The 59,206-nt window shown below is 41.4% G+C and overlaps 1 protein-coding gene and 1 pseudogene across 1 annotated transcript; both read left to right on the top strand.

The window, feature by feature from the left end:
• The first annotated feature begins 12,114 nt into the window (after positions 1-12,114).
• Positions 12,115-19,061, top strand: LOC116522029 (vomeronasal type-2 receptor 26-like). Its single transcript, XM_032236616.1, has 4 exons — positions 12,115-12,885; positions 15,896-16,123; positions 16,652-16,778; positions 18,157-19,061. The coding sequence occupies exons 1-4, from the start codon at positions 12,115-12,117 to the stop codon at positions 19,059-19,061; spliced, it is 2,031 nt and encodes a 676-aa protein (XP_032092507.1).
• A 10,607-nt stretch (positions 19,062-29,668) lies between these two features.
• On the top strand, positions 29,669-38,422 carry LOC116522028 (annotated as a pseudogene).
• The last annotated feature ends 20,784 nt before the right edge of the window (positions 38,423-59,206 follow it).

The following is a 59,206-nucleotide window of genomic DNA, read 5'->3' as shown; positions in this document are numbered from 1 at the left end:
AAGGTATCCTGCCCTAAGCCATGTAGGGCTTTAAAGGTGATAACCAACACCTTGAATTGAGTCCGTAGACCAATATGCAGCCAGTGCAGCTCACAGAGGATAGGTGTAATGTGGGTGTACCTCGGCACACCCACTATCACCCCCGCGGCCGCATTCTGAACTAACTGCAGTCTCTGAATGCTTTTCAAGGATAGCCCCATGTAGAGTGTGTTACAATAATCCAGCCTCGAGGTGACAAGGGCATGAATGACCGTTAGAAGAGCATCCCGATCCAAATAGGGCCACAATTGGTGCACTAAGCGAACTTGGGCAAAAGCCCTCCTGGTCACAGCCGACAGATGATGTTCCAATTTCAGCTGCGAATCCAGGAGGACTCCCAAATTGTGAGCCCTCTCTGAGGGGCATAAATTTTCTCCCCCCAGGATTAAGGATGGACTGTCCAAACAGTCCTTCAGGGGCAGCATCCAAAGCCACTCGGTCTTATCGGGATTGAGCACAAGTTTGTTCGCCCCCATCCAGACCCTAACGGCCTCCAGACATCAGCACATCATGTCCACTGCTTCACTGAGCTGACAAGGGGCAGAGAGATATAATTGAGTATCATCAGCATATTGATGATACTTTACCCCGTGCTGTCGCATGATCTCACCAAGCGGCTTTATGTAGATGTTAAATAGGAGGAGGAACAGGACCGAACCCTGCGACACGCCACACTCGAGGCGCCTAGGGGTCGACCTCTGACCCCCGACCAACACCGACTGCGACCTGTCAGAGAGGTAAGTGGAGAACCACCGTAATACGATGCATCTCACTCCCACCTCCCCCAGGCGTCGCAGAAGGATACCATGGTCGATGGTATTTATTTATCAGCACAAATGCAACACAAAAATGATTTCCTGCCTGGAAGGCTCCTAGGGTGGATCTGAAAGCCAAAAGGGAAGCAGTATGTTCCTTCCCATATTTGGGCATACCAGGTGCTTTGACATAACACTTACTTATTTCCTTGGCTCAGCTGATAAGGGAGGCGAGCTTGTAGCTTAGTGGATAATACAACTGCCTAACATGTAAAAACAGCCCAGGTTCAAATCCCAGTAAGGGTATGGCTAGCTGATGAGAGCTAAATAGCTTGAATTAATCTATACTAGTCTCCCTTTATTTATTTATCAGCACAAATGCTACACACACAAACAAAAGTTCTGGCTTCTGCTGCATGAGTATTGTATACTTGCATCATACTTTATATTATTGTATATAAAGAAGTTTCTTATGTAAATGAATCTAACTGAATCATTTACTTGTGTGCTGGTTGGAACAGATTTCAGCTATTAGGTTTGGGAAGAATCCCGAGGATAATGATGAAGTTTACAGAAATAATCATACATCATTCTTTTATATGGTATCTCCTTAAAAACCTAAGAAGATGATTCTCTCCAGTGGTGTAATGTGGAAGGGAATTAACAGCTCTCCAAACCCAGGAGGTTCCATTTGGTAGAGGTGACTGTTTATTAGGCAATTAAGCTAAATGACTATCATTGAAACTTTATGACCCAGCTCCAGAAGCTTTCCACAAAATACTCAGAAATAATTCAGAGAGGTTATAAACCGTTGCACTTTAGCAGCTGAGGAAAAAGATACAGGCAGGATCTTGTGCCTTTAAATTCTGGGGGTGATTTCTATTCACTGGAATCTGCTTGTCAGTCAGGCCTGCTTCCCTCACCTTGGTGATGTCAACCCCATGGAATCAGAGAATTGATATAATTACATCAGTTAGCTGAATGAGTTCTGAAAAGATCTAGTTGATGGAAAATATGCAGTGGTGCGATTGTGGGGATAGGCACAAGTAAGAGTCCTCTGGAGAAAATGTGGATAGTGATCATACTATGGTTGATGGTTGATGTGGAGAGCCAGATGAATGCCACACCTTGCCAAAGAAGTGATCCTTGTCCTATCCTTCATGAATGGCATCAGCCAGGAAACCTCCTCATTGGTGGGATCACAGCTCAAGTTGTATATGTACTTGAGGAATATTCCTTTGAAGAACATCCTTCACAGAAGTCATTCATGCCCCCTCTGTAAGTAATTCTTTTTTTCCCTTTCCTTTCAGTCCTCGATGTGGTTAGAAACTGCAAAACTAAAAAGATTCTCGAAGATGTTTTGTAAATTAAGCAGAGGATATTACAAGGTTTCACATGGGTTTTCAACCATCTGTATTTGCAATCAAGGTTTCTGAAGAGCATAGACAGTTTTAGCCAGGCCCTAAATGATTTTAACATGAAGAAGGCTGAATGCCAAAAAATGGAGGCCTTTGAATGATGGTGCTGGAGAAGACAACTGTGAGTCCCTTGGACTGCATGATGATCAAAGCGTTAAGTCCTAGAGGAGATCAACCCTGACTGTTCTTTAGAAGGCCAGGTCCTGAAGATGAAATTCAAATACTTTGGCCACCTAATGAGAAGGAAGGACTCACTGGAGAAGAGCCTCATGCAGGGAAAGATTGAGGGCAAAAGAAGAAGAGGATGGTAGAGAATGAGGTGGCTGGATGGAGTCACTGAAGCAGTGAGTGTGAGCTTCAATGGACTCCAGATGATGGTAGAGGACAGGAAGGCCTGGAGGAATATTGTCTATGTGGTCGCGGTGGGTCAGACACAACTTTGCCACAACAGCAAAATGAGTCTTTTGAAATATTAAGGATTCTCAATATGTTTTTGTGGATCAAAATACAATAATTACAGATCCATGACATCTTTCTAAAATAAGATGATAGTTCACAAGGCTGTACCAAAAAAAAATATTCTATGCACTTCAGGTCAAACAGTGCCTTTTGGATACTCCATCAACACATGTGCCTCATGTAACTACCACTTTCTCCCTTGTACCCAGATCCCACTATGCTAATCAGAGTTTCCTTGTCCACATCAAATCCTTCCAATTTGTCCTCTCAAAGATCCTGCAGATGTCCTCTTTCATTTTGGAATCTATAGGCAGAGTTACAAAGTTGTAAGTTAGATCTCTATGAATCGCCTCTTGTTTAATTTTGAAAATAAGACAATCTTTTTTTAAAAAAAAAATCAGATCTTCTCGTTGTGTTTTTTTTAATATATATATTTTTATTCTGAAAACAAACATACAAATCCTCCTTCTTTACATACCGTAGAAAGTGTATCAGTTGGTTACAAAAGGCTTTTGTGCATCTCTTCCACCGTCATCAACTATAATTCATATTAACTCTAGTATCTTAACTCAGATGTTTATACATATTACCATCATCATACCTCCACTTTTATTTGACTATGAGTGTTTAAATGTCCTTCATCATAAAATATACAAAAATTTAATAGATAACCACATACTGGCATTTCATTTACTTATTTATAAAATCCTCCACTGACACTAAATCCTTATACCCTATTCTAGCTAAACATCCACAATATTTAATAACAAAATTTTCTAATCCTCCTTTCCAAATCCCTGTTTACAATTTACATCCAATTTCCTTATATTATACCCATACGTATATAGCAATAGCAATAGCAGTTAGACTTATATACCGCTTCATAGGGCTTTCAGCCCTCTCTAAGTGGTTTACAGAATCAGCATATCGCCCCCACAATCTGGGTCCTCATTTTACCCACCTCGGAAGGATGGAAGGCTGAGTCAACCCTGAGCCAGTGAGATTTGAACTGCTGAACTGCTGAACTAGCAGTCAGCTGAAGTGGCCTGCAGTACTGTTCTCTACCCACTGTGCCACCTCTGCTCTCTCTATATATAGATTATTATCATTATCCTTTCTTTATTTCCTATATCACAACATTTCCCCCCTAACAATTAAAACTTAACTGTGTCTAATTTAGATCTTTTTTTTTACTGTTGTTATTATTAGTCTTTATATATGATCCAAAAGGATTTCTAGCCTCCCCTTCACGGGTATCATTCAATATTCATATCCAATTATTGCTTATCATTACCCCTATACATTGTATACATTACTATCATTATCATTTTTTTCTCGGTGTGTTTTGAGGTTGCCATTGTGACTAAAAAAGTTGCAATCTCTATCTTAAAGGTGATGCCTGAAAAAGAAAGAGGCAAAGCATCAGTCATGTACCTTAATGGCATTTTTTATGGAAATAATTCACATTGCCTTACTCTAGATAACCTTTGACTTCCACACCTTGTCTACAGCTCTCAGATTTCTTGATGGAAATCTATTGTAGTATGAAATTGTGGAATCAAAATATTCTAAAGTTCCACTGAGATAGCTGAGATCTGAAGCGTTCTCCTTAAGAAGAAGAAACAGCATGGTCAATGTAAGATGTAAAAGCCAATGCAATTGTAAAATGCATTAATCGACAGATACAATCAAGAACAAGTGAGCTACTAATACCTAGGGTGACCAGATGTACCGATTTCAGCATGACAAGCACGATTTTTAACCATTTTTCCCGCATCCCTCCGCCTTTTAAAAAAGTCCCGATTTTCTGACTTCATGTTGAAAGCACAGTGGATTTCCTTAAGAAATCCTAACCGGGGCAAGACAAAAGACACCCTGTCTAAATTCCCTCTCTCTCTGTCTCAGTACTTTCACTGAAGATATTAAAACGTTAAAGCAACAAAACGGACCCCCTGCCCCCCCGCCCCCCCCCCGCGCCAGTCGCGTTCACCTCATTTTATAAGAAAAAAATGATCTAGTACCATAGAGCTGCAGGAAATGGCTAGAGAGGTCGCCAGTGTTACTTCCTGGATTTTCCAGAGGGGAGGGGCACGGAGGTTGGAGGACTCTCCAAAATGGTGGGAAAGTTTCAATTTGCTCAGTTCTGGTAAGTGTGCTGGGTTTTTTTTCTTTTATTTTTTAATGCATTTTAAAATAATGTAGGTTTTTAAAAATGTGCAGCTGCTGTTTTTTTATTCAAAACAATATGTGTAACACTATGATGTGCCATGGAAAAATCATTTTAAAAAAACCCTGAAAGAACAAAAGGTTTTTTTTAGGGTATTTTCCTGATCAAAACTATAATTGTTTCTGCATGATACCCTTAATCACAAATAGCCAACTACACTTCATTCTAAATAGTTTTATTTCCTTTATTGTATGTGATTACTCAAGTCCAGAAACTGAGTTAATTGGATAAACCCAGCTCCACAATTTACTAAATATACAGTTACAGGAATTTCATGTATAGTATGCTGTCTCTTAGGGTTTATTGAACATAGGAGAATAATATGAGAGGGATTTGATGTAAAATAAGCTCTTTTAATGAATTCAAAATCAACGCAGCAGACAAGACATGGGAGTGAACATAATACACACTTTTTTTTTCTTTTAGCCATCAAATACTGCAGCAAGCGTGTCAGTAATAATAGCAAGACAGGCATAGGATTTTCCAGCCATGTTAATTTTACTTTTTTATGGTTTTGATGTTGTATTTAATTTTATCTGTATTAGAAACTTATGAAGGCTGTGCAACATTTTGAGGTGATATAGAGTATGTAAAGGCATGAATACAGTAGAACCTCTGGTCACAACCATAATTCGTTCCATAACATTGGTCGCAAATTGATTTGGTCATGAATCAAACATAATTTTGGAAAATTGGCGCTTACAAAAAAAATGGTGCAGAAGGGGAAATCAGCAGCGGGGAGAATGTGAATATTTTGGTCAGAAGTGTTCGTGACCAGAGGTTCTACTATATAACATCTTCACTTAAGACTTAAGATTCACTTAAGATATAACATCGTCACTTAAGATTCACTTAAGAACTGTGGCAAGAAAGATGGTATAGTGACCAAAGTTACAATGGCATTGAAAAAAGTGACTGATGACCATTTTTCACACTTAGTGACCATTTTCACACTTAGCGACCATTGCAGCATTCTCATGGTCACGCGATCAAAATTTTGATGTTTGGCAACAGATTCGTATTTATGATGGTTTCAGTGTCCTGGGGTCATATAATTACCTTTTGACAAAGTTAAATGGGGAAACCAGATTCACATGCTACTAACTTATCAGCTGCATTTATTCACTTAAGAACTGTGGCAAGAAAGGTGATATAGTGACCAAAGTTACAATGGCATTGAAAAAAGTGACTGATGACCATTTTCACACTTAGCGACCATTGCAGCATCCTCATGGTCACGTGATCAAAATTTGGATGTTTGGCAACAGTTACAATTTATATTTGTAAATTGTAGTTATGTTGAAATAAAAAAAAACATTACAATACTATTTTTGCGTTGTATGAAAATTTTTGTTGCTCCGTATAAAAATTTTAATCACCCCCCCCACCCCCCAGTCAAAGGTGTCCCTCTTTACTAATCTGAAAATCTGGTCACCTTACTAATACCCCTCTATAAAACCTAGGTAAGATCACACCTAGAGTACTGCATCCAGTTTTGGTCACTGCACAATAAAAAAAAGCCTAACTGTGAGAGGGAATTTGGAGTTTTAGTGGACAATCACTTAAACGTGAGTTAGCAGTGTGCAGCAGCAGCCAAAAAAGCTAATACAATCCTTGGTTGTATAAACAGAGGCACAGAATCAAAATCACGTGAAGTATTGGTGTCACTTTATAAAGCCTTAGTAAGGCCACACCTGGAATACTGCATCCAATTTTGGTCACCCCATTACAAAAAAACGATGTCGAAACTTTGGAAAAAGTGCAGAGAAGAGCAACTAAAATGATTAAAAGCCCAGAGACTAAAACATATGAAGAATTGTTGCAGGAACCGGATATGGCTAGTCTAGTGAAGAGCAGGATCAGGGGAGACATGATAGCAGTCTTCCAATATTTGAGGGGCTGCCACAGAGAGGAAAGGGGTCAAGCTATTTTCCAAGGCACCCAAAGGCCGGACAAGGAATAATGGATGGGAAATGATCAAGGAGAGATTCAACCTGGAAATAAGGAGAAATTTTCTGACAGTGAGAACAATCAACCCATGGAACAGAAGTTGCCTTCGGAAGTTGTGGGAGCCTCATTGCTGGAGGCTTTCAAGAAGATATTGGACTGCCATTTGACAGAAATGGTGTGGAGTCTCCTGCTTTGGCAGGCGGTTAGACTAGATGGCCTAAAAGGTCCCTTCCAACTCTGTCAATCTGATCTTAATCTAATCAAGATAAGAAGGCTTGTTTGACTTGCCAGAGATGTTCCCTAAAATATCACCAGAGTAGACAACTAAATAATTACATTTAAGGATTGCAAAAAGGGCAAACCAATGTAATGAATATTATGTGAAGAGTAGTAGGAACAAGAGGTAAGATTTAGCAAGACAAACATACAGTGGGAATGAACTAACAGAATACAACCAGGCTTCCGCTAATAAGTACTAATAAACATAACATCCCAGAACTAACTATCCTCAGTTAGAAAGATTAAAACATCTGGATAATACATGTTGCAGTACCTGGAGACAGGAGAAAAGGAGTTAAAAGAGCTGGATAAACTCACAATACCTTCAATGCTATCAAACAACAACATCTGCCTATTTCCACTCTTTGAGAAAGTCTCGATATATAAAAATATAGAATTCTTTATTAGCCAAGTGTAATTGAACACACAAGTCTTTGGTTCATAAGCTCTCAGTGTACATAAAAATACATCCATCAAGAATCATAAGATACAACACTTAGTGATAGTCATAGGATACTAAATAAGCAATCAACATAAATCATATTAGGAAACTAAATAAAACAATATAATCATAAAGATACAAGCAACAAGGTTATAGTTATAAGTAGAAGAAGATAGATAATAGGAAGGATGAGAAAAATAATAGGAATACAGTCTTAGTGAATAGTCTGACAGTGTTGTGGGGATTAGTTGTTTAGCAGAGTAATGGTGTTCAAGAAAAAACTGACCTTGTGTCTAGTTGTTGTGATGTGCAATGCTCTATAACATCATTTTGAGAGTAGAAGTTGAAACAATTCATGTCCAGGATTTGAGTGTCTGTAGTTATTTTCACAGCTTTCTCTTTGACTCGTGCAGTATATACCGGTCCTCAATGGAAGGCAGGTTGGTAGCAATTGTTTTTTCTGCAGTTCTAATTATCCATCAGTGTTAGGAATATAATCTAATGATTGGGTTGGCAATATATAAATCATGTAACAATGCTATACCTGTTTCTTTAAATCATACTGTAAAATGTGATTGGTTGCTGTTTCCTCAATCGGCCATAAGAGGGAGCCAGAATGACTGTTAGCTCTCTGTTTGTTAGATGCTGGGCTGATCTGATCTGAGTGTTTTGGAAGCTGGCTGTTAGAAAGTGCCGTGAGCTATTGTAAGTTTGGAACTGCTAGCAGACTTTGAGTACTGAACTGATTATATGATACTGGACTATGTTATTTGGATTATCCCTTAACTGAAAGACATTGATGATTGACTGTCTTTTCCATGTATGACTTGGACTGTTTGATGGACTCTGATACCTCTATTTCCACAAAAGTAAAAGCCTACTTAAACTGCAGTGTCTCTATATGCTGGTTTGTGTATTCTCCAACAACACTCTCACAATGCTTCTCTGAACGTACTCGCTCTCCCAATGGGGAGCTTACCTAACACTCTGCATATCACAACGTGTACCTTTTTGGTCTTTACATCTGATGCCTCTTACAACTAACATGTTTATTGTTGTCATTGTTGCTTCACTGAACATGTTCTACTTGCATCAACCCAGTGGTGGTGTTTAGCCGGGATGGACCGATTCAGGCGAACCGATAGTGCCAACCTACAGGTGCTATCCACCCGCCCCGACTCTATGTCATTCTATTTAGCCATGATTTCTAAGTTGTGTACATGTGTGCAAGCTGCATGCGCGAGCAAAATGCACGTGCAAAAGGCACACATGCTCACAAAGCGATTGTGGGCCCACACGGTCACAGTTTCGGTGCACAGGGAAATGGTGGTAAATTTACCATATTTTTCAGAGTGGACCTTCCCCCTCCCCCCCAAAAAAGAGGGTGAAAATCCGGGTGCATTTTATACACTGAATACAGCATTTTTGGCCTCCTAACCCCCCCCTTCACAAAAATGGACGTGCAGAGGCTTTGGTAGGCCTGAAAAGTGCTCCGGGGGGGGGGCGCTGGAGAGGGCAAAAGCGAGCAAAAATGGGCAGGTATTTTGCTCATTTTTGCCCCCCCTCCAGCTCCCCCTCTACAAGCCTTTTAAAGGTTATGCATGCCCTCTTTTGGTAAAAATTATGGGCCTGTTTTTCCGAGAAAATGGGCCATTTTTTTGCTCATTTTTTTGGGGGGGGCAGCCCCTGAGAGCATTTTGCAGTCCTCTCAAATTCTCTGCATGCCCCATTTTTCACAAAAAATGAGGCATGCAGAGGGTTTGGGAGGCCTGCAGAATGCAAATACTTTTTAAAAAATTACCTTTTCAAAATCTTGGTGTGTCTTACACTCCGAAAAATACAGTATGTGAAACCTACCTCTGCACCAACCCCTCTGTATTTCATTTATCCCTCAATTGTTTTGCCAGAGCTGTAGTAAAGCTGTATCAGCATTCCCTGAGTTTGGCATTCGCAGTGAAACAGATCAACTCAAATCCAAGGCTCTCGTCTAATGTTACCCTGGGATTTTTCATCTGTGACAACTATTTTGATGCCCGGCTGACTTACCGATCCACTTTGGAGCTGCTCTTCCGATCCGACCAGTTGGTTGTTAACTACAGATGTGGTATCAAGGAGAATCTCATTGTGGCCATAATTGGTGGATTTGGTGCTGATATCTCATTCTTCATGTCAAACATCATCAGTCTTTATAAAATCCCCCAGGTAAGATGCAGATATTGACATGGATAAAAACTGACCCATCGGTGGTAGGTTTGTAACTGGTTTACTACCGGTTTGCCGAGAGGGCATTCTGCTCACTTCGCTGATGCGTGTGCCTGCCAAACATTGCTGTGCATGCACAGTTGACTGAAAACTGTTCAGTGCATGCGCAGAAACATGCTAGCGATGGCAGAGGAAACCAGTTCAGGGGTATGGCAGGCCTGGGTTGATGCCGGTTCCAGCAACACAGGATGGCATACCACTATTGGTTTAGCCGAACTGGTCTGAACTGGTAGGAACCAACCACTGTCACCCATAGAGCAAAGTTGAAGGGAACAAGAAATGATAATGAGGGGTTGGCTTCTGCTTCAATGGTGCATCAATGGGACCTAATGAAGTTGGGAATTGGAATTATGTCATCTCTTTTTCCATAGAATTTTTTTTTATTTTCCATTTTCATAGCACATAATCACATGTATACTATTACATAGTCAATATCATGTTGTATTATTAAGTAATTACATCAATTCATCTTACCATCAACTACCAAAGGGAAAAGAAAAAACCCCCCAGTTATTGGCTCTTCTGCTCTCCATACACCATATTTATACCTTATCCGACACTTTCTTCCCCCTCTCGCCTCCCCCTTTCTGCATCCTTTCTTCCCTCCATCATTTACTACTCTACTTCCCCTTCCTTTCTCCTTCTCCTCTCTCCCCTTACCACTCCTCCTTATACTCCTCATCTTCCCCCCTCACCCTCTCTCCTGTCCCTCTCTTCCTATCTTTCTTCTCTCCTCGGCTTCCCACTCTTCCTCTAATTCACGGTGTATTTCAGCTTCTGAGCAAACTCCCTTTTGTGTTGATGGTATTTATAATTCCATTTCAATATACATAAAAAAGAAAAAATAGCAGTATACATGTACAATCATAACACCTTAAAATCCAACACCCCTCCTCCAACTTAGTAAACTCCGCTCCCTTCCCCCCAACCCTCCCACCCTCCCCCCCCCCCCGACTTCCCAGAACCAATACAAGGTATAAATCTTTAACAAAAGCAGTTTAAAATATACTTAAAGAGAAAGTAGAAAATTAATAACATCTTTGAATTGAGCTTAGCTCCTCCTTCCTAGGCTAACTATAAATAATATTAAGCCATCTCTGATGCACCACATTGAACATAGTTTGTTAAAAATGGTGTCTGAAAAAGCAAAAACAGAAGCTGGAGATCTTTAGGTGTTCATTTAGTATAAGTTCACCCACAGTCATGGAAACAAAGGGGTAAATGCACGGGTGGGAGTCAGCCAGTTCAGATGGGTTTGGACGAACCGTATGTTAATTTTACATCTGGTTCGCCAAACCAAATGTAGCTTCAAGGACTAGCTGGCCCTGCCCTGCCCACCCCACCCCTCCCAGGAGTCTCCATGTGGCCCATTTATCATGCCAGGTAAGTGCGTGAAGGGTTTAGGAGGGTTAAAAACAGACCTCCTGGAAGTTCTGGAAGTTCACAAATGGGCATGTTTTTGGTCTCCGGAGTCTGGGGGAGGCCGTTTTCACCCTTCCGGAGGCTTGAGGAAAGCCTCCGGAGCCTGGGGTGGGTGAAAACGCCCCCTCCCATGGTGCAGGAGGCCGAGTGGGCCACGCCCACCCAGCAACCAGGCAGAGAGCCAGTTGCTAAAGTTTTTCAATCCCACCCCTGGGTAAATGATGATCATCACCATTTCTCTTCCAAACCTATGGTGTTGCTTACAATGCTGCTTATGTCCTCTTGAGTCCCTGATGAAAAGGCAGCCTACTGTATAAATTTAAGAAATATAGAAGGCATCCATTTTATCCATTTCTCTAATTCAACCAATTTAATTTAATATCTGCTAAAATGTTCTTTAGTTATGTTGTATTCTTTATTTTGTTCTCCCAGTCTTCCCAGTTCTATATCTCATTTTATTTTAGTTTACTAATCCATTCTTTCAATCCAATCTTAGGGAATTTCTCAATTTCCACCACCGATGTTAAAGGAGAAATTCCTGCCATTACTCGGTATCTCCATTTATTCCATAATTCTATCAAATTATTTTAGAAAGGGATTTTGAATCCTCCTAGCAATTTTTTAATATCCTTTTTAAACCAAAATGTTTCTATATGATCACCTCTTTCCCTTAATTCTTTTAACTCTAAATCACTCCATATTAAATCTCATTTCTATGTTTTCTTTAAGAAAATATAACTTTCTCATAGGAATGGAGAGTTAACAACAATAACCCACAAAGTACACATTTTATTGTAGCTTGCCTATGGTTCATTTGGTCCCAAGAAGCACAGGACAAAGATGGCTGCTTCCTTTTACCGCATGGCTCCCAATGAATCTCTTCAGATTGAGGGGATCATCCATTTGCTGAAGCATTTTGGATGGACGTGGGTTGGCCTCTTAATTCTGGATGATGGTAGTGGAGACAATTTCCTCCGAATCCTGGACCCTCTTCTTTCTGAGAACAGGATCTGCTCTGCTTTTATGGAGAGAATTGCAAAGCAAGCATTTTTTTCTATGTTTCATGGTTCTGTGGTGGGTAGGATAAATGTTTATTTGCGGGAAACCATAGTCAACATGTTCCTCTTCTATGGGGAAAGCTTGACAGCAATGGTTCTGCTTCTTTTCCTCAAGTATACATACATGATCCTTGGGAAAGTTTGGATTCTGACAGCTCAAATGGATTTAACGTTAACAAGTCTGCATCGGCCCTCTGATTTGCAATTGTTTGATGGAGCGATTTCCTTTGATATTCACTCCAATGAACTGCCAGGCTTCGACGAATTCCTTGGGGCCTTCAAGCCATTCCAGACCCAACGGGATAGTTTGTTGAAAGACCTCTGGGAACAAGGCTTCGATTGTGTCTTTTCAGAGAGTAATAAGCCAGTGGAAAGTGATGAGGCATGTACTGGGAAGGAAGAGCTAAATAACCTTCCTGAGCATTTATTTGAAATGACTGGCCACAGTTACAGCATCTACAATGCAGTCTATGCTGTAGCACATGGTGTTCATGGCATGAACATACTTAAGCCTAAATACAAAAGAGTAACAGAAATGAGAAGGGGTGAACTTCAAGATCAAGGCATCTGGAAGGTGATAACTTATGAATCAAAACCTTTATTGGCCAAAGCGGATTAGTACCACATAAAGGAATGCTGAGCTTCTTACTCTTTTCAAATTAGTGGTGGTGGAAATGGACTTATTCACTTCTGCAAAGAGGTTAATGTTGAATGTTGATATATTCATTCTTTTGTGATCTGCCGGCAGCCAGCAGAGCTGGCAGCAGAGTCAGACAGTGAGGAACATGGGCCACTCCTGGAGTCTGGGGGAGGCTCTGATGAGGGCTCTGCATCTGAGGCATAGACAGGGACGAGGCCATCTGACAGTTTCCATCTGCCTTCAGAGCTAGACAGCAGTGAGGCAGAGGAACAGCTGGAGCCTGCTCCCAGTGTGCACATGCGCAGAGCTGCCAGAGGAAAAGAACAGCTAAGCAATCAGGGTCAACAGGTGGATGGCGAATGGCCCCTCCCATAGGAAATAAAACAGGAACAAAAGGGGAGTGGGCTTTTGCAGGAAACAATTTGCTTGTTTGTTTGTTTGTTCATTCATTTCAGGAGTGTGAAGATCTGTCCGTGAATCTCAAAAACTCTGTGCCAAGTCTTTCCTTGCATAGCACTGCGCTGGCAAAATATTTACACGGCAGCTTTCCAAGCTAGATAAGATCTGTGATCATAACTTCATCTTTGAAAGACTGTTTGCCAGGCCTTTGCTGAATGTGAATGATGGGAATTCACATTCATTTAATAAAAGGGGCTTTGTTGATACCATGACTCTGCTTTGTGCTTTTTGGGGAAGCTTAGGTCAGAACACATTCAAGTAAGGAACTGGTATGATTCATTATAACAAATCAATTTCCATTGTTCTGAATGATGGGTCAGTTTTGCAGAAAACTCTTGTCAGCCCTCCCCAGCAGTACTGTCTGAAGGTCTTCAGTGTTGGGTGGCTTTGACCAAGTACGGACTTCAGTAGCTGCTGAAGTCCACCTCACCTGGAATAACTTCTGCAAGGGCTTAGTAGTCACCAATCTTTTGTTGTTCTTGCCAAGAGTGGTTTGCAGAACTGTTTAGTCTGGAAGATCTTTCACATAGGCTGAAGCCACACTGATAGGGATTGCTAAAGTGAGGGACCCGAAGAAACATGGATGCTTCATTTCAATATTGCAAAGTTATTGCTTCGCAAAGCAGTTTCATAGACACTAAGAATCCTGAAAGCGTGTCTACTGCTGGTCACCACAATTCACAAAGTTCAAAAAACAGTGACAAGATGATGTGGGTTTTGGAGCTTAAACCAGGTTATCTGAGGGGCCATCTTTTGCTGGTCACATCTACCTGATCCACCAGAGCAGGGAGGCAAGGAATGTTGTGGGTCCCATCCCCTAGGGAGATGTTGTGGCCCACCAGTGGCCAGCGGAGTTGGCAGCAGAGTTAGACAGTGAGGAGGTTGGGGAGGAACATGAGCCAGACCTGGAGGCTGGTGAAGGCTCTGATGAGGGTTCTGCATCAAAGGCAGAAATAGGGCCAAGGGTGTCTGGCACTTCTCAGCTGACAGCAGTGAGGCAGAGGAACAGCTGGAGCCTGTTCCCAGTGTGTGCATGCACAGAACTGCCAGAAGAAAAGAACATCTCAGAAATTAGGGCCAACTTGGGAGTAAAGCCACAAGTGGATGGTGAATGGCCCCTCCCATAGGAAATAAAGTGGAGCTAAAGGGGAGTGGGCTTTTGCAGGAAACAATTTGTTCTTTCTTTCGTTCGTTCGTTCATTTCAGGAGTGTGAAGATCTGTCCATGAATCTCAGAGACTCTGTGCCAAGTCTTTCCTTGCATTTGGAAAATATTTACATGGCAGCTTGCCAAGCTAGATAAGGTCTGTGGTCGTAACTTCACCTTTAAAAGACTGTTTACCAGACCTTTGATGAATGTGAATGAGAGGAATTCATGTTCATTTAATAAAAGGGGCTTTGTTGGGACCAGGAATCTGCTTCGTACTTTTTGGGGAAGCCTAGGTCAGAACAAGAAATACACCTGGTGGGACCCAGAAGAAGGGCCTTCTTTGTGATGGCTCCTTCTCTCTGGAACATCATTCCCCCAGAAATGAGAATGCCCCTCACTCTGACACTCTTCCAGAAGGCACTGAAAATCCGATTCTGCCAGTGAAATGCAGAGTGGGATGGAATGGCTCGTGTGATGTATTGTTGCCAGGGTGAGGGGTTGGGTGGAGGGATATTATACTATTTTATTAATTTATTATTTGATTATCTTCTTTTATTGGTATATATATGAGAAAAGAGTTGCAGGAGTTTACAGACTGTCACTCCGAAGACAATGTAGATATTTTCTGTATTACCTGAGAGAACCGCAAGAACTTTACCAATAGAGAAATTTAAATTGTAATCCCTATGCCTTAATATTTCTCATATAAAGACTTCAGTTATTGGCCTTTGATAGAATCCAGCTCTGGGAGATGTGTTAAACCATGACATTACTTTTGAATCTAGGTTTTTGGATCGTGGATATCCATTCCTAGCCACAATTTATTTATTTATTTATTAGACTTATATACCGCTTCATAGGGCTTTCAGCCCTCTCTAAGCGGTTTACAAATTTTTTAGCAAATTGAGTCAGCAACTTGACCCCACAGTCCGAGTCTTCATTTCACCCACCTCGGAAGGATGGAAGGTTGAGTCGACCTTGAGCCGGTGAGATTTGAACCGCTGAACTGCAGATCACAGTCAGCTAAAGTGGCCTGCAGTACTGCACCCTAACCACTGCGCCACCTCAGCTCTTCTATTCTACAATGATGTCAGTATGTTCACAGATGCCCCAGTTTTATCTCTCCTGTGGAAGCCCATAATTAAGAATTGTGCCATGTATCACGATTAAATGATAGTCATATTTAAAACCGACGGACAGAAATCAGTTCGGCGTTAAGTAATGCCACTTTCATTTCTCTAGATAGAAATGTCAGGACATCTTGATTTAATCCACTTTTTGCTTCTTTTTTTGCTTTAATCCATTTTCTTCCTCTTTTTTTTTTTTTTTAAATTAGCTTCACTGGTTTCTCCAAGGCCTTTCATTCAACAATTCGCTTGGAGAAACGGTGTCCATCGACCCTCAGGGAGAAGTGCTTTCTGGATTCGATATTACAAATGTGGGCATGTTTCCAAACAACTCTTACCGCAAAATGAAAATCGGAAAGATGGATCCCACAACACTTGCAGGAAAGGAATTTGTCATTCATGAAGATTTAATTGTTTGGCACAAAGATTTTAAGCAGGTATGGATTTTGAGGTATTTTTTTTATTTTGGATGAAAGTATGACTATTCTTTCCTGCTCTAAGGGAATTATAATCGGTAAATAACAGGGTGTCAGTCTCGGATCCACCTTTGGACAGATTTTTTAAGGCTGCCACAACTGGGAGAGGGGGGATGAGTAAGCTGTAGGAAAGGGGAATAGAGAAAGGAGTATAGCAATAACAACATACTTTCACATGGATAGAATAACATTACTTCCAGTGTTGGAGCATTCACAACTTCTGGAGGCAAGTTGTTCCACTGATTAATTGTTCTAACTGTCAGGAAATTTCTCCCTTGTTTCAGGTTGCTTCCCTCCTTGATTAGTTTCCATGGGGAAAGGAAGGGATAATTTGAATGCAACCATATGCAATATTTAGGAAGTGTAGAGATTTTCAAGTGTGGCATTTCATTTCATGATCTTACGTTGCTCTATTTGTTCAGGTAGATTAGAGGAGAACTGTCCAGTATTATTCAAGTCTTCAGTGCTGAATTCCTGATTTATCAACAGGTCTTGCCCCGTTCAGTGTGTAATGACCCCTGTCCTGCTGGCTATCAGAAGAAGAAGAAAGAAGGCGAGAAATTTTGCTGCTATGATTGTGATCCATGTTCTGATGGGAAGATGTCAAATATGTCAGGTAAATTATTCTCAGGTTTACTCTGCTCTGCTCTACCTTATTCAACTTTACCTTATTCAACTTTATCTTATTCCACTCTACTCTACTCTATTCAACTTTGTCTTATTCTATTCTGCCATACTCTACTCTACTGTACTCTACTCTACCCTACCCTACCCTACCTTGTTCTACTGTATTCTGTGACATATTAGAGTTTTTCACTGCATAATTGACCAGATAGTAAATTAAGTAAAGATATAGTTTTCCCCTGCACATATGTGCTAGTCATTCCTGACTCTAGGGGGCAGTGCTCATCTCCGTTTCAAAGCCGAAGAGCCAGCATTGTCCAAAGTTGCCTCCATGGTCATGTGGCCAGCATGACTAAACACTGAAGGGGCATGGAATGCTATTATATTTCCACCAAAGGTGGTTCCTAATTTTTCTACTTGCATTTTTATGTGCTTTCAAACTGCTAGTTTGGCAGAAGCTGGGACAAGTAATAGGAGCTCACTCTTTTACACGGCACTAGGGATTCAAACCGCTGAACTGCTGACTTTTCTGATCGACAAGCTCAGCATCTTAGCCACTGAGCCACTGTGACCCTAGATAGTAAATTACTTTTATATAAATGTGTGCCTGATTTCTCTGTTTCATTTATTCCAATGCCAATTCACATACTGAAAGATTTCACAAGGTATATACATACTGTAAAATTGGATAAAATGAGAGCGAAAAGCTTTAGATTAATTCCTAAAATGAAAAAGAACAATTGATATAGGCAATGGATTGCATCATGCTCATGAAACTTCTCTTGTCTCAGAAAACCAGGGCTCTGCTTGGGTTACAGAGGAGCTGGGACAGATAAAATTGGGAAAGAGATCCAGAAAATAGCAGGCACTTTGCAAAGGATGTGAGATGGACTAATGCTTCAATTAAGGCCTGTTTTGTGATGCTAAGGGTAGGGAGGTGAGGCCCCGGTATGTCTTCGCTCCTAATGCATCTACAAAGGTTATTGTATGTCCATCAGGATAATGATCATTAAATAGCTGACCAGCTGCTGTAAGGCTGTAAACCGAGATGATGACATGAAGATGAGTCAACAGGGTTACTGCCACTTTAAAAAACTGTATATATAAGGGAGGCCATGTGAGAGCGTCTCTCTCTCCTCATGTATCTCTCTCCTAGTATATCTATCCCCATTGTAGTATCTCCGTGTAGAATTTAAGATTGCTTGCTTGCTTGGTATTTGCCTGATATAACATGTGTATATATGTATATAGAAGTCTTGTATATAAATCATTGTTGAAAGATGAAACCTCTGTGTCCCGTACTTTGATCCTGGGTTGTCTCAAAATAGTAGTCATTCTGTGCGCACTCTGACAATGTCTCTTGTTTGCAGACACAATTGCCTGTTCTGAATGTCCAGAAGACCAATATCCAAGTAAGGACAAAGTTCGATGCATCCACAAAACCATAACTTTTTTAACTTTTGAAGAACCTTTGGGGATCAGTTTAGTTGCGGTTGCTGTTTTATTTTCAGTCATTACTATGTTCATACTCGGAATATTCATTAAGTATAAAGACACCCCTATTGTTAAAGCAAACAACAAGGACCTCTCCTACATTCTCCTCATCTCCCTTCTGCTTTGCTTCCTTTGCTCTTTCCTATTCATGGGAAAACCTGTCCAAGTGATTTGCTTCCTCCGACAATCCGTGTTTGGCATTATCTTCTCTGTGGCCGTTTCTTCTGTGTTGGCCAAAACCATCATGGTTATAGCTGCATTCATGGCCACCAAACCAGGGTCCGGCATGAGAAAATGGTTAGGAAAAAGATTGTCCTTCTTAATTGTCTTCTTCTGCTCCGTCATTCAAGCAAGCATTTGTCTGGTGTGGATGATCACTTCTCCCCCCTTTCCAGAACTCAACATGAAATCAATGGCTGAAGAGATCATAGCAGAATGTAACGAAGGGTCTGTTGTGATGTTTTATCTTGTCTTGGGCTACATGGGGCTTCTGTCTCTGGTCAGCTTCATGGTGGCTTTCCTGGCTAGGAACTTGCCCGACACATTCAATGAAGCCAAGTTCATCACTTTCAGCATGCTGGTGTTTTGCAGTGTTTGGTTGTCTTTTGTTCCCACTTATTTGAGCACCAAAGGAAAGTATATGGTGGCTGTGGAGATCTTCTCCATCTTAACTTCTAGTGCTGGGTTATTGGGATGTATCTTTTTCCCCAAATGCTTCATTATTTTGCTGAGGCCTGAGCTCAACAGCAAAGGACAACTTGTAAAGAAAAAGCATTTTTGATTATTAAATTATGGATTGATGTATTTCTGCTCTGAAATGGAATTAAAAATCCTGTTCTAAAAATAAAAGCTGGGCTTGTTTATTACTTTTACCAACTTTATCAATATTGTATATTCTTGTCTTGTATAATTTAGAATTTGTGTGTCAAATTCTTATAAATGGAGTTGGACAATAAAATCTTTCACTGTTTCATGAGTGACACTACTTTTAATAATATTTTAGTTTTGATCATTTACCTGATCTATTTAATGAAGAGAATAATTAGATCTTCTTTAAAAGTGATCTGTTTTCTGACCATTAACAATGATCTAATTGTCTGGGTTCTGATGGATGCCCTAATTAACTCATGAGCCTTGAGCCACATTTCAAAAGAAATCCAGTTATTTATTAGGAGCAACATGCCGGCATGTACCCAAATGAAGTCAGCTCTGCACCACGTAATTTACAGCTCAACTATGACTCTGTTTCCCCCCTCCTCCCAGGCTGTGTCACAAATCACATTCTCCAATGGAGCACTTTCGTGGACTGTAGGAAAAATGCCTCTCTGGTTGGCTCTGGTAACCTGAGATCCAACCTTGAGAAAGGTATGAGTGAAATATGCTTCCGGTCATGGCTGCCAAGTTGCTCTATCAGTTTTTCCCCTACCCTGCCTATGGCAACTCGAGAGTAGGTCAGGAATGCTTTATGAGTTGACAGTAATATCTGGATAATATAGTTTAGATTATCATCATGAAGCAGTAATGGGAAAAACCCTGTTTTCTAGTGCAAATCATTCAGCTAAAAGGATGTCAGAATATCTCAGCAATTCAATTCATATGCTTTAGCCTCCAGCCCCCTAATCATCCTTGTTGATCTTTTCTGTACTCTTTATAGTCTCTACATCTTTTTTATAATGTGGTGGCCAAAACTGGATGCAGTATTCCAAGTGTGGTGTTATGAAGGCTATAGAAAGCAGTACCAATACTTCATGTGATCTTGATTCTATCCCTCTGTTAATGCAACGTAGGATTGTATTGGGTTTTGGGGGGCAGCTGCATCACACATCATATTTAAGTGATTGTTCACTAGGACTCCAAGATCCTTCTCACAGTTCCTGCTATTGAACCAGGTTTTATCTGCATCGGTACATTTGTTTTTCCTTGATTGCATTATTGAAAAGACATACCTGACTTTTAGTCCATGAAAGAAAACTGTGATAGGTCTTCAGAAAACCAATAACACATATACCAAGCGATGGGTCAACCAAGGTATGCAAATATCACCCGTGGACTAATCCTGTACTTGTCAGAGTTTGTTGCAGAAATCAAATCCAGAAAGCACACACAGGTAACTGATTCAGCAGGATTCATTAACTTCTTTGTATACATAATAACACATAAGGCATATATACAATACCAAAAGTGGTTCTTTCAGATCAGAGCAGGAGACCAGTTTAGTTCTCAACCCAGACTTGCAGCTTTAGTACAGAACAGTTGAACTAAGTCATGCCCAGCTGCCTAGCTGTCTCCAGCAAATACTGTTTCAGTTTCTAAACAGCCCTCATTGGCTGACCTACCGTATTTTTTGGAGTATAAGACACACCTCCCCCCCACAAAAAAAGAGGATGAAAATCTAGGTGCATCTTATACACTGAAAACAGCATTTTTGGCCGACTGAAACCCTGCCCCCTTTGCAAAAATGGACATGCAGGGGGTTTGGGAAGCTTGAAAAGTGCTCCTGGGGGCTGGGGAGAGCAAAAACAAGCAAAAAGGAGCCATTTTTGTTTGTTTTTGCCCCCTACCAGCCTCCAGGAGCACTCCACAAGCCTCCCAAAACCTCTGCATGCTTCCCCTTTTTTTGCTTGTTTTTGGTCCCGCTAGCCCCCAGGAGCACTCTAAGAACCTCCCAAAGCTCTGCATGCCCCCACTTTTTTTGTGCAAAAAACAAGGCATGCAATGGGTTGGGAAGCCTGTAGAGTGCAAAAACTTTTTTTAAAAAAAAGATTACTTCAAAATCATGGTGCGTCTTATACTCCAGTGCATCTTATAGTCTGAAAAATACATTAGTTGCCATTCCTATTCATTGGCTGACCTGGTTACCATGTCTCTGCCAGTCATGAATTCTCTGACAGTACTTCATATCAATATTTGTTTTACAAAAGAATAAGGAATCCCTGGAGCAGGAGTGTCAAACTCAAGGCCCAGGGGCCGGATGAGGCCCATGGCAGTGCCCTGGAAAGAGAAAAGGACTGTCCTGTGGCGCCTCTGCCAGCAAAAACCATTTTAGCTGGCAGAGGGTTGCAGGAAGCCGTTGCAGCCAAACACAAAGCTCGCGAGGGCTGCAGGCGGCCCTCCCAAGCTCCACTTTTCCAGACAGAAGGTTGAAGGAAGCCATCATAGCTGAAAACAGAGCTTGGGAGCCCGTTTTCACTGGCAGAGTGCTCAGGCTGCCCCCAGTGCCCCTGACACAAGTGACATAGAGCTGGCTATGCCCCCTGGCTCTCCCAAGGTCAAACTCAATCCTGATGCGGCCCTCAATGAAATCGAGTTTGACACCCGTGCCCTAGAGCCGGGATGGCGAACCTATGGCGCACTTGCCACAGATGGCCCATGGAGCCATCTCTGGGGGCACGCGAACTGTCACCCAGGTCAGCTCCAGTGCGCATGTGTGCGTGCCTCCCGCCAGCCAGCTGATTTTTGTGGGGTTGTGGGTGCATGTGCGGGGGTTGTGGGTGCATGCGTGGGGATTGGGGGAATGTGGCCCCATCCCTGTGCCCCGCTTTTGGTCCCAGGAGGCTTCAGCGAGGCCTGCTAGCACCAAAATGGGGTTTGCATACGCATGTGTGGGGAGTGGCGGGAGCGTGGAGGTTCATGCACATATGCACAGGGGGCAGGGCTTGCAGGGGGCATTGCATTATGGGTGTCAGCACGCGCCCCTGAGTGCTTTCAGCACCTGAGGAAAAAATAGATTTGCTATCACTGCCCTAGAGTATATATTTCCTTTATGTGGGCCCAGAGGTGGGTTCCTACCAGTTCGCACCTATTCGGTAGAACCGGTTCGTCAAATCTACCGAACCGGTTAGAAGAGGTTCCACCAGTGGATCCGGAAAGCAAGCCATACCTACAGAAGAGGTTCCAAAAACTTTTGAAACCCACCACTGATTTACATGCTTCAAATGCCAGAGTTTCTGAGCCAACATGACTGGAGGAGGAATTCTGGGAGTTGAAGTCCACAAGTCTTTTTTTTTTTTTGTGTGTGTCAAATATTTATTTTATTTCTTTTAAAAAAAACACACAAATATTTCATCATTTGTCAATCATTAAGACATTGAAGTACAATTTTTGTGTGTGTGCCCCTCCCTCCCTCCACCCCCCAACCCCCCTCCTCCTTCCCCCCCCCCCGACTTCCCAGAACCCGTACACGGTATGGATTTTTAACTAACACAGTCTAAAATCTATTGAGAAAAAAGAAATAAAGAAATTAATGACATTCTACATTGACCTTAGCTTCTTCTTACTGAACTAACTTTTAACAGTTTAAATCATTTCTGATCTTAAGCATAGGCTAACTGGAATTTCTTGGTCCCGTATTTATTTTGTATATAGTCAATCCATTTTTTCCAGTCTCGTTTATATCTCTCATTTGAATGATCTTTAAGATATGCCGATATTTTAGCCATCTCAGCTAAGTTTGTCACTTTCAATGTCCATTCTTGGATTGTAGGCAAGTCTTCCTTCTTCCAATATTGCGCCACCAACAGTCTTGCTGCAGTTATCAGGTGCAGAATCAAATTAATCTCTACCACTGTAAAGTCAGTACATATACCTAGTAAAAATAACTGAGGAATATCCTTCTTTTAAAAATATTTTGCATGACCCACCATATTTTTATCCAGAATGCCTTAACCTTTTGGCAGGTCCACCATATATGATAATATGTAGCATCGAGAGAACCACACCTCCAACATTTAGGCTGTACATTCGGATACATAGAAGCCAACTTTTTAGGATCTAAATGCCATCTATAGAACATTCATTCTATAGAAGTCCACAAGTCTTAAAGCTGTCAACTTTGAACACCCCTGAGGTTTTTTTTCTAAAGGGTTAGGAGTGCAAGGATCTTGTAACTTGACAGCTTTAAGACCTGCATGCTTCAATGCCAGAGTTTCTGAATAGCTGCTTGGACCGATCTAAGTAGTAATTCATAATTTCATATCCGGTCACATGGGCAGCAAGCCACTCCCATCCAGTCACATGGGTGGCAAGCCATTCCCACAAAGGAGGACACACCCACAGAGTAGGTTCGAACACTTTTTGAAACCCACCACTGTGTGGGCCTCTCCTAAAATATTAAGATGCTTGTCTCCAGAGATGAAATGTGGATTTGAAATAATAGCTCTACAAACCCAGGAGGTGCCATTAGGCAGAGGTAGCTCTTTATTGACAATTAAGCTAAATGACTATCATTGATGCTTTACATCACAGCTCCAGCAGCTTTCAAAAAAATAATACTGAGAAATAATTTAAAAGTCAGTATAGATGAGGTTATAAAAGTTTTCCCTTCTGCAGTCCAGAGAAAGCAGCCGGGTTGGATTTTGCCCTTTTAGATTCTGACGATGACTTCCATACCCTGGGATGTGCTTCTCCATTAGGTCCTGCTTGTTGATGTCAACTCATGCAATGACAGAACTGACATAATTACATGTGGCAGCTGAACATTTTCTGCAAGGATCTACTTGATGGAAATCGTCTCACCCTTTGTAGTTCTGCATACTAACTGGATGTGTTAATACATTTTTTTAGTTGATAGTGCGCCATATGCAATGTTGGGATTGTGGATAGGCACAAGGAAGTGTCCTCTAGAGAAAATGTTGAGGGCAGTGATCCTACTGGGGTTGCTGGTTGACATAAAGTGCCAGGTGGATGCTACACTTTGCCCCAGAAGCGATCCCTCTCCCATCCTCCATGAATGGTATAAACCAGGAAACCTCCTCTTTGGTGGGATCACAGCTCAGATTGCATGTGTGCTAGAGAAACATTACTTTGAGGAACATCCTTCACAGAAGTCATTCATGCCACCACTGTGAGAACTTTAATTTTACTTTTCCTTCGTCTCTGCATATGTTTGTGAAAAAAACGATGGGTGTTCCTTATATATATATAGAATAACAGAGTTAAAAGGGATCTTGGAGGTCTTCTACTCCAACTCACTGCTTAGGCAGGAAACCCTCCACCACTTCAGACAGATGGTTATCCAAGCTCTTTTCTTAAAAACTTCCAATGTTCACAACTTCTGGAGGAAAATTGTGCCATTGATTAATTGTTCTTACTGTCAGGAAATTTTCCCTTAATTCTAAGTTGCTTCTCTCCTTGGTTAGTTTCCACCCATTGCTTCTCGTCCTACCCTCAGGTGCTTTGGAGAATAGTTTGACTCCCTCTTCTTTGTGGCAACCCCTGAGATATTGGAAGACTGCTATCATGTCTCCCTTAGTCCTTCTTTTCATTAAACAAGACATACCCAGTTCCTGCAACTGTTCGTCCTATGTTTTAGCCTCCAGTCCCCTAATCATCTTTGTTGCTCTTCTCTGCACTCTTTTTAGAGTCTCCATATCTTTTTTACATTGTGGCAACCAAAACTGGATGCAGTATTCCAAGTGTGGACTTTCCAAGGCATTATAAAGTGATAGAAAATGATGGTAGCATAAAACCATGGAATCAGAATATTCTAAATTCCCAGTGGGAGATCTGAGATCTGAATTTGTTTCCTTAAAGCAGAAAAAATCCTGAGCTGCATTGCTAGTTTAAGGAAAATAGATTTGTTTGAGTTGTCACAGATATTCAATAAAACCCTCAGCAGAAGTGTGAATCGATGTATAAGGAATGGAAAACCAATATAATCAACATTATACTGTGGAGTAGGGAAAAGAAGGGGCCAGATTTACAAGGAGCAAATAATGCACTGTAAGAATGAACTGAATGAATTCAGTCATGCTTCAACTGAACCTTGCATTCATCATCATCATCATCCATTTTAGGAAGATACCTGGTTGATACCTGGGATGCTGGCAGCAACCTGTATCAACCATCAGTGCCAGTCAATAATATTTGTGATACATTTTTAAATGTTCAGTTGACTGAACTTAATGTTTAATAAATAAAGTATATAGCAACAACAACAATAAAATAAAATAATAAAAATGCAACATACCAGATATCACAGTTGTCAAAAACAGAAATGTAGAATTTACTCATATCACAGTACTAGGAGACGCCAGTTGAAGAAAAAGAATTGGGGAAAAAAATCACAAAATATTGCAACCTGGCCATTGCAACTATGCGACTATGGTTGAAACATGTATCAGTGATACTCATTGTCATCGGGGCACTTGGTATAAAATACATCAAGAAATTGCAGCTTCCTGCAATAACACCAGTGGAACTTCAAAAATCTGTACTACTTAGGAATGTCATATATTTTATGCAGATACTTTGTTGATACCTAGGATGCTGGCAGCAACCTGTATCAACCATTAACACCAGTCAATGGTATTTGTGACAAATCTTTAAGTGTTCAGTTGACCGAGTTTCATATTTAATGAATAAAAGAGATCATAATAATAATAGGGAGGAGAAGGAAGAAGAAGAAGAAGAAGAAGAAGAAGAAGAAGAAGAAGAAGAAGAGGAGGAGGAGGAGGAGGAGGAGGAGGAGGAGGAGGAGGAGGAGGAAGAAGAAGAAGAAGAAGAAGAAGAAGAAGAAGAAGAAGAAGAAGAAGAAGAAGAGGAAGAAGAGCAAGAAGAAGAAGGAGGAGGAGAAGTAGTAGTAGTAATAGTTGTTGTAGTAGTAGTTCTTGTTGTTCTGGTTTTAGCTGTACAATTAAATTTCAGGTCATATTTTCCTGCAAGCGAGTCCTGTTACCAACCTCTGTTTCATGATGTTCCTCATTGATCTTTAATATCTGAAGCCTAGCATAATGTTCAAGTTTCATACTGTGCTTGCTATTGTTGCTTCACTGAACATATTCTTCTTTCCTCAATCCCTCTCTATTTCATTTATCCCTTCATTATGTTTTCAGAGCCATTTTAAAGTTGTATCAGCATTCCCTGAGTTTGGCATTCGCGGTGGAACAGATCAACTCAAACCCAAGGCTCCTGTCTAACATTACCCTGGGATTTTTCATCTCTGATAACTATTTTGATGCCCGGCTGACTTACCGTTCCACTTTGGAGCTACTCTTCCGATCAGACCAGTTAGTTGTCAACTACAGATGTGGTATCAAGGAGAATCTGGTTGTGGCCATTATTGGCGGATTTGGTGCTGATGTCTCATTCTTCATGTCAGATGTCATAAGTCTTTATAAAACCCCACAGGTGAGATATTTTAGAATTTTGAATAGAATACAGCTGGAAGGGACTTTGGACATCTTCTTGTTAGTTGTGAAGACGTGTCCAACCCATCACGATCCCATGGACAACGTTCCTCCAGGCCTTCCTGTCCTATACTATCCTCTGGAGTCCATTTAAGCTCATGTCTGCTGCTTTGGTGACTCCATCCAGCCACCTCATTCTCTGCCGTCCCCTTCTTCTTTTGCCCTCAATCTTTCCGAACATTAGGCTCTTCTGCACTGTCCTTCCTTCTCATTAGGTGGCCAAAGTATTTGGGTTTCATCTTCAGGATCTGGCCTTCTAAAGAGCAGTCAGGGTTGATCTCCTCTAGGACTGATCTGTTGGGTCACCTTGCAGTCCAAAGGACTCGCAGGAGTCTTCTCCAGCACCATAGTTCAAAGGCCTCAATTCTTTGGCACTCAGCCTTCCTTATGGTCCAATTTTAACAGCCATCCATTGCAACTACGAAAACCATAGTCTTGACTATAAGCATTTTTGTTGGTAATGTGATGTCTCTGCTTTTTAGTATGCTGTGTAGATTTGCCATAGCTTTCCTCCCCAGGAGCAAGCCTCTTTTAATTTCTGTAGTCTCCATCTGTGGCAATCTTGGAGGTCTTCTAGTCCAACTCAAGCAGGAGAATCTATAGTATTTCAGATAAATGACTGTCTAGTCTCTTCTTAAAAAACCTCAGCTCCACAATTTCTGAAGGTAAGCTGTTTATTGTCCTCACTGTTAGTAAGTTTCTCCTTAATTCTAGGTTGCTTCTCTCTTTGATTGTCTATACATATATGTTGTGGCCCAGCAGGAGCCATTGGAGTTGCCACCAGACTCCAACAGCAAGGGCCCCTATGAGTTGGTTCTGGAGGATGTGGAGGACCCTGGACAGGGATCCGACTCTGAGCAGGGCGCAGAGAGGCTGGTTGGCCACCAGGAGGTGCCTGAGTCTTGGAGCACTGTAAAGTGGGGAAAAAAGAGATTTCTTCCAACAACCAGTTCTCCGAACTGCTTAGAAAGTTAACAATGGGTTACATGGCTCCTTTTAGAGAACCTCTGTCGTAAATTAAATACACCCACTATCAGGCCTGCAGCCATATTTTCTTGTGGATCTCAGGCCTGCCACACTTTCTATTATTTTACTATGTATTTTCTGTTGTGGGAAAATGGGAGGGGGGATTGTACAGAGTTAGATGATATGTAGCCAAAATTCTTTCTAGAAAGCCAAGGTCATCCTTTGCCTCTGCACCTCTGCACCTGACTGGAACTGGATGGGTGGAAGCTGCCAGCATTGGCAGTGGAAGATTGGACCATGTGATGGACTTGTGGGGGCAAGATCATGAACTTTGAACTGGGTGGGGAAAACCTGGAAGCCTTCAGATTTCAGATTTCCCAGAGGTGCCAACATGGCTCTCTTAATAATTTGGAACTTTGAGCAATACTTTGCCTCAGACTCTGATTTACTTTTGGATGCTATTTGGAACCCTGATGCTCACATAATTTAGATTGGCCTCACTGCTCAGAGTTCCTTCCACTGAAGGAGAAATCTTCCGATCTCAGCTCTCCCAATGAGGATTTGGAAATATTTTGGGTTCCAGGACTTGATGCTAAAATAGATTTCCATAAATAATTCACAGAGTTGTAGACTTGACTGGAAATTATCCTAGATTGACCCAGTGATGAAGTACTTCCATTAAATATCAAGTAACCTATTTGCAGGGACATGCAGTCAGGGGAGGCAGGGGAGGCAGAGCCTCACCACTGTCTTCATGAAAAGAAAAAAAATGTAAAAGGAAAAAGGCAAGAGCTGAGGTCAGGCTGAGCTAGTTGCTCCCAGAGTCACCGTGGATGACTCTGCTTAGTGCTTAACTGTTTAAAAAAGCCTCTAAAAAGCGCCCTCTACAGGACGTGGCAGGAGAATGACATGCCTCATCTAGTCTGACTTTTTATGATCACTCGAGCAGAGTTAAGCAAGGGTTAAAAGCCTAAAAATTCCTGACGTAGATGAGGCACGTCGTTTTCCCGCCTCTTCCTGTAGAGGGTGCTTTTTTTAAGAGGCTTTTTTAAACAGTTAAGCAGAGTCATCCACGGTGACTCTGGCAGCAACAAAAGGCAGCTCTTGCCTTTTTCCTTTTACATTTTTTTTCTTTTCATGATGACAGGCAAGAGGAGAGTTGAAATCCTCTCTGAAATAGCTGGAAAAGGTATGTGTGGGTCGGAGGGAGGGGGAGGAATTCAAACTTCATCCTCCTGGTGCAACTTTGTGTGTGTGTGTGTGCGTGTGTGTGCGTGCGTGTGCATGCGTGTGTGTGTTTGAGAGAGGGGGGAGGGAGCATATTGAGACAGTTCTTTAGTTTATGCACTATGTAACACTCTAATACTATGCCTTTGGGTCTTCTGAAATTTTAATTATCCAATCATAAGCAAAACCAATGTTTTCAGTAGAATGAATTTCCACTTCTACTTACACCTGCCAGCCAAAATGCTGCTAGTGGTGGGCTGAGGAGGAAAACCTAAATTTTCTGAATCCTGGTGCAACTTTGTGTGTGTGTGTGTGTGTGTTTGAGAGAGGGGGGAGGGAGGGAGAGAGGTAGGAAGGAGGGGAAGGGAGAAGAAAAAGAAAAAGAAAGAAGGAAATTTATTTAGCAAAGGAGAAAAACAAATGCTGTCACTTTAAATCGGAACTGAGCATGCCTGGCTGTGGAATTCTGGGAGTTGAAGTCCACAAGTCTAAAAAAATTGCTGCCTCACCAGCCATAAACCTCACCGCACGTCACTGCATATTTGGTTGATTTAGAATATTTTGATTCCATGACTTGATTATCTTCTTTTAATGACCCCATAATCCCTTGTGGGGTGGAGTCTGGGCAACTGAATGGAGCTGAGAGTTTACTGGCCAGATGCCTTTCCTATTGCCAATGAGGAGTTATATTCAGCAGATATACTCTCAACATGCTCAGAGAGAGAAATATCTGACTCTACCTAGGATAGAACTCACAGCCTCCTGATTGTGAGGCGAGCGCTCCACCTCTAGGCCACCGCACCACATTGATTTTATCATGGGGACTGTTCATTTAGTATTGGAAATGGGATCCCATACAAGAACATTTTTTTTTAAAGAAAGAATTCTTTCTCGGTTTAGTTGGGACACTCCAACCATAACCAACCAACTGCACATTTTATTTCAGCTTGCCTATGGCTCATTTGCACCCAAGAAACAGGGAACAAGGATGTCTGCTTCCTTTTACCGCATGGCTCCCAATGAAATCCTTCAGATTGCAGGGATTATCCATCTGCTGAAGCACTTTGGATGGACCTGGATTGGCCTTCTAATTCTGGATGATGACAGTGGAGACAATTTCCTCCGAGCCCTGGACCCACTTCTGTCAGAGAACAGGATCTGCTCTGCTTTTGTGGAGAGGTTTCCCAAACAATCGTTTTTCTTTATCTTTCAAGACGACATAGTCGAGAGGATATGCAATTATTTGACTAACCCCAAAGTCAACACGTTCATCTTCTATGGGGAAACCACCACGGCGATGCTTCTGCTGGTGCTCATCCGATACATAGACAGCGGACGTGGGAAAATGTGGATTCTGACGGCGCAAATGGATTTAACTTTATCAAGTCTTCATCAACCCCCAGATCTGCAATTTTTCGATGGAGCAATTTCCTTTGCTATTCACGCCAATGAACTGCCGGGCTTCAATGAATTTCTTTGGGCCATCAAACCATTTGAGATGCAACGAGCCAGCATGTTCAAGGAGTTCTGGGAACAAGGCTTCGATTGTGTCTTTTCAGAGAACAGCCGACCCGTGGAAAGTGGCGAAGCATGTACTGGGAAGGAAGAAGTAAGAAACCTTCCGGGATATTTATTGGAAATGACTGGCCACAGCTACAGTATTTACAATGCAGTCTATGCTGTAGCGCATGCTGTTCAGGGCATGAACATACTTAAGTCTAAATACAAAAGAGTCACAAAGAGTACAAGGGACGAACCTCAAGATCAAGACACCTGGAAGGTAATAACTAGTCTGAGAACAACTTTGTTGTCAGGGGAAGAACAGTATCGCATAAAGCTCTTCTGAGCTTCCTCCTGTGTATCAAATTGGTGAGGAGGGAATGCCAAAAAAGCTAATGCAATCCTTAGCTGCATCAACAGAAGGATACAATCAAGATCAAGTGAGGTACTAATACCACCCTATAAAGCCTTCGTAAGACCACACCTAGAGTATTGCATCCAGTTTTGGTCACCACACTATAAAAAAAAAGATACTGAGACTATAGGAAAAGTGCAGAGAAGAACAACCAGGATGATGAGAGAACTGGAGGCTAAAACATATGAAGAACGATTGCAGAAACTCAGCATGGCTAGTCTAATGAAGAGAAGGACCAGGGGAGGTATGATAGCAGTGTTCTAATATTTGAGGGGCTGTCAAAGAGAGGAGAGGGTCAAGCTGTTTTCCAAAGCACCTGAGGGCCAGACAATAAATAATGGATGGAAACTGATCAAGGTGAGATTCAACCTAGCTCTAAAAAAGCAGCAGCTAAGGGCAGACAAGATAATTATCCTCCAGGAGTTGAAAGGAAGAAGGCTCCACCCCTTCCACACACCCTCATGCATCCCCCCATGCTCTGTTTTGGGTCTAGGAGGCCTCCCTGCAGCTTCTTGGGTGTGGAAATCAGCCGTGGGGGGCCTGCACCACACACCCCATGCCCCCTGGGTCTAGGAGGCCCCCCTGCACTTACCTGGGAGCCAGAACAGGGTGTATGGGGACTCCTGGGAGCAGTGGGGTGGGGTCAGCTGGTTGTCGGAACTAACAGTTCGCCAAACTGGATGTAAAATTAAGATTCGGTTTGCCTGAACCGGCTGAATCCCACCCCTGAATCATGTGCTTCATTTATGTGTCTCTTGTCGGAGCTTATAAATGTGACTTGAGCAATGTGTAACGGTTTAAGTATAGTTCTACTTAAAACAGAATGACAAAAATCAGTGGGTCTTAAGTAATGCCGCTTTCATTGCTATGGAGATAAATTTCAAGAAGTTTTGAAGTTATCCTGCAAAGCTGAAGGAACCAAGAAGTAAATGAAGAGTAATTTATTTATTGTTGCTCACATATAGACAGGAATCTTCTGAGACAAATACACTGTTTATTATACTTTGCCACTCAGAATCACCCCTGGCTAGATGGGTGATAAATAAAATATATATAAATAAAATATATCCTCTTAATTTCTTTCTCTTCTTTTTATTTAGCTTCACGGGTTTCTTCAAGGCCTCTCATTTAATAATTCACTTGGTGAAATTGCTGTCTATCAACAACCAAGGAGAAGTACTGTCTGGATTTGATATTACAAATTTTGTCATTTTTCCAAATAGCTCCTACCATATGATGAAAATAGGAAAGATGGATCCCAAAGCAATTGAAGGAAACAAATTTGTGATTCATGAAGATTTAATTGTGTGGCCCAGATGTTTTAAGCAAGTATGGAATTTGACTTGTTTTGGAGAAAAATTTGGAGATCAGGGATAAATTTCATTGTAAGGTCTGCTTTCATTTAGCAATAGCATATAGGCTTTTCGTGCTTTTCATGCTTTTCCATTGCTGAAGTCTCCTTCCAATATAGAGTAGGAGCTATCTCTCCAGAGAGGAACTTCAACCCCCCTTCGGAACACTTCAAATGGAAGTGTAGCCAGGCTCCAAAGGTATGTCAAACCTCCTCCCCAGAAGAGATGTCCTGGTCCCGGACGAGCCCCCAAATTGTGAGAAAAATATCCCAGATATAACTTCTTCATACCCCCCCCCCAAAAAAAAAACCTGACAAGGAGGCTATGGTAACAGAAAGCAGCTATTTTATTACACCTGCAGGTAGATTCCCAAGCAAATGAGAAGGACTACAAGGAATGTAGGTGCACCTTAAATACACAAAATGTAGCTTGGATACAAAAAAGACAATTACGTGCAAAAAAACACAATATGAAAAGTACATGGAAATTCCCCGAATGTTCTGAAAGTGTACGTGTCCAGAAGCCCCAAAGGACCCAAAGGGAATTAGTTGTTTAGCAGAGTGATAGCATGGGGACGGGGGCGGGGGGAGCAGAACTGTCCTTGAGTCTAGTTGTTCTGGTGTGCAATGCCCTATAACAGTGATGGCTAACCTTTTTATTGTCAGGTGCTGAAAGCGCATGGGTATGCTACAGAGCGCCTGCACGCCCACACCCATAATGCAATGCACACACAACCTCCTTCATGCCCTGCCCTCATGTGCATGCATGCGTGACCCCCATGTGCTCCCCTGCACATGAACCCTGCCCCCTCTCACCCCTTTTTCACTTCCAGATTGGTGCAGGAAGCTTCTGAGGCCCAAAATCGGGCACAGGGCGCCCTCATGTGCTGTTCTTGCACCCCATTTTGTGCCTGGAAAGACTTCCGCGCCAACCTGGAAGCCAAAACGGGCACTGCAGGAGGCCCCAAATGCAATGCGAGCGCCACCCCATGCATGCACCCAGCCCACCACGCATGTGCATGCATGTCTCTGCATGCGCCTCGTGCATGCGTGGCAGAGACCTGAACATCAGCTGGCTGTCAGGAGGTACACAGTATGTATGGTGGAGTTGAGCTGGTGCGACAGCTCGCATGCCCACAGAGAAGGCTCTGTGTGTCACCTGGGGCATGCCTGTCACAGGTTCGCCATCACAGCCCTATAACGTCATTTTGAAGGTAGAAGTTGAGACAATGTATGTCTAGGATGAAGGTTGTATATTCTGGCTTCACAGCAAAGCTGTTGATTATTTGTACGGCCAATGTGCAAAAAGTGAGTAACTGATTTGTCAGGTCATGGTTGTGTAAGTAAAACCCAAATTCTCTCAACCGAAGACTAGGAAGAAAATATTAATCCTTGAGCCATTGTTCAGAGTCATGCTTAAAGTGGTGATATCTTAAAGGCTGTCTACTTTTATTAAGCTAATATTGAGTCTCACAGCACGTATTTTTTTAAAACTATTTCTCCTTTTCCTTCAGTTGATCCTGAGAAGGGAAAGGAAGGAATAGTTTGGATGCAATCATGTGCAATATTAAGGGATTTCATTTCATGGTCCTACGATGCCCATTACTCTATTTGTGCAGGTAGATTAGAGGATGACTATCCAGTATTACTCAGATCTTCAGTCCTGATTCAGAGGTGGGTTCCTCCTGGTACAGTATGGTACACCAGAAGAAGTAGTGAAAATCTGGTAGTAATGGTAGCCTGGCCATGCCCCGAACCGTTTTCCGGTCAGAAGCTTTTTTTAAGTCTTTTTTCCCTTCCTGTTCAAGCAAGGGAAAATGGGTTTAAAACATAAAAGAGAGAGGGGGGGAGGGATGGAGGAAGGAAGGAAGGAAGGAAGGAAGGGAAAGGAGAAAGAAAGAAAGAAAGAAAGAGAGAGAGAGAGAGAGAGAGAGAGAGAAAGAGAGCGAGGAGAAGAGAAAGACGAAAGAAAGAAAGAAGAAGAAAGAAAGAAAGAAAGAAAGAAAGAAAGAAAGAAAGAGAAGACAAAGAAAGAAAGATACAGGTGTAAGAAGGAAACTCGCTTTTCAGCTGGGAAGATTCAGCAAAGGAGAAAAACAAATGCTATAGCTTTAAATCTGAGTATCCAAACTGAGCGTGCCTGGCTGTAGAATTCTGGGAGTGAAGTCCACAGTCTTAATGCTGTAAACTTTGGAGACACCTGCTTTAAATTGAAAAGCTGCTCGGAAGGAGGTTTGCAAAGTGGTATTTAGCAGTTTGTTTCTGGGTCAACTGAACAACAAACTGGATGAAAGGAAGGATTCTTATTGGTTCTATGTTTTTGAAGTTTGGGGTTTGTGCAATATGTCTTTGTGTTTGGATGATTCCCTGCTTGTGTGAATGGAGCCAAACTTTCTATAGGCTCATTATCTCATTATCTCTATCTGACAGGAATGTAGAACGAGCCTCAGGCAGGTTTCTTTGATAGCAGCTTGATTCTTCCTTTTCTGGGAGCCTTATTATGAGTAATATTTATTGGCAGGGGTTTGCTTCCCATAGAGGGAAGGGAGAAAGAGAAGAAAGAAGAAAGAAAGAAGAAGAAAGAAAGAAAAAAAAAAACAGCACAGCAGTTTAGGGGCTAGAAGGATACTCGGAGGTCATCTAGTCCAACCCCCTGCTGCAGCAGGAAACCTTACATTATCTGGATTATTTTGGTGCCTCTAACAGAGAGAAAAATTGCCAGAAAGGAGAAAGAGTTTACTAGGCACAGGCTGCCATGCAGAGGAAGGCAGAGATAGTCCTTTACTTAGGACCACAATTGAGGCCAACATTTTGGTTGCTAAGCAAGAGCATTGTTAAGTGAACTTCACTACATTTACAAGTTGTCCACACCCATCCGGTCACAAGACTGCCAAGCCATGTCCACAATATAGGCACGACCACAGAATAGGTAGTAAAAAATTTTGAAACCCACCCCTGCCTGAATTCCCTCCTCGTTTCTCAACAGGTCTTGCCCCGTTCAGTGTGTAATAATCCCTGCCCTGCTGGCTATCAGATGAAAAAGAAAGAAGGTGAAAAATTTTGCTGCTATGATTGTGATCCATGTTCTGATGGGAAGTTCTCAAACATATCAGGTAAGTTATTCTACCCTACCCTACCCTACCCTACCTGTTTCTGACCCCCTCCTTTGCTCGTTTAAAGACGACAGGCAGACAGACTTAAAAGGAATAACTTTATCAGTCCTCGGCTCAGACTGGCTGTGAGCCCAAAATGAACATAAATAAAGTCTCTGGCAAGAAGATAACAGAATGCAAAAACAAAGATCTCTTACGGCCAAACCAGGTGTACAGAAAGAAAGCAAATCACTTCTCCAAGTGTCTCTCACAAACAAACCACGACCGATGAATGATGAACCATGAACGAACGACGAACGTTGACTTCTGCAACCAGGGCATGGCACCATCAGTCCTTTTATCTCCAGAAGACCACACTAACGAGCCCCAGCTGCATTGTTATTCCTGCATCCCGACTCAACTCACAGCAAACTTCTGCTGAGTCACAACACCTACTCTACTCTACCCTACCCTACCCTACCCCTACCCTACCCTACTCTACTCTATATCAGGGTTCCAAGTAATATGCCAAGCAAACAGAATCCTACTCTACTCTGCTCTGCTCTTCTCTGCTCTACTCTGTGACATATTACATTTTTTTCAGTGCAAATTGGCCACATAGTAAATTATATATGTAGCTGGTTGTTGTTTTTTTCATTGATTTCAGTACCAATTCTCATAGTGGAAGACTTCACTAAATGGTATCAAATAAATAAAATTGGGTAACATCACCGTCAACTTTAAAGTACTATATATTTGTCACTCCATAAGGCACACCCTGATCATAAGACACATTCCCATTTTTCTTGCCTCCGGGCGTCCTGTTTTCAACCGCCATGAGTCCCATTTTTGGCCTCTTGAGAGTGAAATGTAGCAGGTTAACTATTCCAATCACCAAATCCTCCTTGGAATTTTAAAAGACTGGTTAGAAAATCCAGGTAAGCATTCACCCTGAATATATCTCCAAACAGCTCTGTGAGTCAAAGGGAGTCAGAGTGTGTGCTACAACTGAAAATAATGGGAGTCCCTGGCTTACAACCCATTCTTCTAGTGTCTGTTCAAATCCACTATGGCCATGCTTAGGCCCACCCCTGCCACGCCCAATCCAGCCATGCCCCACCACTATGACAGCCGGCTGCTAAAGCAAGGTCATGGCACACACTTGACAGTGAATCAGGAAAATTGTAATTGTGGGGCCTGTCTGGCAAGAACAAAGAATGTTTATCAACAGGAAATATGCATGGGTAAAGCTTGTAGCAATTATGGGTAGTTAGACAACTTGCAGACTTCAGCTAAAAGTTAGGGCTGGCCTGCAGCAAATGAAATGTATATTATATAACTTTTGGGGCATTCGTTAGCCAAGGCTTAGGAATGGGACAGCTATAGACAATAGAACAAATTGTAGAATGATTACTAAAATGTTTATTAGATGATATTTCTTGTTATCTCACCTTGTCCTGCCTTCTCCTTTAGTGAAAATATATAAAACTTACTTAATCCTTTGTTCTTGGTTCTTGGCCTTTTGACCAGGAACCCATGTTTTTTCTTGGAGTACTCCAATGAAAAGCAAATCAGATAACCTGCACCTCGTGTCTGGCGACTATCAGCTTTGACACCAGGTCAGACCCAATAGAGGACCGCAATCACCCCCGGACCTCCAAGGCCAAACATAAACCCTCATGCGGCCCTCAATGAAATCAGTGACACTAAACAGTAAAAAATTTGACTCTTGCCACAAGATGGGGCTCAACACATAACAAAGAACAGCAACGTATATACGTAACTGTTCTGACCCCCCTCCATCCGGTGATTAACACTGACACAGGCTTAGTAGTTTGCCAGTCTTTATTTACAAGCAATTACAACCCTGTTGGCTGAAACACCAAACATGACTCAGAGGCAAGAAGTTGGCAGCAACCCAGACTCCAACAGACAATGCAGACAAGAGCTTCTCCAAATTGTTACAACGGTTGTGTCCTTGCAAAAGGACTCCTCCCAAAGTCTCTTCTTATATACTTCTCTTGGGAGGGGCCAAGCCACAACCACCTGAATTATCTCTTATGAGTCTGTCTCTGTAGCTGCTGTTTCCGTTTCTCCGCCCGTCTCTGTCTGTGTCAGGGATAACTCCCTTTGATCCTCCCCACCGCTCCATGCCTCATGCACTCTCCAGTGGCCAACCAGCTCTCTTTGGTCCCTGCTCTGAGTCTGAAACCCTGCCCAGGGTCCTCCACATCTTCCATAGCAGACTCATAGGGGTCCTCGCTATCGGAGTCCATCAGCCCGCTCAAACGGATCCTGCTGGACTACACACATATCTATAAGTGGACGCATGACAGTCACATTAACCTATTTGGATGTCAACTCCCAAAATTCTCCAGTCAGAATTCTGAGACTTCATAAAATGGCTAGGTTTTAAAAGCACTGATCTAATGCAATCTATATTTCACGGTGCTAAATCTATCATGAAGGGTTAAATTCCATGTTTCATTTCTTATTTGCAGACACAATGGCCTGTTCTGAATGTCCAGAAGATCAATATCCAAGTAAGGACAAAGTTCGATGCATCCCCAAAATCATAACCTTTTAACTTATGAAGAACCTTTGGGGATCAGTTTAGTTCTGGTTGCTCTTCTTTTTTCAATCATTACCATATTCACACTTGGAATATTTATTAAATATAGGGACACCCCTATTGTTAAAGCGAACAACAAGGACCTCACCTACACTCTCCTCATCTCCCTTCTGCTCTGCTTCCTCTCCTCTTTTCTCTTCCTTGGAAAACCTCTGCATCTGATTTGCTTCCTTCGACAATCCATCTTTGGCATTATCTTCTCCATGGCCGTTTCTTCTGTGTTGGCCAAAACCATCATGGTCATTGCAGCGTTCATGGCCACCAAACCAGGATCTGGCATGAGAAAATGGTTGGGGAAAAGACTGTCCATCTTAATTGTTTTTTCTTGCTCCTTCATTCAAGCAGGCATTTGTCTGGCGTGGATGATCACTTCTCCTCCTTTTCCAGAACTTAACTTGAAATCAATGGCTGAAGAGATCATAGCAGAATGTAATGAAGGGTCTGTTGTGATGTTTTATCTTGTCTTGGGTTACATGGGATTTCTGTCTCTGGTCAGCTTCATGGTGGCTTTCCTGGCTAGGAACCTGCCAGACACATTCAATGAAGCCAAGTTTATCACTTTCAGCATGCTGGTGTTTTGCAGTGTTTGGTTGTCTTTTGTTCCCACTTATTTGAGCACCAAAGGAAAGTATATGGTGGCTGTGGAGATCTTCTCCATCTTAACTTCTAGTGCTGGGTTATTGGGATGTATCTTTTCCCCTAAATGCTATATTATTTTGCTGAGGCCTGAGCTCAACAGCAAAGGACAACTTGTAATGAAAAAGAATTTCTGACTATTAAATCATGACTAATTAATACATGCTGTGATTTTATGATTGTCTCCTAAAATGAAAATGGAGCTCATTTATTAACTGTTGACTTTATCAATACTGTGCATCCCTAGTATGTATAACCTTTTATGAATAACAACAACAACAACAACAACAACAACAACTCCGCCGTTGCCGGTCCCAAGCCCGGATGAGAAAGGAGGAGGGTTGGGGTCAGGTTGGCAACTGGCCCCATAAAAAAAACCCGCCAACACATACAATATGGTGAAAGAAACGAATAAAAATTTTATACCGCATCGGTCATCGTGCGGGTTAACAAGGGCCGTGGCGGATGTTGGGGTCCCTGGACATCCGTTGACAAGTGGGCTACAAGTGGGCCAGCCAACAAAATGACAAAAATATAGTGCAGATGAAAAGCGTGCCATAAGGGCCTGTTACTACAACTCAGAGCCAGAAAAAAGAGGTTATTTAAAGCGAATGTATGAATTATGGAAACAACAATATCCAGATTCAAATTTTAGTGAACAACGACTAGCAGATCAAAGGCGATTTATTATACGGAATAAAGTGATTAGTGAAGTTGAACTTCAGGAAATTCAGGCAAATTGCAAAACCAAAAAAAACAATATCACAAGTGGAAATAATTGATATTCAAGACACAACTAAAGACATTATAGTAGAACTCCCAGAAGAAGCTCTTGGGGAGGAAATAACACCACCACCACTAGAACCAGTTATCACTGAACCAACTGATGAACTAACTCAAAAACAAAAAGAATTGAAGGATAAGATCATGGAGCATTTTCTGCTTAATGAGGAAAGGCAACGTTTACCATCACTAAAAACTGTGCCTAAGAAAATTTTGGCCCCTATCATGAAAATGGTTAATGCAGTGTTTTCAACAATTGAATCGGGATCCATCTTGGAAACGAACCAGTTAATGTACAGCGCAGTTGTAATAGTCAATAATGAACTAGGCATTAAAATCAAAGTACCTAGTCACACAACAGAAAAAGCATCAAAGCCAAAGTGGAAAATCCGTTTAGAACAAAAAGTCAAAAAATTAAGGGCAGATGCTAGTAACTTAAAGAACATGCATGAGCAATGGCTTAAAAACAACAAAATCATAGATCGGCTAATCAGAAGATATAGATTGGATACAAGAAACATCAATGAAGCTGTAGAGATTGTAAAACAGCAGATAACAGCAACAGCTAGAAAAATTGAAAGATATGAGGCACGAATCATCCAATATAAACAAAATCAGTAATTTCGATCAGACCAACGGCGTTTTTATCAAAGTCTTAATGTGAATGGTGACACCAAAAGTGAAAAACCAGAAAAGCAGGCCACAGTTGAATTCTGGAAAGAATTGTGGGAAAATGCCAAGGACTACAATAAGGAAGCAAAGTGGATACATGACTTTGAGAAAAGCATTGGCAACAAACAAATGCAAGTATTAGAAATAACAACTGAGATGGTCAAAAATCGAGTAGAAAAGGTAAAGAATTGGACATCACCTGGAAAGGACCAATTACATGGTTTCTGGCTCAAATATCTGACCAGTTTACATGAAATATTGGCCAGGCAACTGAATGAAATTTTACAAAAGGGCCAAATTGACGAATGGTTGACAACTGGAAAAACATACTTGATTCAGAAATATGCAACTAAAGGAACAACACCTGAAAACTACAGACCAATAACATGCTTGCCAGCAACCTTCAAATTACTCACAGGCATTATTGCAGATAACATGATGGATTATTTGGAAACAAACAACGTCTTGCCAGTAGAGCAAAAAGGCAACAAAAGAAGGAGCAGGGGCACAAAAGATCAGCTCCTAATTAATAAAATGATATTAGAAAATTGTAAGAACAGAAAAACGAACTTGAATATGGTCTGGATTGATTACAAAAATGCATTTGACTCACTGCCACATAGTTGGATCATAAAATGCTTAGAAACAACTGGCATTAGCAAAAATATTACATCCTTTACTGAAAAGGCGATGAAACAATGGAGAACTGAGTTGGCAGTAGGGAATGAGAGCTACGAATGGTTAACATCAAGCGAGGAATTTTCCAGGGTGATTCACTTTCACCTCTTCTCTCATCATCGCAATGATCCCACTATCAGTAATCTTAAAAAAAATGAAATTAGGCTACCAAACAGCCAAAGAAGCTGAAAAAAAATTGCATTTACTATATATGGATGATTTGAAACTCTATGGAAAGTCAGAAATAGAAATCCAATCATTGACAAACACAGTCCGAGTATTCAGCACCGATATTTCAATGCAGTTTGGCATGGAAAAATGTGCCACTGTATCCATAAAAAGGGGCAAAATCACTGCATGTGAGGGAATTGAAATGCCCAATGGCCAACTAATTAAATGCAACAAAATGAAGCCTACAAATACTTAGGCACTCTGCAGTTGGATAACATCAAGCATGGAGAAGTAAAAACTATTGTCAGGCGAGAGTACACCAACAGAGTTAGGAAAAACTAAATTGAATGGTGGAAATACAATCAAGGCCATAAATACCTGGGCAATACCAGTTATAAGCTACACAGCTGGTATAGTTAACTGGACACAAGCTGATTTGGACATTTTGGACCAAAAACCAGGAAACTAATGACAATGCACTACAGTTTACATCCACGTGGTGATACTGATAGACTATATCTGCCCCGAAAACCAGGTGGCAGAGGATTATTACAAGTGAAGCAAACAGTTGAAGAAGAAAATCATGCACTGGTTGATTATTTAAAAGAAAGTCAAGAACATCTATTAATCGAAGTAAAGAACAAAAATCTACTGAAGGCCCAACAGACGAAACAAGAATACAGAAAAGATGTGATAAAATCAAGAATGGAGAGTTGGCAGAACAAAGCACTGCATGGCCAATTTCTGGAAAAAATAAAAGATAAAGTGGACAGTGAACAAACATGGTTATGGTTAACAACAGGTACATTAAAGAAAGAAACAGAGTCACTAATCCTGGCTGCGCAAGAACAAGCTATCTGCACAAATGCCATTAAGGCCAAAATCGAAAAATCCTCTGATGATGCCAAATGCAGACTTTGCAAAGAAACTGATGAAACTGTTGATCACATACTCAGCTGCTGTAAAAAAATCACGCAGACTGATTATAAATTGCGGCACAATTCAGTAGCACAAATGATCCATTGGAATTTGTGCAAAAATTATAATATTAAAACAGCAACAAACTGGTGGGAACATCAGTCTGAAAAGGTCAGTGAAAATGAGATGGTCAAGATCTTGTGGGATTTCTGTATAGAAATGGAGAAAATACTGGCACATAATACACCAGACATCACACTGGTTGAGAAAAATAAGGTCACAATCATAGACATTGCAATACCAGGTGATAGCAGGGTTGCCAAGAAGGAACATGAAAAAATTGCAAAATACCAGGACTTAAAAATCGAAATTCAACGACTATGGCACAAACCAGCAGTGGTAATTCCAGTGGTAATTGGCACACTGGGGGCTATTCCAAAAGTACTGGAATTACATTTAAAACAGTTAAAAATTGACAAAATCACCATCAGTCAAATGCAAAAAGCCGCACTGCTTGGATCTGCACGCATATTACGAAAATACGTTACAACGTTCTAGGCCCCTGGGTGGGGCCCGACTAGTAACCAATGCCAAATCCGGTGAAACAACTGGCCGCTGTGATACAATTGTATAATAATAATAATCTTTCACTATATCATGAGTGACTCTGCTTTTAATAAAGTATTTTTTTAAAAAAATTCTGATCATTTACATTAGGTTTGTCAAACTTGATTTCATCGAGCGATGTATCAGAGTTGTATTTGACCTTGGAGGCTGGGTGGGTGTGTCCATGTTGGCATGGTCATGGTGGGTGTGGCCACCTGATGTCACTTGGGTTGGAGGCACCTTTGGTGGCCTGGGTGGAGTTGGGGGCATCCACCTATGCTAGTAGTTTGTTTTGCTAGCACTCTGCCAGCAAAAATAGATCTGCCCGACTCCCCCAGACTTCATTTTGGCTGTGATGGCCCCTTGCAGCCCTCTTTCAGTGAAAAGGCCCTTCCGAGCTCCATTTTTGCTGGCAGAGGCACCATGGGCTGGTCCTCCCAGGGCAACCCCATGGGCCAGATCGAAGCATCCCATGGGCTGGATCTGGCCCAGGGTTTTTGAGTTGAATACCCCTAACTAACATGACTTATTCAATCAAGGGTGTACAATTTGGTCTTCTTTATTGACTTTTGGAACAAATGGAGTTAAGACAATGGATAGCTAGCTAGATAGCTAGCTAGATAGCTACCTAGATAGCTAGACAGCTAGATAGCTAGAAAGAAAGAAAGAAAGAAAGAAAGAAAGAAAGAAAGAAGAAAGAAAGAAGAAAAGAAAGAAAAAGAAAGAAAGAAGAAGATGGATGGATAGAATATATTATTTATTTATCAGCACAAATATAACTATATAACTATAACAACTATAACTAAACTATAACTTAAAACTATAACTATAACTATAACTATAACTATAAATAACTATAACTATAACTATAACTATAACTATAACTATAACTATAACTATAACTATAACATAACTATAACTATAACTATAACTATAACTATAACTATAACTAACTAACTAACTAACTATAGATAGATAGATAGATAGATAGATGATAGATAGATAGATAGATAGATAGATAGATAGATACTTTAAAGTCACAACCCCTGGTATGCCCAAGTATGGGAGGAAGGTCACACCTTTTTTGTTACATTTGTTATATTTATGCTGATAAATAAATAAAGGGAGATTAGTATAGATCTATTTCAAGCTATTTAGCTCTCATCAGCTAGCCATACCCAAGTTTTTGGGAATCGAACCTGTGCTCTATTGCCTCCCAGGCAGGGAGTTAACCATTTGAGCTACAGAGAACGACTCCTTTATCAGCCAGCCAGGGTGGGAGGTATATACTTTAAAGTCACAACCCCTGGTATGCCCAAGTATGGGAGGAAGGTCACACTTCCACTCTCTGTCATTAGGCTCGTCACAAGAGACCATCCAGACAGAAACCCAATATTTTTACTGTTGCCTTTTTGTTACATTTGTTATATTTATGCTGATAAATAAATAAAGGGAGACTAGTATAGATCTATTTCAAGCTATTTAGCTCTCATCAGCTAGCCATACCCAAGTTTTTGGGAATCGAACCTGTGCTCTATTGCCTCCCAGGCAGGGAGTTAACCATTTGAGCTACAGAGAACGACTCCTTTATCAGCCAGCCAGGGGGGGTATATACTTTAAAGTCACAACCCCTGGTATGCCCAAGTATGGGAGGAAGGTCACACTTCCACTCTCTGTCATTAGGCTCGTCACAAGAGACCATCCAGACAGAAACCCAATATTTTTTACTGTTGCCTTTTTTGTTACATTTGTGTTGTATTTATGCTGATAAATAAATAAAGGGAGACTAGTATAGATCTATTTCAAGCTATTTAGCTCTCATCAGCTAGCCATACCCAAGTTTTTGGGAATCGAACCTGTGCTCTATTGCCTCCCAGGCAGGGAGTTAACCATTTGAGCTACAGAGAACGACTCCTTTATCAGCCAGCCAGGGTGGGAGGTATATACTTTAAAGTCACAACCCCTGGTATGCCCAAGTATGGGAGGAAGGTCACACTTCCACTCTCTGTCATTAGGCTCGTCACAAGAGACCATCCAGACAGAAACCCATATTTTTTACTGTTGCCTTTTTTGTTACATTTGTTACATTTGTTAAATCCCAGTAGGTATGGCTAGCTGATGAGAGCTAAATAGCTTGAAATAGATCTATACTAGTCTCCCTTTATTTATTTATCAGCACAAATAAACACACACACACACACACACACACCACATATATGTGTGTGTGTGTGTGTGTGTGTTTAGTGTTACAACCCCTGGTATGCCCAAATATGGGAGGAAACAGACTGCTTCCTTTCTCTGTCTATCGGCTCGTCACAAGAGACCATCACAAAAGAAAGCCATTATTTTTACTGTTGCCTTTTGTTACATTTGTGTTGCATTTGTGTTGCATTTATTTATTTATCAGCACAAATGCAACATATATATGTGTGTGTGTGTGTGAGGAGAGAGTGTTTATAGATGAATTTGAAGAAAGTAAAGGAAAAGGTAATAAGTGAAATAAAATATCAGGAAACTCTCAGAAACTGAGATAAGAAATAAAGTATAGGAAAGATAGAAAATGTTATAAATATAACATTTATAACTGTTATAAAGAAGTGGTTTCTCATCTTAAAGGAAGTTTGAAGTAAATGTACAATATCCACATGCCTCCCTCCCTCTCTCCACCCTCTCTCCCATATAAAAGTTACCCTCAACCTATCCCCACTTTTTTCACTGGCTGCAATCCCCCAGGTGTCACTTATTCAATATTCAGTAGGGGTAGAAATTTCAGCCATCAATATTTGGTTTGGGAAGTATTCACGGATAATGATTGTTTAGAGAATAACCTTACATAATTGTTCTGTAGGGTATCTCCTTGAAAAAGCGAAGATGATGTTTATCTTCCAAAGATGTGAGGGGAAGTAAAATAACAGTTCTCCAGATGCAGGTGATTCAATTTGGTAGAGGGACAATTATGGATAATTAGCCTAAAGGACTATAAATGTCTCTGGCTCATGGCACACCTACAGCAGCTTGTCAGAAAATACTGAGAAATAAGTCATAAGTCAGTCCTGAAGTGGTTATGAAACCTTTCACTTCTGCAGCTGAGGAAAAACAAGCATTCCGATGATGACTTTCATTGACTAGAGTGTGCTTTCCCATCGCAGTACACTTTCCCAGTCATGTTGATGTCAACCGTTGGGTGAGAGAGTTGGAATCATGATGCATAATGACTGAACATGTGAATACATTTTGTAGCTGATAGTGCACCATATGCAATGTTGGGATTGTGGATAGGCACAAATAGGCCTCTAGAGGAAATGTTGAGGGTAATGCTCATTCTATGGTTGCTGGTTGACATGAACTGCCAGATGGATGCCACACCTTGTCCCAAGAGTGATCCTGCTCCTGTCCATCATGAATGGTATAAGCCAGGAAACATCCTCATTGGTGGGATCACAGCTCAAATTGTGTATGTACTTGACGAATATTCCTTTCAAGATCATCCTTCACAGAAGTCAATTATGCCACCCCTGTAAGAATTTTTCTTTTCCTTTTTCTTCCTATCCACATGATATTGGAGACGGCAACAAAAGTCTCAGGTTTGTTCTTCTACATTAAGCAAGAGAGTATTGCCAGTTTTCACCTCCACTTTAACAAGTTCTAATTGTAATCAAACATTCCATAGCAGGGACAATGTTGAAGCTAGATCAACAAGGTGGCTTCTGGAATTGTATTATTTCATACATTTTTGTGGATCAACTTCCCAGTCTTGTTTTGAGATTTATTGATGGAAATTATTTTAAATTATTAGATGCGGAGACTCTGGAAAGAGTGCAGAGAAGAGCAACAAGGAGGATTAGGGGACTGGAGGCTAAAACATATGAAAAACGGTTGCAGAAACTGGCTATGTCTAATCTAATGAAAAGAAGGACTAGGGGAGGCATGATAGCAATGTTCCAATATCTCAGGGGCTGCCACAAAGAAGAGGGAGTCAAGCTACTCTCCAAAGCACCTGAAGGCAAGACAAGAAGCAATGGATGGAAACTAATCAAGAAGACAACTTAGAACTAAGGAGAAATTTCCTGATAGTTAGAACCAGTGGAACAACTTGCCTCCAGAAGTTGTGAATGCTCCAACACTGGAAGAGATTTTAAGAAGAGATTGGATAACCCTTTGTCTGAAGTGGTGTAGGTTTTCCTGCCAAAGCAGGTGGTTGGACTAGAAGATCTCCAAGGTCCCTTCCAACTCTGTTATTCTGTTCTGTCTGTTTTAGCATTAAATTGTGGAATTAATATTTTCTTAATCCCTTTTGAGACAGCTGAGATCTGAAGGTTTCTCCTTAAGTAGAAGAAATTCTGACCAACATGGCTAATCTAAAGTAAGGGGGTTTGTTTGATTTGTACAGATGTACACTAGACACATCAGCAAAGGTGAGATCTGCGTCATGAGATTTAAAGACAGTAAGAGTAGCAAGCTAAGATAATGAATATTGTATGAAGAGATGGGGGGACAAGTGGCAAAATTTAGCAGAAGCGTATAATGTGCTCAAAGAATTGATTAATTCAAAGAACTCGATTAATGCAATCAGGTTTTCACAGGACCTTGCATTATTAATAATTGTGAGAATAATTTTGATTTTTAGCTGTACTATTTATTTATTTTTATTTATTTATTTTTATTTCGTTCGTTAAGCATTTATGAGAAAACAAGTATAAGTACCGGTATGAAGATAACATATAAACATATAAGTATAAGCAAGTATAAGTATATACATAAGAAATGAGTGCAAATAAATGGGAACATTAGGACAGGGACGGTAGGCACGCTGGTGCGTATATGCATGACCCTTTACAGACCTCTTAAGAATGGGGTGAGGTCCATGGTAGACAGTTTAAGGTTAAAGTTTTAGGGGTTTGAGGATGTAACAACAGATTCAGGTAGTGCATTCCAGGCATTGACCACTCTGTTGCTGAAGTTGTATTTTCTGCAATCAAGTTTGGAGCGGTTTACCTTGAGTTTGAATCTATTGTTTGCCCATGTATTATTGCGGTTGAAGCTGAAGTAGTCATTGACAGGTAGGATGTGGTAGTGTAGCAGCAGATTGAGGTTTGGTTTAGCAATCTACTTACGAAAGACCACGACCGAGACCACGAAGGTGTGAGAGAAACAGGTTTATTGATGCATCAAGAGTTCAGAGTGTTGCACACCAAAACTGAACTGCCTGGGCTATGCCCCGGGCAGTGATTTTATACCTTTAATCAAAACTTCGTAAATCAGTAGGCGTTACAATAGGCGTATACATATTGATGGTCCAAGCCCCCTGTTTAGGACAGGGAAGTACATTTTGGAAAACTACAATGCAGAAGTAAAAAATTACAATACAGAAGTGAATCCTGATAGTCATAAAAACAAGACAGAAAAAGTGCTGAGATAATGCCCACATTATTCTATCATTGGCTATTTTCAGTATTCTTACACCCACATAACTTCCGTGTGCCATCCTTGTGCAGAAGCTTGTAATATTTGTAATACTTATGAGGAAGTTAGAAGTCAAAGTTAGAAGTCAAGTGCACTAGAGTGAAATGTCAAGCTAATATAAGTTTATAAGGTCCATCCTATTAAGACCACCTAACCTGGCCAGGCACTGGTGGGTTTTACCTGTGCACCCCCTTCTGCCTCAGTAGCAGACAATTTTGTGTACTAAGCTTAGGTGGCAGAATTCAGGTCCAAACATTCAAGCCTGGTGGCATAAGGGATTCTATTGTGAGCAGAGGAGTGGAGGACTCTTCTCGTGAAATACCACTGGACTTGCTCAATTGTATTAATGTCCGATATACCATGTGGATTCCAGGCAGATGAGCTGTATTTTTGGATTGGTCTGGCGAAGGTTTGGTACGCCCTAGTTAGCAGTTCATAGTTTTCTAGAAGCTAAGTCCCATTCCTGACCGGAGTTTTGTGCTCTACCAAATGCTCCTCAAGGAAGGTTTTTGGTTGCTATTGCTGCTTCACAGAATGCATTTTTCTTTCCTCAGTCCCTCAGTATTTCATTTATACCTCCGTTTATGTTTTCAGAGCCGTTTTAAAGTTTTATCAGCATTCCCTGAGCTTGGCATTTGCGATGGAACAAATCAACTCAAACCCAAGGCTCCTGTCTAACATTACCCTGGGATTTTTCATCTCTGATAACTATTTGATGCCCGGCTGACTTACCGTTCCACGTTGGAGCTGCTCTTCCGATCAGACCAGTTAGTTGTCAACTACAGATGTGGTATGAAGGAGAATCTCATTGTGGCCATAATCGGTGGATTTGGTGCTGATATCTCATTCTTCATGTCAAATGTCATAAGTCTTTATAAAACCCCACAGGTGAGATACAGTGTGTATGAAACTTGTCCATATGGCAAAATTTAAGGGAACCAGTCAATAATTCTTTTCCAAGTAGGGATTAGATTCTTCCTCAGTGAGCATGAAAAGTAGGACCTGATCTAATTTTGAAGATGGAACTAAGTCATATCTAAATTTAGAACAAAGAGAGTTGGAAGGGACCTTGAAGGTCTTCTAGTCCAACCCCCTGTGGGAAACCTCATACCACTTCAGACAAATGGTTATCCAACATCTTCTTAAAAACATCCAGTGTTGGAGCATTCACAACTTCTGGAGGCAAGCTGTTTTACTTGATTCATTGTTCTAACTGTCAGGAAATTTCTCCTTAGTTCTAAGTTGCTTCTCTCCTTGATTAGTTTCCACCCATTGCTTCTTGCTCTACCCTCAGGTGCTTTGGAGAATGTTTGACTCCCTCTTCTTTATGGCAGCCCCTGAGATATTGGAAAATTGCTATCATGTCTCCCCTAGTCCTTCATTTGATAACTGATATTGCATATTGAAAATAGTCTGTAAAAAAAGGTGTCTGAACAAGAGAGCAGAATAGCAATAGCAGTGGCCATTAGACTTATATACCACTTTACAGTGCTTTATCGCCCTCTCTAAGTGGTTTTACAGAGTCAGCCTCTTGCCCCCAACAATTTGGGTCCTCATTTTACCCACCTCGGAAGTATGTAAGGCTGAGTCAACCCTGACCCTTGTGAGATTTGAACTGCCAAAATGCAGTCAGCTGGCCGTCAGCAGAAGTAGCCTGCAATATTGCACTCTAACCACTGTGCCACCATGGCTCAGAAGGTTGGACTAGAAGACCTCAAAGTCCCTTCCAATTCTGCTATTTTATTGTAATTGTAATCGTATTGACATATAGTTATATTATTAATAGTATTAATAGTATTGTGATGAATATTGTAACAAATATGTGGATTTTGATTGTTTAAAACCCAGATCTCACACTGTTTGGCAGAAATGGAAAGCGGTGTAAATAAATTAAATAAAACATTTTTTTTAAAAAAAGAAATCCCATGTATAACAAGCCAATTGCAACCTTTCATTTCAGCTCGCTTATGGCTCATTCGCTCCCAAGAAGCGTGGAACAAAGATGGCTGCTTCTTTTACAGCATGGCCCCCAATGAAACCCTTCAGGTTTTGGGGATCATCTATTTGCTGAAGCACTTCCAATGGATTTGGGTTGGTCTTATCATTCTGGATGACGAGAGTGGAGACAATTTCCTCCGAGCCCTGGATCTGCTTCTTTCTGAGAACGGGATCTGCTCTGCCTTTGTGGAGAGATTTCCTAAACAAGCATTTTTATATATTTTCAAGATAACATAGTGTATAGGCTACAACTTTCAATGAATGACCCCCAAATCAGTACATTCATCTTCTATGGGGAAAGCATGACAGCCATGATTCTGTTTCTGTTCATGAGATTTTCAGAAGAAAGCCGTGGAAAAATGTGGGTTCTGACAGCTCAAATGGATTTAACGTTAAAAGTCTGCATCGACCCTCTGATTTGCAGTTGTTTGACGGAGCAATTTCCTTTGCTATCCACTCCAGGGAACTGCCAGGCTTCAATGAATTCCTTTGGGCTATCAAGCCATTCCAGACTGAACGGGCCACTTTGTTCAAAGAGTTTTGGGAACAAAGTTTTGATTGTATCTTTTCAGAGAGCAATAAACCAGCGAAAAGTGGGGAAGCGTGTACTGGGAGGGAAGATCCCAAAAAGCTCCCTGGTGATCTATTTGAAATGACCGGCCACAGCTACAGTATCTACAATGCAGTCTATGCTATAGCACATGCTTTTCATAGCATAAACTTACTTAGGTCTAAACACAGAAGAATAGCCAAGGGAACAAGGGACAAACTTCAAGATCAAGACATCTGGAAGGTAGTAGCTGGTGAATGAAATAGCCCCACTGCCAGGAGAAGATTGCTACCATGTACCCTCTTTCCCTGAAAATAAGACCTCCCTGGATAATAAGCCCAATTGGGCTTTTGAGTCCATGTGCTGAAATAAGTCCTCCCCCAAAATAAGCCTTCCAGAAAATATTGCAACACAGTAGCTGCGATCGTGCTCACCACCTCCTGAACCTCAAAAATAACACCTCTCTGAAAATAAGGCCAAGCGCTTATTGGGGGGGTTGAAAGAATAAGACCCTGTCTTATTTTCGGGGAAATATGATAAAGCTATACTGAGTTCTTTCTTTTCCTCTTTCTCCAATTACTAAACTTATGTAGAAACTGACAGTCACTTTTGCAATGCCATTAATATTGAATGTTGGTATGATTCTCTCTCTCTCTTCGGGACGCAGTGGCTTAGTGGCTAAGATGCTGAGCTTTTCAATCAGAAAGGTTGGCAGTTCGGCAGTTTGAATCCCTAGCACCGCATAACGGAGTGAGCTCCTGTTACTTGTCCCAGCTTCTGCCAACCTGGAAGTTTGAAAGCACGTAAAAATGCAAGTAGAAAAATAGGAGCCACTTTTGGTGGGAAGGTAACAGCATTCCGTGCACCTTCGGCATTTAGTCATGCTAGCCACATGACCAATGGAGACGTCTTCAGACAGCACTGGTTCTTCAGCTTTGAAATGGAGATGAGCACTGCCCCTAGAGTCAGGAATGACTAGCCATATATGCGAGGAGAACCTTTACCTATGATTGTCTTCATTCAAGGACACTTCGTCATTCCTCTGTGTTAAAGCTACTTGAATAACCTTAAATTGTGGCTAGGGTCACCAATATTGTTTGAATCTTGCCAGGGCTGACTGGGGTGGGTTGTTTCAGGATGTCAAGAACTACCCAGCCAGGAATCTTTTACAGGCTGAAAACCTTGCTGACAACAATTCTCAAAGGTGCTTTTCCAAGAGGCAACTGAACTTCCTGGTTTTTCTTTGAAGACGCATTGCTCTCATCAAGAAGCTTCTTCAGCTCTGACTAGATGGCGGGGAATGGAAGGACTTACACTCATCCATTCCCCAACATCCAGCCGAGCTGAAGAAGCTGCTGGGATGAGAAGCAAGGCATCTTCAAAGAAAAACCAGAAAGTCCAGTTGCCTCTCGAAAACGCATCACGATTTGGGTGACTGAGAATTTGCATAGACAAATTTTGTAGGAGATGGCTGAGAGAAATTGTTAACGGAGTTGCCTGAAGCATGCGGGTGCTTCACTTTAACCTTGGAAGGTCATTACTTCACAAAGCAGCTACTGTGGCATTTTGAACTATGTAATGTGTCCAATGCTTGTCCTTCTCAATACCACACATTTCCTGAAGCACTGGAACTAGGGCAAAGAAAATGACAAGAGGTGCTTGGACCTTACATATTTGGAAGTCCAATGAGATGAGTGCTTAGGGAAGAGAAAGCTAAACAGAGTGGGCTGTAGTTGGTTCAGACCGGTTTGGACAAACCAGTAATTCTGCCTGTCTGGGCCCCCCCCCACCCCGGTGCTATCCCGTCCTATATATCTCACTGTCTGGCTCGCTCGCCCCACTCATGCAGCCCAGCTGATTTGCGCACCTCACCCACTCTACACATGCTCTATTTTGTTTCTGCACCAGAGGTGGTATTCAGCAGGTTCTGACCAGTTCTGGAGAACTGGTAGTGGACATTTTGGGTAGTTTGGAGAACCAGTAAATACCGCCTTTGGCTGGCCCTGCCCCCTCTGCCTCCTGAGTCCCAGCTGATTGGGAGGGAATAGAGAATTTACAGTATCCTACCCCTGCCATGTCCACCAAGCCACACCATGCCCACCAGCCATGCCCCCAGAACAGGTAGTAAAAAAAGAATCACTCCACTGTTCGCACTAGGCGATCTCTGAAGCTAAGGGTAGACATGACAACAGTATTTCAAGAGTTGAAAGCCTGTTACTTAGAATGAAGTGTAGATCTATTCTCCATAAAACTGATAGAACAACAAGAACTTTACAACTAGGTAATTTACATTTCTATAATCAGTTTTTCTTCCTCTTCATTGACCCTCAAAGAAAATACAATTTCCATTGCCAAAAGATATCTCTTCTATTGCTGAATGACAAAGCAAGTAACATACATGTCCTAATTAAAATTGATTGACAGTAATCATTGGGATTGAAGTAATGACATTTTCATATTTAGGATCAATTTAGGAAATCTTGATGTTATCCACTGCTTTATTTCTTCTTATTTCTATCGTTCTCTGTTATTTAGCTTCACTGGTTTCTTCAAGAACTTTCATTTAATAATTCGCTTGGAGAACTGTGTCCATCAACAGTGATGGAGAAGTGCTTTCTGGATTTGATATTACAAACTTGTCATTTTCCAAACAACTCCTACCACAAAGTGAAAATTGGAAATATGGATTTCAAAACACTTGAAGGAAACAAATTTTGGATTCATGAACATTTAATTGTGTGGCCCAACTATTTTAATCAGGTATGGATTTTGAGGTATTTTGTTATTCTGGATAAAAGATTTGGTGATCAGAGATGATTTTATTATACAAACTGTGATTAAAATTCATAGTAATAAAATAATAAATATTAAATGATGGATTCAGAAACCAGTCATAGCAGGTGTATCCAAAATGTCTGTCTGCCTTTGCAGCGTTTATTGCTTTTTTATCAGTTTTAACAAGAAGCAAAGAGTATATAGCAACATGTTGGACTCAGCAGAAGTTTGCTGTGAGTTGAGTCGGGATGCAGGAATAACAATGCAGCTGGGCTCGTTAGTGTCGTCTTCTGGAGATAAAAGGTCTGATGGTGCCACGCCCTGGTTGCAGCAGTCATGTTCATTCGTTTGTTCGTGGTTCGTCATTCGTTTAAGGAGAATTCAGTTCCGTTCCTGTTTGAGTTTGTGAGACATTTGGATAGTGATTTTGCTTCCTGAAACCTGGTGCTGTAAGAGTTTTGTTTCTGCATTCTGCTGCGTAACCCTTGTTGCCAGAGACTTTATCTATGTTTATTTGGCTCGCAGCCAGCGTGAGCCAGGACTGATAAAGTTCTTTCCTTTTAAGTCTGTCTGACTGTCGTCTGTGATCGAGCAAAGAAGGGGGGTCCAGCAACAGCATCGTTATTGGTGTATTCCCTTGTCAATCTTTAAGAACATCCCAGCCAGGGTAGAGTCTTGCATATCTTGATGATTCCTAGTGATGCCTGGTGGTGCTAATTAGGTGAGCTCATAGACATTTGAGGTAAACAGTACTGAGGCATGGCAGTTTGTTGTGCACGGCCTCTACATAACCTTTGTGACCTCTATCTCTACAATTAAAAAATAAATGAGAGGAAAATCAAAGACTTCCCACCAGTGGTGGATTGCAGGCAGTACACCCCAGAATGGGGGCCTGCCCGCCCACCCGCCCACCCCGCTCCTTACCTGTCTTTACAGTCTTCAGCACTTCCACACACGACCCAGCACATACAGCACCTGCGTGATGCTCCACCGAGCAGCTGGAACATTGCAGAGGCTCATGGAGGCGTCACTGGATGGCAAGATGCATGCATGCACACTGCGCACATCCATGTAGACGCTGCACGTTCCTATCATACCAGTTGGAACGAGATCTGGAACCCACCACTGCTTCCCACCCACTTTTGACAGTTGATAAGAAGCTTGGGAGTTAAGAGAGCTGTCAAATATAGTATATTTTGGAGTCACTGGACCTGAGAATGCAATGCTTTTGACTTACAGAACTCAGATTAGTAGAGTTGGAAGGGACCTTAGAGATCTTCTAGTTCAACCCCGTGCTCAAGCAGGAGAGTACCATTCCAGACAAATGGCTGTCCACTCTTTTTAAAGACCTCTAGTGATGGAGCACACAATACAAGCCATTTCACTTGTTATTTTTTTCTCAGAGAGAGGAAATCCCTTCTTAATTCTAGCTTGGATCTCTCTTTGTTAAGTTTCCATCCATTACCTCTTATCTGGTCCTCGGGTCCTTTGAAAAATAGGTTGATTCCCTCCTCTCTGAGACAAACGTCTCAAAATGTACCTCAGTCCAGCATTACTCAAGTGTTCAGTCAGATTTCCATCTTGATTTATCAACAGGTTTTGCCCATTTCACTGTGTAATGACCCCTGCCCTGCTGGCTATCAGAAGAAGAAAAAAGAAGGGCAGAAATTTTGCTGTTATGATTGTGACCCATGTTCTGATGGAAAGATGTCAAACATGTTGGGTAAATTTTTCTCTGTCTTATTCTACTGTGTGATATTACTTTTGTTTCACTGCAAAACTGACAGATAGTAATTTTATATACATACCTGATTTGTTTGATTTCAATGCCAATTCTCTAACTGGAAGATTTCACAAGATGGTATACGTTAGCATGAAATCAACTTACCTTTATAGTGGCTCGTAGCAATGTGAGCATTTGCATGCACATTCGCACACGGCACCTCTGCTCAGGCGCAGTACTTCCTGTGCATGACAGAGCATCAAAAGGTAAGGTAAGCGAACAATGAGGGGGAATCCGCTGTGCTATGCAATTTAATTACCTTGAAAGCAGGAAATCCTACTTCTAACTAATATAAATTGTGCATCACAGCTGATCATCAGAAAAAATGGTTCGGCCTAACTGGTTTCATTAATTTTACAAAAGGTTCGGGTGAACCATAGCATTTTTTACTATTGGTTCAGGCAAACTAGTCCAAAATCCTCACTCCTGATATATGTAAAACTGAGTAATGCACCAGTGAGAAGCTATTTCTAAAATAAACAGCAACGACAAAAGTAGGTGAGATAGAGGCCCTGGATCAGATCAGCCAGACTTATATACTTCACTTGATGCTATAGCAATATCTTCTACTTTCAGACATGATTGTCTGTTCCGAATGTCCAGAAGATCAGTATCCAAGTAAGGACAAAGTTCGATGCATCGTCAAAACCACAACATTTCTAACTTATGAAGAACCTTTGGAATCAGTTTTAGTTGTGGTTGCTCTTCTTTTTCAATCATTACCATATTCACACTTGGACATTTATTAAGTATAAGGACACCCTATTGTTAAAGCGAACAACAAGCCTCACCTACCCTCTCACTCTCTCTCTCTCCTCTCCCTCCTCTGTCCCTTCCTGCCTTCCTCTCCTCTTTTCTCTTCCTTGGAAACCTCTGCATCTGATTTGCTTCCTTCGGCAATCCATCTTTGGCATTATCTTCTCCATGGCCATTTCTTCTGTGTTGGCCAAAACCCATGGTCATTGCAGCGTTCATGGCCACTAAACCAGGATCTGGCATGAGAAATGGTTGGGGAAAAGACTGTCCATCTTAATTGTTTTTTCTTGCTCCTTCATTCAAGCAGGCATTTGTCTGGCATGGATGATCACTTCTCCCCCATTTCCAGAACTTAACATGAAATCAATGACTGAAGAGATCATAGCAGAATGTAACGAAGGGTCTGTTGTGATGTTTTATCTTGTCTTGGGTTACATGGGGTTTCTGTCTCTGGTCAGCTTTATGGTGGCTTTCCTGGCTAGGAACCTGCCCCACACATTCAATGAAGCCAAGTTCATCACTTTCAGCATGCTGGTGTTTTGCAGTGTTTGGTTGTCTTTTGTTCCCACTTATTTGAGCACCAAAGGAAAGTATATGGTGGCTGTGGAGATCTTCTCCATCTTAACTTCTAGTGCTGGGTTATTGGGATGTATCTTTTTCCCTAAATGCTATATTATTTTGCTAAGGCCTGAGCTCAACAGCAAAGGACAACTTGGAATGAAAAAGCATTTCTGACTATTAAATCATGATTTATTGATATATGCTGTGATTTTATTTATTGTCTCCTAAAATGAAAATGGAGCTCATTTATTAACTGTTGACTTTATCAATACTGTGCATCCCTAGTATGTATAACCTTTTATGAATAATAATAATAATAATAATAATAATAATAATATAATTTCATAATAATTTCATACATTTTTGTGGATCAACTTCCCAGTCTTGTTTTGAGATTTATTGATGGAAATTATTTTAAATTATTAGATGTGGAGACTCTAGAAAGAGTGCAGAGAAGAGCAACAAAGAGCATTAGGGGACTGGAGGCTAAACATATGAAAAACGGTTGCAGGAACCGGGTATGTCTAATCTAATGAAAAGAAGGACTAGGGGAGACATGATAGCAGTGTTCCAGTATCTCAGGGGCTGCCACAAAGAAGAGGAGTCAAGCTATTCTCCAAAGCACCTGAAGGCAAGACAAGAAGCAATGGATGGAAACTAATCAAGGAGAGATTAATTTTGAATTCCTCCCCCTCCCTTCGACTCACATACCTTTTCCAGCTGTTTCACAGAGGATTTCAACTCTGGTCTTGTCTGCCATGATGAAAATGTAAAAATGTAAAAGGAAAAAGGCAAGAGCTGCTGAGGTCAGGCTGGGTTAGCTGCTGCCAGAGTCCCCAGTGGATGACTCTGCTTAACTGTTTAAAAAAGCCTGTAAAAAAATGCCCTCTACAGAAGGAGGCAAGAGAACCAAGTGCCTCATCTACATAAGGAATTTTTCGGCTTTTAACTCTTGCTTAACTCTGCTTGAGTGATCATAAAGATAGACTAAATAAGGCACGTGGTTCTCCCCCTCCTGCTGTAGAGGGCACATTTTAGAGGCTTTTTTAAACAGTTAAGCACTAAGCAGAATCATCCACTGTGACTCTGGCAGCAACTAGCTCAGCCTTTTTCCTTTTACATTTTTTTTTCTTTTCATGATGACAGTGGTGAGGCCCTGCCTCCGCTGCCTCCCCTGACTGCATGTCACTGCTGATACTTTATATCCCTGACATGTATAAGATTGTGGATCAAATTTTTATGAATGGAAATGCTGCCATCACTACCGGTCCGGTACACCAGATTTTCACTACCTCTTGCCATACCGGACTGGACTGGTAGGAACCCATCTCTGCTTTCATCCCTATCCTACTGTCCACATTTATTTGTACTCATTTCCCTTGTTCATGTCCATGTTTATACTTATACCTGTTGTCTTGTACATGTTTGACAAACTAAATAAAATAAAAAAATCTGTTTGGCTTGAAGGGTTACCAACAGGTACAGTGAAGTTAACCATGCACTCCACAAAACAATTTTTTTTAAAATTTTCTCTGGATTTGAAAGTTACATTCTCTCTCTCTCTCTGGAAATAGCAGGGTTAGGCCTACAGCCATCTTTTCTTTCAGATCTTTGGCTGCCAATTACCTCCATTAGACCGATTAGATCCAACAGATTAGGCCTCCTCTGAATTCCATCCGCCGGCCAGTGTCGACTGGCGACTACCCGGAGGAGAGCCTTCTCTGTGGCTGCTCCGACCCTCTGGAATGAACTCCCCATGGAGATTCGAACCCTCACCACCCTCCAGGCCTTCCACACAGCCCTTAAAATCTGGCTGTTCCGACAGGCCTGGGGCTAAAGAGCTGTTGCCCCCGTCTCGAATGGTATGACTGTTGTGTTTTAAATTATGCATTATGCATTGTTATGCTTTGTTTTTAAACTTTTTGTCTGTATCCCCCTTCCCTGGTTTGAGTTGTGAGCCGCCCTGAGTCCCCTTCGGGGGAAAAGGGCGGCATATAAATACAATAAATTGAAACTGAAACTGAACTTTCTATTATTATACTATGCATTTTCTATTATGGGAAGATGGGAGGGGGGGTTGTACAGAGTTAGATGATATGTAGCCATAACAACATTCTTTCTAGAAAGCCAAGGTCATCCTTTGTCTCTGCACCAAACCGGAACTGGATGGGTGGAACTGCCAGCATGGCAGTGGAAGATTGGACCATGGGATGGGTTTTGGGGTGTGGGGGCAAGACCTTGAACTTTCAACTGAGTGGGGAAAACCGGGAAGCTTTCAGATTCAGGTTTTCCCAGATGTGCCAACATGGCTCTCTTAATAAATTGGAACTTTGAGGAATCCTTTGCCTTGGACTCTGATTTACTTTTGGATGCTATTTGGAACACTGACATTAACCCGAATCTCCCTTAAAATACTTCACCAGCTACCCTGAATTTCAGGATGCTGTCCAGGGTCCTGAGCCCCAGCACCGAACCGAGCCCAGGTAGTGTAAACTCTCAAGGAAGATGGAGGAAGAGAAGAGCAGCAGATGATGGATCATGTGAATGCTCTAACTCAGTCTGCACTCCCTCACCCCTTGCCATTTCCACAGAGATCCAAATGAGAGTTGAAATAATGATCTTCCCCATCGACCTGTATCTTCATATGAATTTTCCCTTGGTGGGAAAAGATAATGATGGAGCATCACATACTACTTAAAATCTACATGAGGTTTTTCATCTGTTTGGTTTCAACTGAGGCTGTATATTCCCTTTGCTTTTGTCAGATTATTACTGATGCAAGAGTCAAATTTCCCTATGGAGTCGTGAGCCAATATGAAAATCGTATGACTTACCCATGCCTGCTCTCTGAAACCAGAAATGATGATTGCTATGCAATTATCAGACTCTGACATTTCGGACAATCTCCATTTGCTTCCCACTAGCTACTAGAAAAAAGTATTTTTTAAAAATGCTACGAGTCTGAAATAACTCATTTGAGGTTTCCATTCAGGGCAGGGGTGGAAGGAAAACAGGACTTTTCATTTTCCAGGGCACTTTTATTCCCCATCCTTCCATTCTATGCAAATGGAATTCATAGCAATCATGATCCTGTAGGGGTGGGTCACACTCTGACAACTGACGGGGGATGCTAGTCCTGTTTCTATTTCTTTTTACGCCACAGTGAGCAAATTTGCAGCAGAGACGTGCTCCAAAAATGACCCTCTC

The sequence above is a fragment of the Thamnophis elegans genome, chromosome Z (genome assembly GCF_009769535.1).
Source record: "Thamnophis elegans isolate rThaEle1 chromosome Z, rThaEle1.pri, whole genome shotgun sequence".
In the NCBI taxonomy this organism is placed as follows: domain Eukaryota; kingdom Metazoa; phylum Chordata; class Lepidosauria; order Squamata; family Colubridae; genus Thamnophis; species Thamnophis elegans.
This window is presented reverse-complemented; position numbering and strand designations above follow the sequence as displayed.

Coding starts and splice junctions, on each gene's coding strand:
- LOC116522029 (XM_032236616.1), top strand. CDS start 12,115: ATGGCTCCCAATGAATCTCTTCAGATTGAGGGGATCATCCATTTGCTG. Junction 16,124..16,651: donor GGCACAAAGATTTTAAGCAG/GTATGGATTTTG, acceptor ATTTATCAACAG/GTCTTGCCCCGTTCAGTGTG. Junction 16,779..18,156: donor GAAGATGTCAAATATGTCAG/GTAAATTATTCT, acceptor TCTTGTTTGCAG/ACACAATTGCCTGTTCTGAA.